Genomic DNA, 72,089 nt, shown 5'->3' on the forward strand with positions numbered 1-72,089 from the left:
TTCTTCACAAACGGCAGCTAAACCACCGTCTATGCGCCCTCTTCTCTTTTCTCTCTTTTCCTTTTCTTCCTTCTCTCTTCTCACAGATGGCAACAAGCCACTGTCTGTGTTCTTTCTCTCTCTCTCTTCTTTCTTCACAGACGGCAGCAAGCTACCGTCATTGTTATTTCTCCCTCTCTCTCTTCTTTCTTCACAGATGGTAGTAAGCCCCCATCTGTGTTCTTTCTTCCTCTCTCTGCTTTCTTCACAGACAGTAAGCAGCAGTCTGTGTTCTTTCTCTCTCTCATCTTTCTTCACAGACAGCAGCAAGCCATCGTCTGTGTTCTCTCTCTCTTCTTTCTTCACAGACGTCTGTGTTCTTTTTCTCTCTCTCTTCTTTCTTCACAGACAGCAAATTCCTGGTAAATAAAAAATGGTATTAGAGAATAAAAGACAGGAAAAAGATTGTAGAAAGAAGAGTTATGTGCAACTCATAAAATAAATCGATTCCCCACTAGATGGAAACTACAAAACCTATATCAATCTCGAAATTTTATTTTATTAATACTGAGCTCATAGTCTCTCCAACACCGAGCATTACGAGCAGTATACTTCTAACACTTGTATTACATTTCTTGCCCTATTGAAGCCAAGCGAATGTTAATATGTATATTAGTCTTGCACTTTGTGTAATTTGTTAATTGGTTTGAGAGTACTTTTGTCATAATATAGTAAGCAGGTGCTTCGTATACTCGATCAGACCCTGGCATTTGTGTACATGGGATTAATCCTAATTTGAATCAATGAGAGTTATGTCCAAGCTTCTTAAACCCTAATGAGGTATCAAAGCTAAGCCTGAATCAAATACCATACTTTTTTTGAATTTGTAGCAAAACTTACCTAGCATACAAAAAACAGTTAATCCTTTGTGAGATATCGATCTCCGAGTTTGGATGAAAAATCTTGATCTATATACAATTCAAACTTTCAAATTCCAAGATTTGTGATAAGCTGTATCTTAGCAGCATTCTAGCAAAACTGTAGTAGTACCACAGCAATCACCCCAGTAGTATCATAGATATCACTGAAACAGTATGATTATAAAATTGTCAGTACATTTGACATTTACATGAAACCCTAAATTTAGGGATTTTGTTCTCTAGTTCTCCCAATAGACATTTGCATAGTATTCCCTCCAGTGCCTTTTAAAGGAAATCAATTCATCTACACAACTAATGGTTTTAAACTTGATGTTGGCAGAATAGGTTCACTTAACACTCAGCTGTTTAAAATGTCCAATGTATTGTTTGTTTCTCACTTCTTTTTGAGGTGACCATGAATTTCCGATATGTTTGACAGTTAGCTAATCACAATGCTTGTGTTTGCATGATACAAGAAATCTCAAGAAGGAAGTTATTTGGAGAGGTCATAAAGTAGGTCAGCTCATTTACATAGATTAATTTTTGGAGCCTACTAGTTGCATTTCATCAGTTGCATTACTGCCACCTCAGTTGGCATCTCTGGCATAGGTGTGTACGTCATCTTAGTGCTAACAGAAACAAGAATTGTTTTAAGTTGGGATCTATTCCTTCTTCATGTAGTTTTCCTAAGAATTCCAATAATGAATTAGATTGTAGAAAAATGCTAGTTGACTGAACTGTTAGCATTGCATTCCCTGTTTCTCGAAAGTAAAAAGTAAGAATTATTTTGATCTTATTTATTCTGATATGTGAAGCGCTGCTTCTGTTTTATCCGATAGTGGTTCCCAAACGTTATTTTATACATTAACACTTGACTCAAGAAAAAAATATGATGATATTTTTATGGATGATTTCTCTTGTACTATTGGGTATTGAAAAAACAACTTGTTATGTCTGTGATGAGTTTGTTACCTTGAACAAAACAATTCAAACCTAGTTTGAAAGAGAAGATTAAGACTCTAACGATACCCTAGGAGTGAATCTTTATCTAAGAAGTTTCAAGATTTCTTTGCAGTAATACTTGTCTCATCCACCAGTGCACATGTCCACATGCCCCAAAATAAAATGGGATTCCTCGTGCATTACTTCTGCAATCCAATGTTCCTGGTGGTTTGTGAGTAGAAGTTGTTTTGACTGTTGTTTATCTTACCAATAGAATTCCTACAAAGTTCTCAGTAATGTCTCTCCTAGTGAGTGCAGAAATCAGACTATTCCAAGTTGCATGTTTTAGGATGTTTGCCTTGTCACATTGAACAATATTGAAAGGACAAAGCTCAGTGCTCAATCTCTTCAATGTGTTTTTGAGGATATGAAACCACTCAGAAAGGTTATCGTTGCTACGACCGATAAAATGATAATTTAGGTGTTTCCATGCATGTTTCTTTCTTTGAATAGTCTTTTACTCTTAACAATTTTAAGGGTTCCAAACCTCAGGCATTCACTTAATACCTCAATTTTCAGTCTTCCAGACCTTCTGCATCTGGTTCTTCCTCAAAATCCCGCACAATCTGTTCTAGACATAGTAAGTCTCTAATTGTCCATTAGAATATCACAAGTGATGCAGGTTCCAGTAACACTGTCCAACATTTGATTCTGTTGAGATTATTGGGTATTAACATCAGGTACCCATTTTTACTTTAACAATGTTATTCTCAAGTCTGTCAGAGTTTCTATTCCTCCTGTTCATTATGGTTTTAAGTCTACATCTCTGTCATAACATCCAGTTGCTACAAACCTATAAATTTACAAGGATGTAGTAAAACATGACTGTTGGATGCATACTATGGCTGAGGAACTTCCGGCTTCAAACAAAGTGATACTTGTGACATAATCCCTCTTCCACCTAGAAAGAATCTCATTGATACTAATGTGGATTTATAAGGTTAAGACCTTACCAGATGATAGCATCGGCAACTGGTATAAACCTCTTCTTGTGGCTAAAGGAGACACCTTAGAGTATGATTTGGACATCTGCTCCAGTCGCCAAACTTACAACAGTTCATGTTGTTTGATTAGTTGCAGCCAGTGTTTTAAAAAACGCCGAGTCGAACCGGACTCTCCCGGTTCGACTCGGAAATCGTGAAAAGGGGACCGGATCCCCTAAAAAATCGGAAATCGTCCGGTTCTAGAGAGAACCGGACGATTTTGTACAGTGAATCGCCGATTCACTGTACGGAATCGGCGAGTCCGAACAGTGAATCGGCGAGTCCGTACGGATTTTTTTTTTTTTTTGTTGTAATCCATGATCGAATTGTTTTTGTTTTTTTGTAATCCATGATCGAATTTTTTGGTTTTTGTAACCCATAATAGAATTTTTTGTAATCCATGATCGAAATGTTTGTTTTCTTTTCTTGTAATCCATGATCGATTTTTTTGTTTTTTTTTTTTTTTTTGTAACCCAGGATAGAATTTTTTGTAATCCATGATCGAATGCTTTGTAATACATGATCGAAATGTTTGTTTTTTTTTTGTAATCCATGATCGAAATGTTTGTTTTTTTTTTTTGTAATCCATGATTGAATTTTTTGTTTTTTGCTTTTTTTGTAACCCATGATAGAGTTTTTTGTAATCCATGATTGAATTTTTTGTAATCCATGATCGAACTGTTTTTTTCTTTTTTTGTAATCCACGATTGAATTTTTTGTTTTTTTTTGTTTGTTTTTTTTTGTAATCCATGATCGAATTTTATGTAATCCATGATCGAATTTTATGTAATCCATGATCGAATTTTATGTAATCCATGATTGAATTTTTTGAAAATTTGTGATTTTTTTTTTTTAATCCATGATCGAATTTTTTTTTGTAATCCATGATAGAATTTTTTGAAAATTTGTGATTTTTTTTTTAAGCCATGATCGATTTTTTTTGAAAATTTGTTTTTTTTTTTTTTTAATCCATATTATTCAAAGAGAAAATGAGAGAGATGATGATTCTGAGGCCACCCTATCCCAGCCATATTATTCACATATCGAGTCCCAACAGCAACAGTGTAGGGATGAGCACGAAATACTGTAAATTAAATGCTGAATGGCGGTTCATGCAGGGAAAGAACATATCAATATTCGCATATTCATTCAAAAACATGAAAATTCTTAATGGAGTACCCTCACTTTTTATTGAATTCCTAAAAAACAATATTTATAATGAATTTTAATAATTTTTTCGGATTTTTTTTAAGCTTTATTCTGACCGATTCACCTGATTCCCGACCCGGATCTCCGATTCGCCGATCCGGATCGGTTTTTTGGAAGCCCGATCCAGGTCACCGATCCGTTTTTTAAACCATTGGTTGCAGCTATGAGACATTGGAATTTGCATCAAATAGATGTGGGTAATGATTTAATGCCATTCTTCAAGAAGAAATTTATGTGCATCCTCTACCAGGAATCCAGGATACATGGCCCCCCTAATTTGGTTTGCTGGCTAAAAGGAGTCATTTGTGGCTTCAAACAAGCTCCTCAAGCTTGGTTCCATTATTTCATACTAGTTTCCAGTCAGGGGGATTCACACAATGTCTCACAAGTCCTAAATTATTAGTGTGTTAACATTGTTTCAAAAAGCAGACCGCCCAATGCCTGGGCGCCCGCCTAGGCGGATATCCCTGGGCGCCCGCCTGAACCTGCCTAGGCGGCTGCCAGGGCCTGCACCACATCCAAAGGTGGAAATGCAACTCCTTAAAGGTATTTTTGGATCATTTTTTTAATACTGAAGGGGTAAAATTGTGGGTTTTAGGTTCATTTGAAACCTAAAACCCATTAGAGGCTATTTTAGAGAGAAACAACCCAAAAATAAATATTTTTTTATTTGGCCGCCCAGGTTCTGGGCACCCGCCTAGGCGCTGGGCGGCCTGAACCCCCTGGACTGCCTAGGTGCCGCCTAGCGCTTTTTGAAACACTGTGTGTTACTCATGCTCGAAGGCAACATGTTGCTTGTCTATGTCGATTAAGTTGTTCTTACTGGTTATAGTATAGTTACAATTTTCTTATATAAAACATGCTTTATAGCAGCAGTTTCAAGTGAAAGACATTGGACTTTCATTATATTTTCTTGTTTTAAAAATTACTGGATCTGCTTGAGGATCATTCTTACTAGGCACAAGTAAGCAATATATCAGTTATGCATTTTATTTTGTTAGCCAGTTTGTTTAGGCTCCTCGCAATTCATATGGTGATTTATTACATCGTACGGAATTATCCAAACCACAGCTAACCGTGATCTCTTTTTTTCAGCATCATCTTATCTTCAGCTTGTTGCATTTTCTGACTCAGACTGGGCTGGCTGTCCAAACAATTGTGGATTTACAACAAGGAATTGTACTTACTCCCGATAATTCACTTGTTTCTCGACCGTTCCAGAAACAAGATGTGGTTTCAAAGCAATGGTTGAAGCTTAGTAATGTGATATGACTTTTGCCTCTGATGAAATTCTCTAGATCAATATACTTACTTTCTTGTTTGGGTGTCCCTCCTCCATAGCCTGCGCCATGGGAATATTTTGTCTGATTAGGATTTTCACTCATTCTATATTTCATGATCAGACCCAAGTATATTGGGTTCATTGTCATCCCATTAGAGAAAGATTTAATCATGACCTTCTCACTCACTCGATACTCCTTCTGAAGATCAACTTACTGACCTATTTACCAAAGCGCTTACTGAACAGTGACATGATTATCTTGCTAACAAACTGACATGTACTTTAGTCATTGTAGTTTGTTGATTAGTTTGCCGTTTATTTTGCCATATTATTGTACATGGGTACCTATGTTCTTTGCACAACGGGATTAATTCGTAATTCTAATAAAAGGAATTATGTCCAAGTGTCTCTAATTCTAACATTGATCACATTAATATGATCTAAGGATCATATTGAAAACTGATTGACTGCAATTTCTGTTTTTATACAAGTGTAATAGGCAAACATGATCAACAATTTGAGAGAAAAAGGAAGGATCATATTGGACAATGATTGACTTCAATTTCTGTTTTTATACAAGTGTAATAGGCAAACATGATCAACAATTTGAGAGAAAAAGGACTCCTAAAGTAAATCTAGGAAAAAATGAACACTAAGTAATACCTCAGTGCTGCCATACTCAAGGAACACTCCTTTTAATCTTCCTGTAGTACAACATAATTATAAACATATAAGCAGGCCTTCGATGCACGTAGATAAATTAACATCAAAATGTTTAGCACAAGCATTCACCAGAGTCAAGCCAGAATGTAGCAATCTTAGGATCAAAGCCTCCGACCTCTATTGTCTCTCCAACTGATTACATAAGAAAATGAAAAGGCAGCATCAGAACACTTGATCAAGCAGGATATGAGCTGTGGAGGGACAAATACGCTCAATAAAAAGAGAAAAAGGAAAAGGGAAAAGGAAAAATAAGCATGCTTAAGTTACTAGGAATCACCATTATCTCCAAAGAACTGCCACCAAACTTTTCTTGAGCTACCTTCATACTCAAATACCCTAGACTAGAAGTATGGTAGGTACTCATATATGGTTTTCACGAGAGGGCCAAAATTGTAAGAAGTTATCTTCTTGAAACAGGTATAAAGCACAGTTTGGATACAAATAAATAAGAGGGAAGTTACCATAACGGACAGTGCATTTGGTTTACAGCTGTGATATCTATGATCTGGTCTCAACAAAAGACGGTGGAGATTAAACGAAATTACTGGTTACAGATATTCACATCGGTACAGATAACCTCCACCATCTGTTGTTGAAAACGGATGATGGATGGTCGGGTTATTTACTATGTAACATGTATAGGTCGTGCATGGCATAATGTCCCGTGGATTCTAATCAGGGATAGAATGTTAGTCTTACGGCTGAGTGTGTATGCTCAATAGTGCTTTAACACAATGTTGAGCAGACTTCCGAGCATGATCTACATGCTCCACACGTACCATTTGGTCATATATCTGCAAAATGTCAAACTAGTGAATCTGCATATCCTTGGTTCTATGACAAAAAGATAAGGCAGTTTTGAAGTTGATAAGATATACCTTCAAAGGAAATCCTGCTACATCCCCAATAGAAAAAATACCAGGAATGCTAGTTCTGAATTGACTATCTACCTGAAAAACATTTCCTAAGTTGTTCAGCAGAAATGAGTGTTGAAAAGAAAGCAATCATGTACCTTTAAACGAGTTATGTAAAGAAAATAAAAATCTAAATGGGGGAGAAATAGATTATCATAGGGGAAAGATGTACTAGTTACTACAACCATATGTAGAGAAAACTTGCAGCACTATGAATCACAAAACCATCAATCACACCATTTAAAGTCAATGAAGGCATCAGCTTAATTCTTGATTAAGCCCAACAATAAAATAAAGAGAGCAATGGTAAATGTTAGCTTAATTACCCATTTTCCCCTACCTCTGACAAACAAGTAAAGGCATTTTGTTGTTTGTAAGAAATTTTACTAGCGATGGCAAAGGAGATAAATTAGTCAGTCTGACTTATGGCAGGTCAATTAGAGCAGCCTCAAAAATACATACTTGTCCAGCCCCTTTGATTACCGAATAAAATAGAGGCACATCTAGGCTGGATATAGATACATAAAAAAGAAACAAAACATGTAAATGAATATATGCTGTCAATTGAATTTATGAGAAAATGAAGTGCAAGTTTTATGGAAGATAAATAATAAATTAGTTACGTAGTTCAGTTATTTATTGGTGCTGAAAATCTAGGCGCACTTAAGAACTGAAATGAGAACTCTTCAAATAATAAGAAAATCGGGGCATACAACATAGGAAAAGATATTCTTTAATTATCAAGGAAATCATGAGAATTATTTTTCCATAGGTTTGAATCATGTGTCAATCACTACAAAAAAGTCACGCATACATCTATTCATATTCAATATAATTACATAAGGTTTGACCTATCTCTACAACATTAGAATGCAAATCATCTATGAACTAACCAAAGCAAATAAAAGTTTCAATCCACATGAAAATTGAGAAAGGTATAGTTACAGTTATTCTGGTAACTAACCTGAATACCACCAACGAAATTTTTCAATCCTAATATTTCAAAAGGACCAATAGCCGGCTTTGCTCCAATCCCTACAATAGCCTACATTTGAATTGAACAGAGTAGCTCATCTCATGTTCCACATTCTCAATGTTTTAAGAAATGGTTTTGAAATGGATAAGAAACAATATCAATAATTGGAAAATTACTTCCATATCTAATAAAGTAATCAACTCTCCAAAGATAATAATGCACTCTTCAAAGTTAGGGAAATAGAGTACAAACCTCAAAAACTTTCATTACTTATCAAAGTAAATCAATATGTTTAATAAATATGAACTAGCAATTAACATGGGTTCTTTTTGTTCTGCCAAAAGTTCAAAAGGAATAATTATCGAAAAGGAAAGTTTGAGGATAGCAAATGTTAAGGGCAATGCACTCATAGTTCATGGAACTCCAAAGGGGTTGGCACCAACTCTGACAGCAATGTGAAATGCACATCACATGGAGAATGCTATGGAATGTTGTCAGACCTTTTCGATGTTGCTATTTGGCCTACCCTCCCAAAATCAAGCATGTCTCAGAGTGGAACAGACTATTTTCAAGATGAGGCTATGACACCCTATTATTGAACGAGACGAACATTAATGTTATCACAAGGATTCAGAAGAGCTTCTTCCATATGGTTCTTCAGATGCAGGATTTCATGTCTCTTGTTTCCTCCTTGTTCACAAACCTTGTGTATAGCAAGATATTTCCTAGAACATCCAACTGGATAACATGCGTAGTATTAATACATGGGGTGAGCCCAATTAATAATATCGATTTGATAATGTTGCATTTTATTTCTTCAATGCAATTTTCTTTTTAACCAAACAATAGGATTGCCACAACAATGCAAATAAAAGTTTTTTTTTTTCAACAGAATGCATATTTAAGTTCGTCACTTCATCTATCCTTCAATAATTCCTATCCTATAGTGGTTTGAATGAATGGGGTAAATAATGCAATTACCGTGTCTGCTTCCACAAGAGATTCGTTCTTTAACCTCACAGCAGCAACTCGTCCATCACTACCAACTTCCAATTTGTCAACCATCATACCCTAATCAAGAAAATGAAGTATAAAAAAAGTGTTGTAAAATTCTCATTATCAAAAAGAGTATAAAGAATTGTTAAAGACATGGATATTGCATATTATTTTCAAGTAGATGGACAAGGGCCCATTAAAGATACGAATATTGCATATAGCATAACATGCAACATAAATTTTACTTTCAAAAATTTCACACATTCTCTTGATAGAGGTCTTCATATCTCCTATCTAGGGAAGCTGTAAACAATCTTGGCATCAAGTGATCCTCTGGAAATATGACCTATTCAGAACATAATAAGTTACAACAACAAATCATCGCGATTTAAAAGTCCCCATTTAACTACAGGTATGAATCAAGAAATCTCACAGGAATCACTAAGACATTTTCCAAAACAAGCCTCACCTAGAGCAACTAGAAATAATCATCTACAACTTAAGCCCTTCCAAGAGCCATCAGAATTGGAATTAACTAATGAAATAGATGATGCGGAAGACTGGATCATGTAACCACTAAATGAACTAGTAGACTTTCTTCCAAAAATATGAAAGAAATGGAAACAAGAGCAGATTTACTAACACGTAATCCTCCAAAATGGTAGACCGAGTGAACCCTTCACAGCAACTGACACCATGGGAGAATATCTATGAAGTGTCAAATTCAGGAATATATGATAACTCCATGAAGAATGACAAACTTCAAGAAGTAACTTGGAATTACTTGCTGACCAATGAGAGAAGCTCCCCAATTTAGAAGATCTAGCCACATGCTGAAAATTTATGAACAAACACAACTGAAATGGGCTCGATAGAAGACGCACGGGCTCGATAGAAGATGCACATTAAATTCAGATAAAACAGAGAAGAAAGGTGAAAAGAAAAAAAATATACTTTAGACGTACCTCTTTCTCAAGGATAAGTAATAAATGATTTGATATTACTGTTCTTTTGAGTAGGGTGGCAAATCTCAACACCGAAACCCAGAACACTAGGCATAGAGTTTTTACAGACAGTTAGTGCTCAATAACACAAAGAACCACATCGTGCCTTCAAACAGAAATATTTAGTGTTTTACATCTATCAAGATTAAATAGCAATGGAAAACTTGTGTTTCCCTCACCAAATGGCATTTAACCATTGCTTTTTGGATGGACGTTAGGGCTTCTAAAAGCCCTTAGATAACAACTCGCCATCTGTTCATAACTGAGACAACACTTTAGAATAAATTTCCGAGGAGGTTCTATTGGGATAGAGAGGGATACGATGGTTGTTTCATCCACAGTAGACAATGACTTGATTTAGTCTTCCATACAGCTATAGCTTATAACCCTGAGATAGATCATTAAAAAGTTCATATTCCTATGCAGCAACTATTTCCGAGGAAGACATGAAAGCATTAACGTGACAATAATTTTTTCACCAATGCTTTTAAATTATCAGTCTTGGCAATGGGATGGCTTCTTTGTAATTGCAGATCTGGAAAGTTTGCGCCCCCCCCCCGGGCCTGGTCCAAAATTCCTGCTTTCTGCCACTTAAACCAGAGAAAATCATCCCTATACGTGATAACTAGGAAACAAAATTCATCATGCCTAACAGTCGCTCGTTCATAAGGATACAATCAGATATAGAGACTTGGACAACTACTTCAGTGGCACTTGGATTATAAACATTTACCACTTAGTGCAATAATTTTCCTCCACGGGGGATTAAAAACAGTAATTTAGGAAGGGAATGTAAACGGGAAGACTGCAAGGATTAAACAAAAATCCTATGCACGATGGGACTCAATGGACAAGTTCCCAACTGCTGCAGGTGCTGTAGTTGAGACTTGAGGTTATGGAAAGTGAAAAGGGAAAGAATCTGAGAAAGGCTGAAGCCCCATGGCTAGGTAGGCATCATGATCAGGTGCATCAAATTTTGATATTGTGGCAATTGGAGATAGCAAAATGAGAGTTTGGAATCCATTGAAAAAAAATAACATGTCCAATCTAAGAAGGATATTGCCCCTTTCTTTTGGAAATCTCAAGTTCTAGTGAAGCGGATTTGGGATTAAAAGAAAGTTCAGGATGGCAAAGTTGGTATTGAGATCCTTCGTCGCATCCTACAAAAAGAAAGCAATAGAGACAAATGACATATTGATAATGTGACACCAGATATAGTCAGTACAATACTGCTTTTCTTGGTAGGTTAGCGGAGAGATTCAAACTCAAGATGTAGTGCTGCAATTGTTAGCATCCTAACCATTCAAGTCCCTGGCCCAATCCCAGCTCTAATGATATTGTTAAAAGTTATAATTGACAAGTTCCTGGGTGCAATGGTCAAGCAAGAACAAGCCTGAAAATCTTTACCAGATCAATCCAATTTGAAAAACCAAGTTCCATTGGAAGGATTCATCACAATGAAGAAGCACCAATAGCAACCAAGAAAGAATTGGTGAATTGGTGACAACAAACATTTCTCTTATGGTCTAGTCTAGCAAGCTTTTGAGGTGAATCCTTACAGACTAGTATTGCAACAATTACTTTCAAGGAGGAACAGCCAAACCCTTTAAAAGGTCAATATGTTTAATGGAGGAAATTGTGTCCATCACTCTGAATTACATAACCCACCCCTAAACTTCGTAACAAACACACAATTGCTCCAGCTGAAGCCAAGTAGACAGATTTAACAGTTAAATATATAAATGTACTATGTTTCTAAGAAATCATCATCTACTATGTTTCTAAGGAATCATTATCTACAAAACCACTTGTAATTATTGAAAGAAATTGTAGAATAATAATTGCCAAATCATCACTGCCAGAGAATTACAGTATGTTAAATAAATATAACTTTAAACATACCGTTGTATCCAGATTCCAACCAACAGTTGCTGCAGCAACTTCCATACCAATATATCCACCACCAATAACAATTACCTTTTTAGCTTTCTTCTACAATAGACATCAATCACATGTAACAATGAAGAATAACATATTGCATGGAAATTAACTGAGAAAACCACCCTTTTCAATAAAAAAATTACTAAGATTCTATATCAAGATTTCACGGATGACATATAGAAATTCCAGTATAACCGTAACTTAAAAAAATTAACTAGATGAAAATACAACTTACACATGCCAGAATAAAATAAATGACATATCAGAAACTGTAGCACCGAGCCAGAGCAGGATTTAGCTACAAGCCGAAACACATATTGACATGTGTGTATACCACCATTGAGGCCATCATTGAGGTATATCCTTGTACACCAGTAGCTTAGCCCATTTTTTTCTTAATTTTCTTCTACTATTTTTGTGCATTACATTGCAGCTTAGTGAATGTGAAGGCTTCCAGCTCAAGAACAGTGTTTATAGTGATGGTTATACCAAGCTATATTTTCAAACAAAGCCGCCACTAAAAAAAGTTCTAAATTTTCATCAAAGCTCTCAATACCTCAATTTTGCACTTTGAAAGTGAGTTTTTGTTCAATCTGCCCTGATTTTTTTTGTAATAAAGACCAGTCGAGAATTTATGGAAAATTGATCTTAGAACATATGATCCTCCTCAACTAACAACATTATCAAGTTAAATCTGGACCTTTAAAACAAAAAAAACGTTATTGAAAAAGATTAAGGAGACCATGTTAATGGTCAAGATTTGACCTATCAAACAAGGAACTCCAACCCATATGAAAAAAAGAAATACAAAACAGAAACCCTACACCCAGATCACAAAAAAAAAAAAAAAAAGGACAAAAAAAAAGAAAAAGGTATGGTCATTATTAAGAACAACTATAGGTCATATTGTTGGACTAGTGAACGTGCTACATCGTGACTCTGCATAAGTTGCTTAACAAATGGACCAATCTCCTTAATGTAGAGAAGATTTGGATTTGGACTTGATTGATTAAGGATTTGACATTGCAATACTACTTCAAGTTCAATTCTTTTGGTGGGCTTCCCCCCAAAAGATGGATCTTCAACGTGGAACTCTTGATGCCAGACTCCAATACTTTGCAAAACTGATACGGGTTATATTAATTGAACATTCCCGTCTCTGCTCTCTTCCACATTGAGAGTAGAAAAGCATGAGGAGGGATGATGTTGAGTTTCTCCTAAAAAACAAGCATTATTAAGACAAAAAAGTTCAGGCTGAAGAAAGAAATGGCATTGAGTAGTGCATCTCACTCTCAGAAAATAAAAATGAATTTTCTTTAATAAGTAGAACTTACCAAAGAGTAAAAGAATACAAGCAACTACTATGAGTACAAGAGGAACAAAGCCATAGAATTTAGTATTTATTCCATTTGGTAAGTTCTCTTCTTCTTCTTCTTTTTCTGAAGAATTATACCATTTGGTAAGTTTATCATTCAGTGTCCTAACTTCTGTAACATCCAGCTGACCAAAGAGCAGTTCATAACTTCATATCAATAAAGTCCATCTGCCTTGAAATGCTAGTGAGTTGTCAATAGATGCTCAATAACTGAAACATAAAGGAACATTCTTTGTATCAGGATTAGCAACACATACTAATGAAGAAATCAGCATATCAACATCAGCAACATCGCGGATGTAGTGGATGCCAGGCAAGTTTCCTCGAATGACCTCAGGTAATCTGGACCAAGGCATGACAAAAGTAATACCATAAATAGCGTATTTCCAATTTCATAGTTTCTAATATAAACAACATTCTAGAGTGGCACAATTCAGCAAGCCAAAAAGCTATTTCAAAGAGATTATCGAGAGGTCTATTTACTTTTTCTACGTATGTGACAGTCGGGTAAGGTACATTTCAGTGCATATACTTGTTATCAAGGGTAGTTTGGTACAATGACTCTGACATCCACAGAAAAAAGGCATCAAACAAGGCCAGCAATCAGTGTCAGGATATTTTGAACCTGGCATACAAGTATGAGAAGAGGTAGAGAGACATGAATCCATAGTAAACAAATTACAAATTCCCTGATGCAAATAAACCAGTACAAGAACACAATGACTATTCCAATACGATCAGACTTAAAATTGAAAGCCTGCCTCCTAGATTACATGGACAGTTAATTGAGTTGTATATTACAGGTCTTTAATAATGAATTAATGATCTAGAAAACGCTAAAGAATACAAAATGTATTGAAAAGAAAAACAGCAACCAAGGAAAGTAGAAATAAGTTGTTATCAAGAAAATGAACAGAGTACCTTGCAGCAGTACATCGTATGGCAATTATAAGTGACCCATACTTAAGAAGTTTCCTAGATGCAGTTGTTAAAGTTTATGCTTCAGTATCCAATGTTGTCACCGGATCTTCATACAAAACCTTCAGAAGAAAAAGAAAACAGCAGTCAATGCCACCATTGGCCTGGGTGAACAACAGTAACACAATTTCTAAAATGGAATGTGCCACAATAGGCATTTCATAGCACATATACATATAAAGACAAACAAAATACTGATCCTTTTCACCTAACAATAATATCCCAGAAAATATTAGGGAACCATGACCAGGGTTGCATCTCCAAAACAGCCCCACTCCCCTACCTCAAAAAAATCAAATGACACCAAAGTTAGCTTGACTACCGGCCAGCTCATTAGACATAAAGAGGTGAAACTGCAGTAGACATGCGCGTCAAATAACACATGTACGAAGTCAAGTAACTCTAATTTATACACTTCTCAACTAACTGTTAAATCTATAAATTTGCTATGATCGCCATAAAGCCACCACGTCCACCCACACTCTTCCCCCAACCCCAAGGCATAAAAGGAATATCATTCACTTCCACCATCCCAAATATCTTTTACTAAGAAATGAATCCATCTCCAATGACATTTCTGAGGTCCTTAAAGTCAACACCCAACATAGACGGACAATTCCTCTTTAGGTTTCAGGCCTCATAAAATCCCCAGTACAACCCAATATTTCTAAGGATCCATTCAAAGTTAAATTGGCAAGACCACGAGGTGTCCCTAATAGCAATTACCAGCATCCCTCCATTGTTGAGGAATGCTCTTTCAAACCCATTGAGCCCCATAATCATTTTGCGCTCCAATCAAACCTAGCTTCGACTTTCCCTCAAGTGGATATATACTTTCCACCACATTAGGAGTAATCCTCACATCCATTACCAAACCCACAAATCCAATCTCTTGCTACTGTCCCTCTCTCTCAGCCCTTGAAGATACCCAATAAATAAGCACTCTCCCTTTGTGCTCTATATATATGCACAATGAAGCACTGAAGCATAATCTCATTTCTTTCCCAAAAGAGCACGCATATTTAAGACAAAGCAATCCATAATGTTTCTAGATATTAATTAGGATAGTGACTTTAAATGGCAATCAATGTCTACAAAAATGAGCAAAAGACTGGAGGGTCACCGAGTACAACACAAGTCTCTTAACCAAAAACAAGGAGAACGGTTGATCCCCCACAATCGCACCTCCACGAGGCATATCAAAAGCTTTTAAAAAGCCAATTTTGGCAAAAAAAGAGTTCCTTCAACTAAAATTTCTAATGAAGCATATCATCAATCGAAGGCAAACCTGGGCCATAAATAACAAAAGTATACAAGTGTTGCAGTCAATGGTTTAAAAAACAGATCGGTGACCCGGATCAGGCACTCCAAAAGCCGATTCGGATCGGTGAATCGGCGATCTAGAACGAAAATCGGTCGAGTTGGTCAGATTAAACTTTAAAAAAATCTAAAAAAATTATTAAAATTCATTATAAATGTGTTTTTAACAATCCAATAAGAAATCAAAGTACTATATTATTAATTATCATTTTTCATCAATATGTGAATATTGAGTCTTTTTTCTCTGTATGAATTTATTTTAACAAAAATACTTCTTGTATTTTTGAAAAAAATAATAAATGAGTTTTTTTAACAAAAATATGAACTTATTTTAACAAAAATAAGAAATGAGTTTTTTTTACAAAAGTACTTGTTGTATTTTTTTTTATAAGAACTTTTTAATTTTTTGACAATAACTTTTGATTTTATTTTTTTGTTGACAAAAATCTTTTATTTTTTTTGACAAGAAAAATAATTGATAAGAACCTTTCATTTTTTTTATACGAAACTTTTTATTTTGTAGATAAGAAAAAAAAAATTGGCAAAAAGCGAAATTGATAAAAACCTTTTATTTTTATTTGTTAGAAAAAGCCTTTAATTTTTTTTATAAGAAAAAAAATTTGACAAAAAATTTTATTTTTTTTATACGAAACTTTTTATTTTATTGATAAGAAAAAAATTTGACAAAAAGCGAAATTGATAAAAACCTTTTATTTTTATTTTTTACAAAAAAGCTTTAATTTTTTGGATAAGAAAATAATTTGACAAATTGTAAAACCTTTAATTTTTTGGATAAGAAATAATTTGACAAAAAAAAAAACAGCTCCTCAACGAGAGGAATCAAACCCACGTCCATCTCACAATGCGGACACACAACAATCGATATATCACTTGTACCTTAATGTTTATAAAACCGTTAACAAAATATATAATATATGAACATTTTAACGTATTACCTATTTACATAGTCCCACATCGAAGAGAGAGAAGCAAATCTATATGAATAAATAGTTCTTTGTACTCACCGTTCGTAGCATGTGTGAAGCAATGAGATTATGTGAAGCGCGTGGATTGTGAGCACACGTGCGTGAAAGAACTTAGGGCTGCGCAAAGCGTGCGGGGACCCGTGGGCTTCCTTGTCTCTGATGATTTTTTCCTCAAAATTCCCCAAATTTTACAAAAATTCCCTTTGACTGCGGGTCCTGACGTCATGACGCGAAGAACCGACGTCATGATGCGAAGAAAATTCCCGAATTTTACAAAAGTTCCCTTTGACTGCAGGTCTTGACGTCACGATGCGAAGAACCGGGCGATTTACTGTGCAGAATCATTGGCTCCTCTCTAGAACCAGGCGATTCTTGGCTTTACAAAAGGACCGACACGAGATGACCGATTCCCGATTCGAATCGGCCGATTCCCTGCGGACTCGACGATTTTTAAAACACTGGTTGCAGTAATGGATGAAGAAAGGAAACACTGTAGCAGAGAGTTCCAGCTATGAGATGCCATAAACACATTAGCTCCTTCCTTTAGATAGGCAGCATCAATCAAAACCAATTCACTAAAATCAAGTGAAAATTTAAGAGAACTATCTTGTTTTTGAATTGCCATCAGATATCCTTGAATATGATAGAGTGAGTCGATTAAATAAAATCTCCATATGAATTCGATTTATTGACAAGATGATTACTGCTTTCAAATATTGTGACAATATCACAATGTCCACATTACTAATAACCCTGCATGTTTTGAGATGATTAATACATTTCTCGTTATATACATAACACCTGCTCCCTTGGAAGAAAATAGTTTTTTGGAGATGCCAATAACAATTATATCCATCAAGAAGGGTAAATTTAGGGGATGGAAACATTGATTAACAGCCCCATTAATAGAATAAGAACTTGAACTCAAAAAATCATAAATATGATGTTCACTGTGAACTATTTAAAATCAAAGACAACACAAACATGACAAGACAGGGATTTCAATAATATTCGTCTCAACATCTGCAAGAATCAGCATTCAAATTTATAATCATACATGAATAAAAACTATAATCCAGTATCAAAGGGCATCATGAGTTCAATCTCTTGATGTTATCAAGCAAGTCAGTAACAATCTTGAAACTTGGAAAGAAATCACTACTATAGTCCTAGGTCACGAACAACTCTGAAATTCAAAAACCCAAGTCTTGACTCATCTAGATGTGGAACTTGCAAAATTTTTGGAAATCAAAGGAACAATTCTTTTCTGGTATATTTTCTCTCAAGTAACACACCAAAGCTACACAAGCAAAGATAATATTCCTCACAAAGAAGTTTGATAAACCCAAGGTTAATGAATGAATCACAAATCAAATCTACACTTGAACAACTTTGCTTGATAAAACCATAGACGAGAAAAATCTAGACCTAAGAGTATTAAGGAAAACCTAAGTGTCACATTGCCACAACATCAGTTAGTACAAGAGGACTAAAACTTTCCATGAAATGATATACAACACATAAGGTACAACTATCAAGCACAACTGATGGTTGAAGAACTACATTTAAACCTCTTCCATGATATTTGTAACAAAATAATAAATAAAAGATCTGGTCAAGAAATACCTCAATTCCTTGCTTCTCAGACCACTCTGGTGTTTGCCTTTCACCACCAGATCCAACACACGTGTGGAAACCCTAAAAGATTATCCATAATGCTCAGAAAGGGAGACAAATAATCACATAAAGAGCACGTGGATGTATAATGTTCTATCAAATATTGTGCAAGTTTGAAAATAAATATGCAAACAAAAAAATACAATGTTCGCTACCTGCCTGGATGTATGCAACTTCATCAAGCACATAAGAAACCATCACTAAATGGTAACATTGAAGAATTTAGGTAGTGGAACCATGGCAAAATTAAGAGTCAAAAAGGTTTTCTAACAAATATACATGCAACACAAACCCGGTTCGATTTAATAAATAGGAAAAAAAAAAAGGAACTTTTCTATTTTGTGTGTCCACCCATTTTTATATATAAAAAGTCACAAAACAACAATGTGAATGCCAATAAGTATATGCCATGCACCCAAAATTGGCTTGGGATTTTCTTATTTGTTGAAACAGCTTGGGATTCTAATTGGAAGTCGCGCAGGTTTCTTATCTAGAGGAAACAAATAAGCTTTGGTCAAAGCCGAGCGCTCATAGGGTACAACGGCCTGTACAGCAGCAACAAGGAACATTATATCAGACATCAGCTTCCTAGTTCCTCCAAAATATTACAACTCCTAAAACAAGAAAATAAAGTAGTCAAAGCATTTGCATGAATAAGGATGCAACTATTTGAGCAAATGTGTCATGGTATGGCATGGTATGTAAAGGCCATACATGTAATAATAACTGCATAACCTGGACTTGATTTATTCAGAACTCTTTTTGTTTGCCAAGAAACAAAAGGAATATCTATATTATTTTTCTTGGCAGTTCGTATTTGCATCAATGTTTTCAAGGTAATGCAGCTCTCAACTTGAGTTGAATCTAACTATGATTAATTTGATATGAGAAAGTTACAATCTATATTATATCATTTCGGCCATAACTGATCTAGTCTATGTATCCCAACAAAATTCGAAGTACATTGAGCAATTTAAAAGACATATTTGAAGATAATTCAATATCAAACACATCTACACACACTTCCTTTGATATGCTACAAAACCTCCCATCTGCAAGTCCATACTCTACAAAGGCTCGTGCAGCGTAACCAGCCACCCCCAACAAACCTATGCATCAAATCAAAAGCAACATTATGAAAGCATAATCAACAATAAGTGTGTTATAAACCTAGTTTAATCAATCTTTAGAGAATAAAACTGTCAATAAAGTAATAGAAGCAAAATCAACCATCCTAATATCTAGTTTAATCAAATCTTCAGAGCATAAATTTACCATCACAAATACGAACAAAAGACGAAAAGCAAAATTAGTCATTCAGGACGCAATTTAATCAAACTTATAAACATAAACTAGTATAACAAACATGAGCGAATAAAGAAAGCAAGATTAACTATGCTAGATAATTAAATATTCTAGTCTTTCTACACCTACTTTAATCAGTGTTTTGAGCACAGTGTTTTAAGTCTCAACTAAGTCCACTCAGACTCAGTCAAGTACCTTGGCCTCCACCGATGGCCAAGGCGAGTTCCAAAAGCCAACCTGTAACTGTTTAAAACTATTAGAAAGTCCCAATGTTTGTTAAGCAATCATAAATGTATGATTTAAAAATGCTTTTTTACATGATTTACATGGTTTTTAAGATGATTTGGGAGCTTTTCTTGTTACATGCTCCAATTTTTTATTTTTCAATTTTTTTTATTTTCTGAATACTTCAAGTTTTAAATCAAATTTCTCAAGAATCCATCTTTTATATAATTTTTTGGACTTTTATGGACTTCTAATGATTTTTTTAGTTATTTTACTCTTTCTTATTTTTTAATAGCATTCTACTTATTCTTTTGTATTTTAACTCCACCGTTGCCAGTCCCAAGCCCGGATTAGAAATGACGGTTATGTATTTGTATTAGGTTGGCAGTTAGTGGAAAACTTTTACCAGTACATCCCTATCTACATGAACATTAATAAATTTTTACTTTTTTTATTTTTTAGGCTGTTTTTATTTTGTACAAGACACTGCTGCATTTGAAAACATTCTTTGAGCATGAATATTATCACTACAAACAGGAACAAAGTATTAAAAAACATGATTAGCTATCCTAAACCTATTTTAAGCAATCCTCTAAGCATAAAATTATTGTCACAAGAAGGAACAAAATAAAAAATATCCTATACTTAGCTTGATCGATCTTCTAAGTCTACAATCACAAAATGGACCAAAACAATAAGTTCATCGAAAACTGAAACTGTTCAAACTCCTTTAATCAGTCTTTCATAAGTAAATCCCTGAGGAAAACGTGATATAAACTATAAAACTAATTTGAAAACTGAATACCATCTCGAACAGAGATCCAGATCATTCGAAGCAATGAGAAACAATAATCAACTATCAATCAATATGAAGCCAATTAGAACAAATAAGAAATCAATCCTTCAGTAGAGATAAGCAGGTGCCTAAATAAACAAAATACTCTCTATTCTTGTTGGCAAATGCAACAGAACAAGTAGTGACTATGGTTCTCCTCCTAAAGCTTGAGAAGCTCATTCCAGAGCGAGAGGAAGATTGTTTAAGAAATGGAGATTGAGGACAAAAGAGAGAAATCCCTTGCTTAATGGCAGAAGAATTCGAGCTAACCATAGAAGCAGCCATTTTATTAAGAGTTGTTAATGTACGTTCACTAGTGTTTGGATGCAAAAACCAATTAGAGAGAGATGGAGAGCAAGGTAAATTAGATGAAGATAGAGAGAGAAATAAAAGAAAAATTAGTTTACAGAGAGAGAGGTTGGTTATATATGGACTTGAACCTGATGATGCTATCATTTTGGTTGCAGGATTGGGAGATATGCTTATTTGATTTGGTAGTGAACTCTTCACAGTTTTTTAAATTATTTCCGTTTTTTTTAATTCAAATGACGCGCTCTATGAGAAGCCCAAAGGACAAGCTTCCATGATCTTATGCACAGAGCACGGTGCAAGTTGGATAAAAAGGGTTCCGCTTGGATTTCCCGTTTCTTTCTCTCTCCTCTCACTCTATTTCATCCTCTCTTCTTTTGCTTTTTTTTCTTATTTTCTCTCCTCTTGCTTCCACTCTTTCCTGGACACGACGTCAAACCGTCTTTCCACGGCCCGTTTGCTATGTCATGGAGGGTAAATTTATGGAAAAATTATAAAACCCCTTTCTCCCTATTTTTCCACACCACGTTTGACCTAAGACGTCAGAATGCCCTAGAGTTATCGAACAGCTCCAAAAAAAAGCTGAACTACTTCTTTTAAATGCCGGACTGGCTCCTCTTGACCGCCAGGCCGCGCCTTTTAAATGCCGGACTGGCTCCTCATGACCGTCGGGCCGTGCCTTTTAAATGACAGAGTGCCCCTCAGACTGCAGGGATTCTTATGCATTGTATGTCATTTATACATTGTAGAGATTTTAATGTGTCCATAACTAATAGCCACACTTAATCCTGTCCTCAGATGCACATACTATAATATCAATTAAATTAAAAAAGACAATGAAAATAAAATACTATGAATAAGACATGCCACTTAAGAAGAAGACAAGCCACTTCAAAATACAAAAATCTATTAGAATGGAACATTTCAAGCAGCCTATATATATATATATATATATATATATATATATATATATATATATATATATATATATATATATATATATATATATATATATATATATATATATATCCCTATGATTTCAATGTTTGTCTTCAGATGCCCATAACTTAACATACAATATTCACACTTAATCATGCCCTCAGATGCACATACTGTGATACAAATTAAATTCAAAAAGACAATGAAAATAAATTTCCAAGAAGAAGAAGGCCACTTAAGAGAAATACAAGCCACTTCAAAAAATGGTCATTTTACTCTTAGAAACTCAGTATTAAAGGAATGTTTCAAACATACATATCATACTCAAAAATGCATATCAATTGAAAAATACAATTGAATCACTTTCTTCGCCTCAACCATTTTTTTAGCCAGCTTGTAATACCATTTCCCTTTCCAACGGGTTCCTCTCTAGTCCTTTCCTCCTGGACATCTCCCTCTCTTCGTGATCGCAAATGCTGTCTTGATTACTCCCGTAAGGCTGGCATAACTTGAATTTGTAGGTTTCTGCTATTGTCATTTCTGCTCTTTGTTCTCCTCTCATATCCCTCCTCGGTCTCGCTTTCATCATCTCCCTCCTCACTCTCACTTTCCTCATCTCCCTCCTCAGTCTCCTCAGTCTCGCTTTCATCATCTCCACATATGCCTCCTCGCTCTTGCTTTTCTCATCTTCATCATTCTCTCCCCGCTCTCACTTTCATCATCTCCACCATCTCTTTCTTCACGCTCGTTTCCACCATCTCCCTCCACCGTCTCCTCGGCATGTCTCCATAGGAGTATTCTGCAATAGAAAATCATGTGCCGCTTATACATAATGTCTTGATTCACCTGCTAATACTTCACCCCTAAGTACAGCTTGTAGCATCCTTATACAGGTTAATCGTTGCAAGTAGACAACGAAAAACAAATCAAAATTTATTTTGAAGGCATATTAAGTCAATAAAAAATGTAATACATAAATTAGATAATATACCAATGTCCTCTCGTCATGATGGACTGCAATGGGGTGTACATGGGAGTGTGACTGCGAGGGGGGGCACATGGGAGTATTTATATAATTTGATTGCGACTGCGATGAGGGGCACATAGGAGTATTTCTATATCTATGGGTGAACATGTTGTACCAGCTCATATGTTCATTTGTAGGCATTCTACCATATTTATTCATGTCTACCTCGACAATGTTGCATTTTCGTTGCCGCCAGTCGCTTATCTCGGTACTCAACTCGTCAATCCAACTTATGGGATGTAAACCGACTTTTTTCATCCTATCGCACTTGGGTGGCCCAACAGGAATGGCTTGCATCATCGCAAATTGCTGCAATACAAGATCAGGCATATAGTACTCTGCAACATTAAAACATATCAGATATGACCGACACAACACGTTTTCTTTACTTAGTGTATCTCATGGACTGTACTCCTCATATGGTTGCCAAGTCACCTACAACAAAAACATAACACAATAATAATTTATTTGTATTTGTATTTACCGACAATTATATAAACACACAAGCAAATAACAAACCATGTCAATTGAGATGTCGTCAAATGTTGTTAATGGGTCTTTCCTACGTTGTTGTTTCTTCTATTTGTAAGCTCTAGGCACTTCTATAGTGATAGTTGTAGGCTTGCTGCCTAGAGTTGAAAAATGCTCATAGATCCAACACTGCAAAAAAAAATAGCTATAATGTAAAAATATAGCAAGAAGCAATTACTTTGAAGCCAAAGGAATTGTAAATATTACAATATTGACTATAAAAATTAATGAACGATAGAAGTTACCTGTAGTAGTGTTGCTGACCCACTAAAATGTGTATCTATGACCTTAGATAAAGAACGATACAAGAATGCAAGCGCTGCTGCACCTCATGCATACTTCCCTGTTTCATCAAGTTCTCGGAACAGTTGCAGGTAACTTTTCAGCGTCGATCCTTGAGATGTATCAGCAAATATAGTTGTGCAAACTAAATATAGAAGATAAGCTCTAGTGTGTTGAAGCAATTTTAATTTGGTAGGTTTTTTTGGTAGTTGCTCAAATTTTGTCATCAACTAAGTACGTTTAAGTCGGCTCAACTTATCACCATTAAGGCAATCTCCCAAATACTCCATGATGAATGCCCTATAGTCTTTAAGCCTGATGCCTGTTACAGGCTCCTGACACAGGTATCCTTAATATGTGCCACACATCGTATAGGGTTGGAGTCATCTCACCAACAGTTAAACATGTGGTCTTGTCACCTTGCACCACTTTCCTATAAAGGTCCTCAGTAGATTGCAATCGATATGATAGATCCCTACGTCTATCAAGGAGCTCAAATTGGTTTTTTCAACCAAAGCTACCTGTCGTGGATCCAGCGCCCATTTTCCCAGGGCCTTTGTTGATTCATTAATACGAAAATTGTTTTTCTCCTGAAATGGATTCAATAAAATATGTCAATAATTATTAACAATATAATAATTACCTAATTAATATAAATCATGAACTAAAGTAAATAGAGTATCATACCTTTTCACTTTGATCGGAGGAAGTGGATGGGCCCCTTGTTCCACTTGGCGGTTCTGGGTCTTGCATCGCTATATCTATTTATATTATCAAAGTTTACATGTGCACAACATATGAATTGGCAAAAATAACTACAATTGCAAAATTTAGACATGTACAAGTACAAAACAACAATCAAATTAAAAAGAGAAGTCAAAATGAAAGGGCTGCAAAATTTACATTTGTACGAGTACAGTACACTTATACTAGTACACAACTGCAAAATTGGGCCCCTTGTTCCACTTGACTGTTCTGGGTCTTGCATCGCTAAATCTATTTATATTATCAGAGTTTACATGTGCACAACATATGATTTGGCAAAAATAACTACAACTGCAAAATTTAGACTTGTACAAGTACAATAACAGCAATCAAATTAAAAAGAGAAGTCAAAATGAAAGGGCTGCAAAATGTGTACATTACACTTATACTAGTACACAATCACAAAATTGGGCCCCTTGTTCCACTTGACTGTTTTGGGTCTTGCATTGCTAAATATATTTATATATTATCAGAGTTTATATGTGTGCAACATATGATTTGGCAAAAATAACAACTGCAAAATTTAGACTTGTACAAGTACAATAATAGCAATCAAATTAAAAAGAGAAGAAAATGTAAATACAATATGCTTTTGTGAAGAAAATGTAAATAAAGTATGGTTCTTTAACCAAAATACATAAAAAATGGGTGCTTTAACCAAAATAATTAAGCTGAGTACAAGTTTATGCCTTCAAGTGGGTGCTTTACAAGTTGCCTTGTTATGACCAGTTCCTTTGCACCGACTACAGTGAATAGGTCACACTGATTCATCTTGTCACTTGATGCGCTTCTTTTTAGGTCGGCTAGGGGGCGCCTTGAGTAAGGTGGAAGTATTCTTACTCCTTCCAGATGAAGTTGTTCATGTAAACTATGCCCAGACAAGTCGATCAAGGTAAAAAGGCATGATAGCTACAGAATATGTTTCACAAAATTTCACGAATGTGAAATATTCTTGACAATAGACAACGGGTTACCTATTCATTACTTGAAGGGATTTACAAGCGTGCTTGCAAGGCAAACCCGTTATTTGCCAACCCGGCATTCACATTCTCGTACAATAATATGTACCTTGTAATTCATGCGATCACCCCTAGCTTCATAAACTACTTCATTTGATGCCACAGTGACCCTCACGGAAAGGGATTGTTTTATGATTTTTTTTAGTTCATTTTATACTTGTGGGGTAAGTGGTGTGGTCCAGGTTTTAGCTTTCAAACTGCGAATGACCATTAGTTCCATGATTTGTCTCCTAATCAAATCAATGCACTGGAGAATTGACATATCTCGTGCTTCTAGAATCCACTTGTTATATGACTCAGCTATATTAATTGTTACTTGGTCATATCGATTACCCTTGAACTATGATGTGACCCAACGATTTGGCGAGGCTTCCATGAACCACTGGAATGCGTCCTCAAAAAGTGATCTAATTTTCATCATCTTATCAAAATACTATTGCTGCTTATATGCTCTACATGCACTGATAAAGGCACATATAATTGTTTTCTTAACATCTTTAGGTATCTGTTTTGTTTCTTTTTTGAAATTCTCCGCTAAATGACGCTCACAAAAGGCATGATGCGTATTCTCAAAGACTTGACAAACAGTATCAACTAGACCAGGGTGTTTATCTGATAAAAAAATAATTTCACGATCCGTCCTAATAGCAACCTTTAACGATTCTATAAACTATAACCAGTTTATCGGTATTTTCGGCATCCACAATTGCAAATGCAACAGGAAACATTTGTCCTTCCCCATCGAGTGAGTTAGCAGCAAGTAGAGTCCCAAGGTACCGTGCCTTCAATAGTATCCCATCGAGAAATATAAGTGGACAATATCTATTTTTGAAGTCATGTATTGACCCGTAAAAACTTAAGAACAATCGACGAAATCTATCGCCTGGTCATACTTGTTCTGTCGTATAACTACTAGGATTGTCTCCATCACACGGTTCACATATGCTAGTAACTGGTTGTATGCATCCTCTTGTGAACCATGTAGGTCTTTGATGGCCGTTTCTTTTCCTTGCCAAGCCTTCCAATAGGGTAATTCTAATCCATAATCTCAAGACAAATCACTCATGATTTCTCTAGCCTTGTAATGTGCAGTGTCACTTAATTTATTATTGATTAATGATGCAACAAATTTCTCTAAAGCTCTTCTCTGTACATCATTGCTTGTCCCAATATTGCATGAGTGATATCTTATCCATGTTTTTTATTATGAAAACATTCGTCTTACCAAGCTTCCCAGCATATATCTCTCATTTGCATCATTCACCCTTGCATTTTGCCCTTACGCGATACCCCTCATTTTTAGTAAAACGATATGTGAAATGGTTTGCTATAGCAAACTTACCAATGGCTTCTCGAAAATTTTCTAAAGATTCAAACTGTTGCCCTATCCCAAAAAATGCATTCTCCCATGTGCTTAGCAACCTTGGTGCAATGCTTTGTTCGAAAACAGAGACTAAAACATTAAAGGATTATGGGGGTCTGACCTCTTTGACTGTCATAGGATTATATGAAGTACTTCCATCCCTATGTTTACTTCCATCAAATACATAGACAAGCACTTTATTCTCACCTTCATGGACGTTCAACATCCTAATAATATCGTCATCATTGTATATGTTCACAATAAATCTTTTATTTTTTGGGACAAAGTATCTCACAGATATTAAGTGGATGTCAAGTGAGAACCGCTTTGTTACGTAGTTTCGCATGTCGTCTAACCTAGTACTCTTATCAATCATAAATGTACATGCATTACCACCAATATAATCCAAGGTTCCATCGACACTTGTTCGCAGTTCTCCACCAAAAATACAATAACCCAATCTGTTATAACCCATTTTCTTTTGTCCTGCACAAGATTTGTAAAAATTTACACTCCATACATTACATTACAACATCTTAATACTAGCCTTAAACTTGCGGAAGTTTAGCAAGCTATTAGATTTTTTTTCAAAAAGCTACAACAAAACAAACTCAATTCTAGCCAGTAGATAATAAATTTACAATAAGGACTGAAAATTTACAACTACCAAAAGGGGACAATTTATTCTCTCTGATTTGTAGCGGACCATAGGGAACACATGTTTTGATCTTTTCTTTTTTTCTATCCTTTTTGTAAAAGTGGAAACTCTATAATCCCGACCTTCTCTCTGTAACAAGCTCTCTCCTCTAGTCAATTTTTTGTACAGCTAATTTCACAGTGAGTCTCATCTTTGCTAAGATGCCACATTCAAGCCCTAAAGATACCACATTCAATTTTTTATACAAAAGTAAACAGTTTCAAACAAAAAGTTACAACTACCAATAACATTCAAGCCTTAAATATACCACATTCAAACCAATCTCTATTCTTTTAGATAATCTCAACAAAGTGGATAATCAAGATTGACAAACAAATACACATGGATTTAATTTATTCTCTTTGATCAATTTAATTTCTCATATTTAAATCTTCACTACATGCACAAAGAATCTATCTAGCCAGGAAAAGATTGTCACAAAATATATATCATCAACAATGTACCTAAATAAAATCCACAAAAGTTAAATTACATGAAGGATTAGAGTAAACCATCTAGAAACCACTAGCCCTATTTATATTTTATTTTTATAGAGAGGGCAATATATATATTTTTTTTTTTACAATAGTAAACTCTCTTTCCTACCTGTGGCCTGATTTAGGGCTAAAATCGAGCTCGGTTGCTTCTGCCTAGTTTGAGGGAGCTTGGTTTGAAGGGTAAATCGTGAATAGAGATAGAGCACTACAATGAAGAGAGAAAGCACCACAGTGAAGAGAGAGAGCCGGTGGAAGAAGACAATGAAGAGAGAGAGCCAGTGAAGACAAGGTGCCTGTTTGTCCAGCGAAGAGAGAGAACGAGAGTAAAGAAGAATACAATGAAGAGAGATAATGAGAGTGAGAAGTAAAAAAAAGGGAAAAGATAGGTTTTATAAAAGGGAAGAGAGAACGAGGGGTAGTATCGTCTTTAGTTTAGTATTTTTGTTCGTTGGGGGGTTATTTGTTAGAAAAGATAGGTTTTATAAAAAGATAGTAATGAAAGTTTTGATGGGGGGTAAGTTGATAAAAAAGCTGTTTCTGGGGGGTTTTTTATAATTTTCACTAAAATTATTTCCCAGAAAATTGATTTACATGTGAATGGGAAATGATTTCTTGTACTTTTTTTTTTTTGACAAATATTACTACTTTTATTAAAACTACGAAAAGTCAATTACATCATCAGAAATAACAAGAGAAGATAAAATAGCGCCCCCCTTAGACAACTCATCAGCAATCGAGTTAGCTTCGCGGTAAACATGATTAAAAGAAGTTGTGCGCCCCCCTTAGACAACTCATCAGCAATCGAGTTAGCTTCGCGGTAAACATGATTAAAAGAAGGTGTGCGCCCCCCTTAGACAACTCATCAGCAATCAAGTTAGCTTCACGGTAAACATGATTAAAGGAAACCGTGATAAGTGCGGCCAGATCCATAATGCGTAACCACAGAGGACGAAGGTCCCAAGGGATCCGTTGCTCCTTATTGCACCACTTAACAATATTTAGAGAGTCCCCTTCAATCCAACAAGGATCCCCACAATTTCTTTCCCTAAAGATCTTCAGACCATATAGAGCGCACATATCTCAGCGTAGTTTGCAATAGCACAACCAATTGGTCATGCATAAGAAAAATGGTGTTGCCATAGCAATCCCTTACCACTCTGCCAATATCAGTCCTTCCCGGATTACCAAGCGAACTGCCATCAAAATTGAGTTTTAAAGTACCAAACGAGGGGGCCACCCAACTAATTTTAGGTCGACCACTACTGGTACCAAGGAGAAAGAGATTGCCCAAGTTGGCCATCACATCAATTTTGGAAATTCCCCAACCAACTTTAGAGACAGATAGCCAGGACCAGATAGACAGTTTGATTGAATGAATCAAACAATCTAATGAAAGTGACTTACCTTCAAAAGTTTATCTGTTTCTTTCTTTCCAAACCTCCCAAAGGATCACACCTTTCGCAATACACCACAAAGCTTTGCCTACCTTTGGTCAAGGTGGTAAAGACAATTGGGTAACAACCCCATCAACTCCCAAGGGTAGAGCCAAACTAGTATTGACCAAACCCAAACAACCAATACCAAATTTGGCTCGTAAAATGATTTCTCATACTATTGCTTAGATTTGACAGTCTTGATGAGATTTTCTTAGGAGTGTGTTTCTTTTGATTGATAAAGACATCGATAATTGCTTTCTTCTGGAATATGGTTGAAAGTGATCAATCAAATAAGTTTTCCATAGGACTAATAAATCATCCACAATAGGGGTGCAGTCGGCATACGGATGCATCCATAGCTGTGGAGGTAAGGTGCGCCTTCAAATTTTATCATGGTATATAATTTTTATGTAAAATGTCCTTAAGATTATCTCAAAATCTATTTTTATATCTAATTATAGAATTTTAAATTTCAAAAATGGTTAAAAACAAGTAGATCTATAAACATCTAAAAATCTTGAAAATGGATGGTGTAGATAATATGTTGTAAAATGCACTATTTCTAAGACTTAAAATCTTTTTATTTTTCATGGTCATACATCTCGATGTCGAGATGATCAATCAAAGGGTTTTTCAACATTAAAACTACCTTTTCTGATGGATTTTGAGATGCATCCATAGCTTTACATTATAAGGTGGCAACCTTATATAAACTTTTTCCATAAAATAAACCAAGGATTGGGCTCATGGTTTGGAGGTCATGGTAGCAAAGCGTCACAATATGACATCTTATTCCCAGGCATGAACCTCTTCCCTACTAAATTATCTAAAAAACAAAAACAAAAAAACATAGACTATTCAAATCCTAAGGTCCTGATTTGTTACGTTCACCCAAAAAAGGTCCTGATTTATCATTAATATCGCTATTTTTTATTTTATTTTTTTAACATTAATTGTTAATAGTGAGTTTAACTATTTTTGAAACGGTTGGCAGTTTTCAAAAGGGGTTGGCATCAGTATGAATAGAAACTGAGACCAAAAGCCAAGTCAATGTGCTACCACCTTGACGACGACCCATTCCCACACTATTTGTTATTATGACATAAAAGGTGTGGTTTCGATAAGGTTGCAATCTTAAACAATCCAATTAAGACGTACTTTCAAAATTTATCATAATATGTAATTTTGGTGTAAAACTTTTTTAACATTATCTCAAAATCTATTTTAATATCTAATTATAAAATTTTAAACTCCAAAAGTAGTTAAAACCAAGTAAATTTATAAATATATGAAAATCTTGAAAATTGACGGTCTAGATAATATGTTGCATGATGCACTATTTGTAGGACTCAAATCTTTTTCTTTTTTTGTCATATTCATACATCTCGATGTCGAAATGATCAATTAGAGGGTTTTTCAATATTGAAACAATCTTTCCAGATGGATTTTTTAGATGCATTTTTAATTCTACATTTTAAGGTAACCTTACATACCTATCGAGGCACTTATTAGAACTCTTCGTGCCTCCCTCTTCCCCTCGCTTCCCCTTTGTCTCTATTAGTGAGCATTTACCTAAACGACAACTTGATCTAAATCTCTCTCTCTCTCTCTCCTCATGAGCATTTGCATTGGATTGAACCCTCTCTCTCTCATCATCATCGAAGCGTCTCTAACAAAGTGAGCAGTTCTTCACAGTGTGTTTCTAGCAAAGTGCATAGTGATTAGGCATCCTGAAATTTTCCCTCTTTCAAAGCACAATTTCAACATCTATGTGTCACTTCAAATTAATGAATCATATATAAGGTAATCAACAGATGGATGGTCATATCTCCTAGAAAAGATTCATCTTGTAACACATTATCTAGACTCTCTTTTCAAAAAATTTTAAGTGTTTGCAGATCTCCTTGATCCACACTAATTTTTTAGTTTTAAAATCATAATTAGATGCGATATAGAATTTCAAGTCATAATTGAAATTTTCAACAGCAAAACTACATCTTTCGATAAAATTTAGAGGTAGACGTTGATGAAATTATTTGAGCTTGACACCTTAGCAAACCGTAGCCATTTGTGTAATATATAAAAATATATACATTGGATAATCTAAACTTCACAACCTTTCAAATTACAAAGGTTAAAAATAGATAGAGTTGTGAATGGTGGATTTATTAATTTTATAGTTTATTTTTTAAAAAAAAGTTACTCTTTGTGATATCTTCGTTATTAAGTAAAAGAAATTTTATAAATATTACTATAAGACAAGAGGTACTTTTGTCATCTCCACAAAAGATAAAGTTAAAATTTTTACTAAAAGACAACGGCACTCTACAAACAAAATTTCAAAACAATAATCTCCAAAATGCCATTGTATATTTGTAAAACTTTCAAATTTACTATTGCTTAAAGATTAAAGTACATATTAAAATAGTTTTTTAAACAAAAAGTAACAATCTTTTTTGATAAATACACTCATCACAACCCCTTATAACTTTAACCTTTGCATTTTGAAGGGTAATTAACTCTAGATAAACCCTCTATATATATATATATATATATATATATGCGTATGACAGTGGGCGAGGATCTTTGACCATTTATTAGTGCAGATTGTCTCCCTTTATTTCACTGTACTTCTCCCTCACACAAGGCATGCTTCGAATGCTTTTGAAGTATTTAACTGTATATAACCAGGGCCATGCCCCCGTGGAGCCATTATACACTTACTCTTACTCCTATGTGTAAATGATCTACTTAGGAGGCCGGTTTTTATATGGAATTTTGGGATCCACTAAGAAATAATTTTGAGTGCTTAAACGCTTAAATCTAACTAACCATAATTTGTATAGTCTATCTTCAATTGTGAGACATTATCTTTTTCAATTCAATGTTGAGACATTATCCTTCTCAGGTACATAAAATCTGTTCAAATTTCCTTTTTTTGTTTTTTTTAAATAATAATAATTTGATATTGTCTCGAAGTCAAGAAGGTTACATCATAAAAATTTCATGTCTAAGCGTACTCCTACATAAAGTTGTACCGAAGTGAGTGAATATACAATAGAAATGCTTTGGCACAGTATCAACCTAATCCAGTCTCCAAATCCTTTCTTTACAGGAAACAAACAATAGCACTTTATCTTATCGGCTCCTAAGCTTGTTCAAAAGTAACACAAAATAGTAACCTCTAAGAAAAATTCCATGAATAAGAAGATAAATAAATCAATTAGACAACCCGCTATGCAGATAAATCACTGCCAGAACAGGCAACAATCTCCAACTAGTAAGAGAAACAAAAAGATGGCACCGGTGACACATAAGGCCACACAAGGCTCGCACTCTCAATTGTAGGCCTATAAAGTTCAGGCTGAATTTTTTTTCAAAACAAAAGGTATGTGATAAAGTTGTTTACTTTGGTACAAAAAGGTTGCAGTTATCTAAACATCATACATGAAATCACGCAGCTTGAGGTGTGCCATTGATTTGAAGCCCCCAGAAAATCATCTCATCTCAATTTTTATGCTAACAATAACACACCCAGCCATCCAATTTTACATCTCACCACTTGTAGTGTTTGTGTATAATTATATCATGTGAAAGTGATTCCCCCCAAGTAAAAGCTTTTTAGATAAATTCTCACTTGATACAATCCTAGGAATTGATCAAACTTCTCTTTCTAAAGAAGCCCTCCAGCCTGGCGGAAATGCTATAGGCATGAGGCATCCATTGGTATAGCACACACCTACAAATACTAATAACTTATAGTCACAATAATTGAAAAATCATTGGGTCAACTCGGGGAACTTGACTCCAAATCACCCACGTCAACCCAGATTGAGGAGTCCTGATTTCCATATGACTCTTGTACGAGGAATCACCCTCAGATGAACTGAACCAGCCAGCATCAGGAAATTCCCGAGTCTCAAATTAGTTTGGGGAATCACCTGAGTCAGGAGCAAGAGAGAACATGGAAATGCATGGGTTTAAATCCTCTCTCTCTCTCTCTCTCTCTCTCTCTCTCTCTCTCTCTCTCTCTCTCTCTTCCTTCTAGTGGAGAAAGGGGCAGGCAATCCCTCCACATATCCTTCATGGATTTCTTCTTGTTTCATGAGATTGGAGAGGGGAGGACATCAGGCCAATGAAAACGGGGAGGGAATGAGACACCCTCTATAACACTGCACAGCAGACTTTCTTCCCCTCATGAAGCTGCTTAACTTTCCCTCCACTCCAAAATTTGGCAGTTTGTGCCTCCCTTCTCTCTATCTCTCATCCAATGCTTCACGACACGACAAAACTTGCCCTAAAGTTGCTGATTTTTGTGAAGAAAATAGGACCTTCTGCATGTTGGTTTTCTGAGACAGAGAGAGAGAGCCAAAAACTCAAACTTTCCTAGAGAGATGAACCCCCCAAATCTATGGTCTTAAATCTCTGATTTTACTCTGATCAGCGAAGCATTGGAAGGAGGAAAAACTGCTGGAGGCTTGGGTTTCTGTAAATAAAGACGAGGATAATCCATGAAAAGGATAACAATATTGATGTCTTGGTGCATACCTAGCTCCCTTTAGAACATAAGAACCAAGAGGAGACATCTATCATTGGAAAGGTTGATCCATGTAGTAAAGAAAGATGCATCTTACTTATTGTTACTAAATAGAATATCATTGTCACATCATCATCTGAGCCTTATCCCAACTATTTGAGATTGGCTACATGAATCTTTTTCCACCATTCCGCTCTTTCATAGGCCATAACCTCCGTCAGACCACTGTTCACCATATCTCGTTGCACTACTTCCATCCATGTTATTTTGGGCCTTCTACTTACCCTTTTAGTGCCTTCCACTTGAACCGAATTGCCCCTCTTAACTGGTGTTGCTCTAGGTCAATGTTGTTTATGACCAGACCCCCTAAGTCTACTTTCCCTCATTTTATCGCCAAATGGAACCATCCCTAAGTTCCCTCGGATATATTCATTTTGAAATATATTCTTTCTTGTCTTACAACTCATCCATCTCAACATCATTATTTTAGCTACACTCATTTTATGAATATGATTTTCTTGACCGCCCAATATTCCGTCCCGTAAAGCATGGCCAGTCCTACAGTTGTCCTATACAATTTTCATTTCAGTTTCATTGGTATGCAACGATCACATAAGACTCCAGAAGCGCATCTCCACTTCGTCCACCCAGCTCTAATTCTATGCACGATAACTTCCTCAATTTCACCATTCTCATGGATTATTAACCCCAGATATTGAAAATAATCTCTTCTGTAAGGTACTTCTTGGCCATCAATCTTAACTAATTCCTCGTTTCGACTTCTATTATAACTAAACTTGCATTCCATATATTGTATCTTAGTCTAGTTAATCTAAAACCTATAGGTTTTAAAGCATCCCTCCAAAGTTCTAACTTTGCGTTGAAATTGTCTCTAATCTCATTAATCAAAACTGTCATCCGCAAATTAAATGCACCATGGTACCTCATCCTATAGATGCCTAGTTAGCTCGTCCATAACCAAAACAAGAGACATGGGCTCAACATCGACCCTGATGCAAGCATATTGCCAATAAAACTCACTTGTCTCTCCACTAGTTGTTCTCGCACTAGTTAGCACTCCCTCATACAAATCTCTCACCATGTTAATACATCCTTTAGATACTACTTTCTTTTCCAAGACCCACCAAATTAACTCTTTAGGTATCCTATCGTATGTTTTCCCTAAGAAGAAAGTAGAAGCAAAGTTTACTCAGAAATGCAATACACCAATAAGCTGTCAACATGTGCGGATGCAAAGATAGGGTATGCAATGCTGGCATTTGAGTTTTAACTAGTATGGCTAGCAACACAGCTGAAGTTTATGCCAGTGCCATTTCTGTGTCAAAGGGGTTTAAAAGGTCAACTTTTTATAAAAGTCAAGGTGTATTAAGATTCCTTATTTTCTATTTAACACAACAAAATTTCTGAATATAGAACACTAGACGTGTCAAATGATAAAAGGAAAGGAAGGACCTGTTATTGTACTAGTAATACATAACAGATTTTTGGTCTACCTTCATGATTTATACAAGTGTTTCAATCACTGTTTGAACATCTGGAGCATAAATAATTAGTGTATGTTCTGGGTGGGGGAGAGAGAGAGAGAGAGAGTTTCGCATGGCCATTATTATTCCCAAATTCTGATAAATTATAAATAACAATTCAGGATGCTACATATCAGAATATATAATTCATGAACCATGAGAACTTGAACAAAAAAAAAAAAAAGAATTGCTTCTTTTAGCTCTCAAGTACATACCAATACAGATGAATGCACACACGCATGTGCAAGTGTGAGCTAGCAATTTATGGGTGGGGGATCCTCACCAAGAAATTCAGATCGTATCTGCATCAGCAAGCAGCCAAGATAATTCAACCCTTCTCCTTCTCGACCCCCACCCCAGAAAAGATCATGTGGTGAAGCTTCGACCAGAACAGATCCAACAGTAGAAAGCAAGAGAGACTTAAGATGAGGGTAGGTGGAGAACTTGCACTTTAGAGCCCTGTACATGACATTGATCTTCAAAGTATCCCAGTCAGCTCTCATCTGGCGGAGAAAGGATAAGGATATAAGATTGTTAACCTATCCAGCAACAACGGGAAAAGGACAAATATAAGATGCTGGAAGTAAATTTGGTCGCTTAATTTCTTAAGTAAACAACATAATGAATGTTAATATGAGAGTAGGGAGATGAATAATCTTTACATGAACATCACTTTGATGTATGGCGACAAGATGAGTGATATTAAGCTTGCTTCTATTCATGTATTTCATCAATGAAAGAATGAAGTAGAATTAAATTGATAGCCAGTTCATCCTGGAGAATTTCATTACAAGATTTGCTCCTCTAGGCCATGTAATCATGCAACACCTTACCTAGTTGACAATCTAACAAAGGGGAAAGCAACGAATAACTCCCATTCTTGGTAAGGAAAAGTATTTGAAGTATAGCAGAATGGGTCATATACAATGCATGAATTAAAATATCCTACAGCTGTTTGACATAACCCCCAGCCATCTCCTGTTGCCATCTGGTGGCTGAGGTGACGTCAAGTAACTGTAGGAAACTTAAGAACTCATGAATTACTTTCCCTAGTGGAAATACTATAGGCTTTTCCATTTGCATGAGTCAATAAGATTTTCTTTTTTTTGGGAGAAAAGAGTCAATAAGAATTTGTCGCTATGTTCCCTGTCTTTAAGTCATTCTCACTCCGCCATGTACAACATTGAGCTTGAAATTTTCAACAAAATTTCAAATATTGGACTAAATCTTGTCGCATTAATACCATCTAACTTGATTAATAAGAGTTTGCTTGACTGCAAATGTCACGCACCACGGATGTGAAGACAAGCATAAAGAGATCAAATGCTCAAAAAAGGGAATACCAAATGAGGGTGTGTCTCTCTGATATCCTTCCAATGCGCGCCGCTTCCTCTGGGCTTCCTGTGGATTTTATTTCTCCCACACAAGCTCTTGCTATTGGATAATCAACGCCCACAAACTTGTTCGCCTGCCAATGAGGAGTGGGCAAACACACATGAAGGGAATTTGCTAACTCACAAAAGAGTTATGTCATTATTTTTTTGAAACTATTCACAATATATTACTGGTATATACAATATACAAAAGTTCTCACAAGAAGTGAGTCTCAGGCATTCCACACACTGGGTGCTCTGTACAAAAAAGATGAGTAATGCCATAATTGTCAAAACAATATATTTTATTTATAGTTCCTTTTTTTTTTTAATGGCTAGATCAGCCCAGGTTTTAGAGCATCCGACCACTTAACTATGTTAACTCAATCATAAATGCCCAAAACCTAACAAAAAACAACAGCTGAATAAGAAATGAGATAAGCAGATACTTTAGGTGGCTTCTAGAAGGGTAATGAATTAGCCATGAGTCTGTGACAAAATAGTTAAAAGTACATAGTCCAAAAACAATTGGCTGTTTATCAGTAACCAAGAAATTATATGGTACAAATTATAACTTTATAATTTACCAAAACAAGATATAACTTTATCACTAAGTTTAGACACATCCATGCATCACAAAGGGTAAAAAATATATATATTAATATACTAAATAAAATTTTAATCAATCAAGCTTTCTATTTCTAACCTGATAATAATGCTCCACACTCTGCCAAGTGATATAGACTCCATTCTCATCAGGCATGTGCAAAGGATGTGAAGAGAAGTTTGAAAAAGCTCCATATGGATCCCATGTCTTGTAAAAGAAAATTATGTTAGAATCATAGGGATTTAATGTAGGATCTATGGAAGATGTATCATCTAGAGATGGAATCACAGGTGTCAAATCAGGAATGGGCTGCAGGAATCCACTTATGAGCATGTCTGGACCAATCTGTAAGTCACAAGAAAGAAGTTGGCATCAGTTGTTGCTCAAATAGTTCAATGGCAGATAGATGAACAAGTACCAAAAAACCAATAATGAACACGTTCATTGTTGATACTACTTGATCCTTTTTTTTTTTTTGAAGCAATTAATATATTGAGTGAAAGAAATATATGAAAGATTTAGAGAGAAGCAGCCCACAGGTTGGGTGCTCCATACAAAACTGAGATACAACCAAAAAAGAAGAGAGCTATAGAACCAAAAAAATGCAGCTGAGGTGTAGATATACAAAAATTGCAGACATCAAGAGCTCAAAAAGGTACCAAAAGAATCCTGTCGAACTGATGACCTCAATTCTTTATAATTTCAAGAAAATTTAGAAAGAAAATATAACAAAGCATTCTAGTGTACTAACAGCAAGCGTCCTCTATACTTTTCAAGTACAAACACTGCCTTTGTTGTATTTAACATAGTAGTGACATTGACATATTCTGTTCTTTTGTGGATGCATTATTTGCCCCCGGTCAATGTGTGTTTTGATTTCTAGGAAAATGCCATGTTTTGCAAGTGGGTTGAAAACTGGTATGTTCTGTTTTCATCTCTCAAAACACTGCAGCATTTTCTGTGTGCACCCACATCCCAAAAGGGGTAAAGTGGCATCAAAAGGAGTCACTTAACCGCAAACTTGGTGTCAGCTAAAATGCCACCCCAATAGTGCTGAAATATGTTCTGGATTGGCATCAGACTAGCCCTTAATATTGACTTCGAAAAGGAGTCAGAAAATCCCATATACCGATATAATTAATGGACATCTATGCCATGCATAAGGAAAAATTAGAGTATTTAGGACTGACCTATTTATGAAAGTATGGCACCTAGGATGTCCAGGCAAATGCATCAAAAGACATAATAAAATAAACAAGGGAGATAAACAACTCAGGGCTGCCAGAATGTGCCCAGTGCTACATGAGGGTAGAATACAGGAATCTTGGTAATGTCCCAATGAAACCAAGCTTATGTAGCAGAAAGGATTTGGGTAAGAAAGTAATAAAACACATAAACATTTATGTCAGTGAGCAATTTAAAATATCTAATCTTTACAGAGACTCATGGGACAAAATACATTTATCTCAGTGAGCAATTTAAAATATCTAATCTTTATAGAGACTCGTGGGATAAAATTTTATCAAACTATATTCAATGAAAACATTGAATGAATGGAACCTATAACAATGAGAACTTCATTTTTATTTCTTGTTTCTTTTTTGTCTTTTTTTTTGGGGGGGGGGAGGGAGAGAACTGGGAATGGGTCTTCTATGGGCAGAATAGTGTTGACACAGAAAAGAGGCAAGGGGAAATAATATTTTGAAGGGAGCAGTGGAGGAATATCGAAAGGGGTTTTCATGTGGGTAGAAATAATATTGCCTTAGTCCAACTTCAGAGTTTCAACAGCAATCAGATCTTTGAATTTGCAGTTCAAGGCACTTTCTAAAAGGTCCCCTACCATGTATTTCTCTTGTTTGTGGTTGCAAGTGTGACTTGTTACTATGTAACAGAGGAAGGCTAGCCAAGAATTACTCCTAGCCATAAAGATTACAATGAACATTCAACAACAATAACTTTTTACACAAACAGCAAAACTTACAAGACCCTTGCATTGACATTCTCAGATGCATCAAATATGCAAAAAAAAAGAATGATATATTCCAGGAAAATCCATTAAATCCACAGAATACAAGAAAAGAAATAAACTCTAGCTCCCATTGATGTAAAAGCCAAAGGACAGCTTTCATGTGAAAATATAAAATTGCAACAATTAAAGAGAAGGCCATGAAGTCAAATGTATTTGGTTTCAGTACCACCAGAATGACCTGCTCAAAAGAAACATCAGTCAAATTGAGTGCTTGAGACATCTTGACCATTCCAAGTTCACCAACAGGAGTAGGTGCCTTCAGTCCACCAATTATCTTTGGGCAAACAAATGCACACACCTGCAAAGGTATGCCACTTCTCATAATCTGCATGCAGCACCATCTGTTTAAGCAAGCAAATATGGACAATTCGCACATATATACGAACATAAATATACATGGGGATTTCTCTGAGGAGGGCCCCAAGATGCATAAGTACATAACTAGATGCATACCTACCTACCGATCTACCATGAGGAATCTACTCTTACTATTTTATGGTCCAATTCAACTATCGACGCTTTTCCAAAAGTTAACTTTCACATCTGTTGGGTGTCATTTACCTGCTCAGCATCAAGTAGCAAAAAGGCTAAAATATATGCACTGCTCGTATGAAGCAAAATAGCTAGTGAGATACAGACTACACAAGTATGCACATGGCAGGTATTATCTAATCCTGTGTTCCATTTGATGCCCTACACTGTGATACTATATAGATCTACTACTACCACTTTTTAAGGTCTCATGTTGAACTTATCAAAGCACTTGAGTGAAATAAGAACTGGACTGCACAATAGACCGATTCAAATTTGCCTCACTGATACGTATTAAAGGTTTGACATGAATTTTGGCATTCCTTAACGATATTTCTAAACATCTAAGGTCTCTAGGGAATAGTCACTTTACATTTCCAGCTTATGTTAGAAAATGCATGGCATAAATGCTGCTCCCACCTCACAGAAAACAGCCACCCTATATTTTGAGCTAGACAGGTAATTTAGTTTGCAAACAGAACTCGGTACATTTGATAAAATGCACGTGAAGAAGAGAAACCATTGGGATAAATAATGACTAAAATAGCTGTTTTATACCCGAGACAAAAGAAACAAACAAAAAAACCCTGAGGAATCTCCCCATTTTTGGTTCACAACATCGATCATGCGTCCTTTGGAAGAAAGGATTTCAGGCACAAGGTCAATCACAAATTTTTGAAGAGGCATGCAGCTTGAAATATTTTTATTTATACAGCAATTTCAAATTTAATCCACTTTCTTCTTTTAGTGTTTCATTGGGGTACTAGTCTACAAGGTTAGGACTCTGATTGCTGGACATGGAACTAGAGGATGCTACATATGAAGCTGCAGGTGCAACAGGTCAAGAAGAGTACACCACAACCCATGAAGAAAACAATGAAAATCTAGAGGAAGTATATGACGGACAGATATCCTGGCATAAAAAGAAGAGGAAAAAGCATGAGCCATGAAGAACAAACATAAAAAAAAAGACCCTGTATATAACAAAGAAGAATATATATGCATAAAATGAACAAGGAGGTCTAACTCAGAAGGATATCTAGGCATTTTTGAAAATATGAGGTCTCCCCCTCCTTCACTTCCAACCAACAGCTTATAAATAAACCATAACCCTTAAAACCTAGGTCTTAAGCAGTTCTTGCCCTTGATCTTCATATAAACTATCATTCTTTTTGTAGGTCAATGAGAAAAGGGTAGGTTGGCTTGGTTTGGTTTTTGGGACAAACTTCAAGGATCAGCCCTTGACGTCCCTCACACAAGCTTGTTACCTTACCAGGCTTGAGACAAATCCCCTTCAACCCAAATGAATGCATTGAATCCCTAAATTACTCCTAAGCATTAATGATAAATGAAAAATAAAAAGAAGTGCCTGTGAGCATTAAGTAATGCTCAAAGTACGCTAGAAAAGAAGAAAAGTAGATATTCACAATGAATTTTGGGTTGCAATTAGGACAGAAAATTAGGGCATCAAGTTTTTTATCACTCAAAGAAAATATCAAGGATATGCCTCTAGGGCCAATTAAGTTGTGGCATCAATCACCAAAATGAAGCAAGTATCCATTCACTTTTCTATGTAGGATTGCCACACTTTCTGAACAAAGCACACCCAGCAGTCTCACTGAACATTTCACACGATGAAGATTAGGTACCTTCAGAAGCAAACCATAAACAAACAAACAAAACCGAGTTCATGGAGCACTGAAATATGGTTGTAAGATCAGTTTATACATTCCTCAGTTGTGAAAATTAATGAATTAACTCCATGCATGAATAGTAAGAGGCTAAAATGAACCTTGTGAATAACACCAGATGCAATAGTAGGAGCAGCTAAACCACCTCCACATTCCCACAAAATAGAAAGATAACCACGATCATAGCAATACTCCATAACATCCCTAGGGTTTAAGATGTCAAACTCTACTACTTCAACACCGATGCGAGTAATTTCTGGAAACTCTTGCGAGCCCCTCTTTGCGTCGCAACTATTGTACATGCAACAGAGACATCCCAGAGGTTTGCAACTTCAGGAAGATTCAAAGATTGTGACATGACAATTCTTATAGGCAAATGGCCACCCCCATGCCTAGCCGTTAATCTTGGATCTGAAATATAAAACAAGGATCAACATAAATGCCTACCCACTTCAAAGGAAATGCAACCAAATAACAATGTGTATAACATGTATACCATCACGGCGCACTGTATTGCCACCGACAATGACAGCATCACTTCTGCTTCGTAATTCAAATACTCGTTACCTGGAGAACTTACTGCTAATCCATGATGCATGGCCACTGCTTGATGCAATCTTTCCTGTGATAAACCAAGAAAACATATTATGTTATGACAGTAATATCATATTTGTACTTTTGAGACTTTCCACCTAAAGCTAGTTGTAAGACAAAAAAATTGTGAAATGGTAAAACAATAACAAAAATTGATGTTAGAAATAGAGGACAAAGAAATTCAAGAGACAAACAGTCCATAAAACCATGGTATCACTCACCATCTAGGGTCATTGCGTATTTGAGGACAGAATATGGAATTCCATAAGCAGCTCTATAGAGTAAAGGAGCATTTACTACAAGGCAGGATTTCAGAGCATCCTGCTATATTTATTGGAAACATTAAGTGAATCAGAATGACGCACATTTATGAGTTATTTTTATGTCCCAAGATTGGAGATTATCATAAAGAAAGGAAATCCAAAGAGAAAGTCATGCAACAAATTCTTCTAATTCGTTGGACTTAGTACAACACTAAATAGTATGGGTATGACATTCTTATAAGAAGATAGACCTTGATTTTGTAAAGAAAAGAACCAAAATCAAACACAACTTAATAGACTTCCAAATAAGGTGAACTGTACATAGTTTTGAAATAATTACTATCGACTGAAAGCTTTCTAGAGACAATCATGTTGCCAAAACTTTTAATTTCTTATTAATCCCTGCAGAATAATTTCCTCAATACTGGACTGAAATATTAATTAGAGAAATAGTGGAACCTAGAACATATCACAAAGTATTATGCCCTCTTTTGCCTTCTAAACATATGCTGGATCTTATTTGCAAATTGAAACCCCATCTTTGTCAGTTACTTCCTAACCCTCTCAGGATTCAAAGGTCAGTACAACAGCAGAAATATTATAATCATGCATGTTTATATAGATTTGGAGATATGCATATTCATCGAGGGTGATATATCACCAGGTATAATATGCATGTTTATAGAGAATGCTTCATCGCCAGGTATAACATGCACGTTCATAGAGAGTGGCACATTGATCACTGGGTATATGAAGCACACGTATGTAGAAGCAACAATGAAGGTGATTAAATATGATGCACCACTTATTCAGCATCACATTGTTTGCACACGACCACGTGATGGTTGTCAATATTAGAAAAGCATAAGTAGGCTTGCGAAATCATCCATAACTACTTCATTGTCCAAACTTTTTGCAAAGACCACTGCAAATGCAGAACCCTTAGTTTTAATAGTAGTAGTAGTAGTAGCAGTAGTACGTTTAGTAATAATAACAATAAAAAAGCTCAATGTGCACCTCTACTATTCAAGCAAAATCATCAAAACTGAGAAGATGTGACATTTTTCTAGGATAGTCAATAATATTTAGGGAGCAAAGAATTGAGGCTCAAAACTATCTTCAACACACATTTATTTGCTAACCTGTCTCTAAATTCAAATTCATGTTTACACTAAAAGAAGGGCTTAAACAATTGACTCTCCAAGACTATTCCATCTTGCTAGCAATCCCATAACGTTCAAAGAGTGTCATCCAATACATAAAGGACAAATATGAACCTGGAAGGTGCTTAAGACCTCTTGGAAGAGAGCACATTCTATTTATGTCCTCCATATTGCACTTTACATGCAACAAAGCTATATTAGGCATTACACCATACCCGTTAGAAGAAAATAAGACACCTTCACCATCTGTGAAATGACCCCCACCCTTAGTTTACAGAATGCCTTAACAGAAAGGCTCCTACAACAAACTCTATTCAAACTAATTAGCCAAGAGAGGCCCAAACCCAGTTTACATACATATCTATGCATCTATGTCAATCCCCCAGACATCACTCCCTCTAGTGGACACAAGTACATTTAGAAAGCATGTTTACACATAGATAACTGTTGAATGTGGTGCTCCATAGCCACATGTACAGTTTCTCCAATAAAACCATCCATGGCTCCAATTCGAAGTCTAAATATGTGTTCCTCCACTTTTGCAGACTCAAAGCATCATAATGAGCACCAAAAGAATATTTTACGTGCTCCTGATCATAGCTGTAGTCAGTGATTAAACATTTTTACATTTAAGATGGACACATAACATAGATATGAAATTTAAACAGTTGGTTAAGCCACACCAAAGTTTTCAAGCGTACGTATCATAGAGAATAAACATACAAATTTAAGTTATTCAAGCTACCATAGAGAATAAATCTACAAGCCAGTGTTGCATGTACCTTATTTTGTCTGGTCAAGTCTTTCATTTCCATAAGCACATAAGAAACCCAAGCAACAATTACACATGCTCACGAGTTCCCTTCTAGAGAAACTACATTAAGATGTAGTTATTGAATATATTTCTTGTCTCAGCTTTCAGGGAAATGTTAACCACTTTGTGGGATGATCTGCCCCTCATCAAGGTGCAATTCTCACCACAGATTTGGAAGATTAGTGAGTCAATAACCTCCTTGGAACACATGAAAATAAAGAAACCTATTAATGAGATAAGATTTGTCATCAAAATGTGGAGTAGCTTAGACCCCTATAAGACACCCCAAGACAAAGAGATACCTTGATGACTAAAATGCATGAGGGAACTAAACTTTTTTAAAGCATACACATGTATCAATATTCTTCCACTCAGGAATAGCAGAAGTTACAAACAGTTATATGTAATATCTAGCGGATTTAAAATTATCAAAGAATATAATACTTAATGAGTCGACCACCTCAATAATTTTACTTCGCATGTCTTCCCCCAGCACGTCAACCAGCAGACCTTCACTTCTTAATGAATGGATTGCCTTCCCTCGAAAATGTCTCAAAGGATGCCTGAGACCCACAACAACTCTCGAAACTCTTGCCTAACAAGCAAACATTAGCAACCACACTAGCCCTCAGAAATGAAGCATAATCCATTCATTAAATTTGCAACTCTTTTAAACTATTTAAAGATACCTAACTGCAAAAAAAAAGCTCAGTACTCCCTCCACAAACTTGAAGTTCAACTGGACGATCTCATTATTACGCTCAGGTAGGTCTAATAAGAGTGAGGACTTTAAACTTTCTCTTAACCCACCCCAAGCCCGGTTAAAGGATGTGGGTTGCGTCAGGTAGGCAGCCAGCATAAAACTTTGCCACATCTCAACATGAATCCTGAACCTATAATAGAAGAACATGATTCATGTAGCCGACCCCAAATAATTGGGATATGACTTGGATGATGATGATGATGATCTATTATGCTCAGGAATAGTATATAATGCCGAAATATATTAAATGTTAAAGTTGTTACCACATGTATGCAAACCATAATCAACAGAAATTTATATTACTAACCGTAATTTTAATATAAATGCAGATGATTTCAAAATAAATTATGGGAGATTGAAGACTGCATTTATATCACAATGGTCATTAAAAAGACTGCTGGCTTAAAATAACGAGTCAATTTCAACAGCACAAATGAGGAGCATTTCAAGCAGAAAGAACATGCAGAAAATTACTGCAGAGTATTCTTTATACAATGTTGGAAAAGTCCAACTGTGCAATAGTTATTACTTGGGTTGTTGTGACTTCAAAATGTTCTGAATATGTCATCTTAATACATGAGAGATCTCTCTGTTAATGATTTAGCGGAGGCATGTAGGAAATACTTTAATTGTTCAAATGCAACACCACTGCATTAAGATCATATAAACTCTCTTAAACACCAATAAGCTAAACCACCATTTCAATTGCATAGAATCATTACAGACAAATATTTTTAACGACCATGACAAGCTTATCCTAAGATTGCATCAGTCCCCATTCCCCAAGCTACCTGATGTTCAAAAGATGCCAAGCTTTTGAAGAAAATAATAAGTTCTGAGGTCCCAAATTGTTACTAAAACTCTAAATATACTGAATGAACCTCAGACAGCAGGATGTCATCCACTCTAGTGAAAATTAAAATGTCTCAGAGACAGCAGTATGATAAATATCCGAAAAAATTGCAAGGTATTTTAGTAAAATCCATGGAAGTACAAAGGATTGTAGCAAACACAGCAAAAGGACAGACAAGTAGATGAAAGTGTGAACGATTTGTGCAATTGTGACAAACAAAATTTGAATTGGGAACTGTCACAAGATTGCAATACATGAATCATTGAGCAGAATGTTCCTCATAACTGCCTCATAATGTGTTATCAGCCCATCCTTGGACAAGAGTGTTATCTTTGTTTTTTATTCCGATGTACAGGGTCTCCCAACCATTTAGTATAGCATCAGCTAGAAAGCATTTTTTGAGCTGTAAAGACCACCTATCCTGTGGGCTGCCTGATTCTTTTTGTAACTCATACACACAATACAACAGGTAACTGTTTCCAGGAAAAAAAACTGGCTGATAATGTGAATAAATGCTACAAGGATCACAACAGACCAGCCAGTTCAATTCTGCAAGGAACTTTGTGAACGATAAGTTACATATCCCTATTCCATCCCTATTCCATTCCATCACAGATGCAATTGCTTATGACTATAATCTTTATAAATGCTTAAATTCTTGTTTCTCTTAACTCTAAATTATAAACACTATTTTTTGTCTTTGAAAGAGAATCGCCAATTTGCGACTTAGCAAGTTGACTCAGTACAAGCCAATATTGTTTCTTTAAACATGCTTGAAGGAAAAGAATTTGCACTTGAACAACTCAATTTCATAGAACTCGTAATATAATAGTAGAAGGTAGAGGATGAATAGATTGACGCTTGCAAATGAGGTGATCGAGAAGAACTAGAGAGTCTAACTCTGCTGGGTGTAGCATCACATTGGGGATAGGAACAATAGTCAATCATATTATTCATTAGTGGCGCTGCAAGTATGCACAGATAACCAAGTGTATCAAGAAGCCAAATGCAATAGGAAGTAAGAGGAATCTGGGAAGCAACCATGGCACTGATATGTACGTCTCATTTCTACAAACAGTAAAAACTAAATTCTAAACTTTTTATATGACAGTGAAGGATCGAAAATCAAACATTATGTATGTCTCATTTCTACAAACAGTAAAAAATAAATTCTAAACTTTTTAAATGACAGTGAAGGATTGAAAATCAAACATCCTCACAATGTTAACGAAGTGCCGGAAAAAAATAGGAAAGCTGTGTTATGTTAATTTACTTCTCAATCATCATCATCATCAGCATCGTCATCATCGTCAAAGCCTTTTCCCAACTAATCAGATTCGGCTAATTTACTTCTCAATCATATGGGATCCATATTCCATCATGTTATATAGATTGCTAAATAATTCAATCACAGAAAAGAAGAAGAAAGGAACTCAGAGCATATACGTAGTTCGCCTATATACAGCCTACATCCACGAAGAAGGAAAAAATACGGTTTTTTCTTTTCTTTTTTATGATAGCCTTCTTACAATTTATAAGTTGATGAGAAGATCCCAAAAATAAAGGAAATGCCCAAGCACACGGCTTTCACATGGTATGCTAGCTCTACACGGTATGCCAACTATATACCGTGTTAACACTTCCCCTCAAGTTGGTGCAAATAGATTTAAAGCACCCAACTTGGTAAGAATCTGTTTAAGCCTCCCTTTTTCAACAGCTTTGGCAAAGATATTCGCAAGTTGATTTCACTGCTGATATATGGAGTTTGAATTACTTTAGCTTGAACTTTTTCCCTGACGAAATGACAGTCAACTTCGATGTGTTTGGTTCTTTCGTGAAAAACTGGATTGGAAGCGGTGTGGATTGCAGCTTGATTGTCACAATACATTTTGATTGGAGAACCATGTATAAAACCAAGTTCTTGGAGGAGAGCTTTAAGCCATATAACTTCACATGCAATGGATGTCATAGCTCGATATTTTGCTTCAGCACTAGAACGAGCCACAACATTTTGTTTCTTGCTTTTCCAAGTAACAAGATTTCCACCAACAAATGTGCAGAAACCAGTAGTCGATTTCTATCTGGGATTCTCAGACCAATCAGCATCACAATACCCAAGAATATCAACTTGACGATTTTTATGCATCCAAGTTCCATTACCAGGAGAACCCTTGAGGTATCTTATGATCTTCTCGACAGCTTCCATATGAGAAGCACAAGGAGCATGCATGAATTGGCTCACCATACTTACAGTATAAGTTATATCCGGTCTTGTGATGGTAAAATATATTAATTTTCCTACCAACCGTTGATACCTTCCAATATCTTTAAGAGGTTAACCGTCTTCAATAGTTAACTTAGAATTCATTTCAATAGGAGTCTCACTAGGTTTAACTCCTAATTTGTCAGTTTCTTTCAAAAGATCAAGAGTATATTTCTTTTGGGAGAGAAAAATAACCTTTCTTGAATAAGCCACTTCAACTCCCAAAAAATACCTTAATTTGCCCAAATCCTTTAGGTCGAAAACATGGTCAAGGAAATTCTTAAGATGAGTAATACCTTGGGCATCATCCCCAGTGACAATGATATCATCGACATAAACAAGAACCACAACACTTCCATTTTCCCCTTTTTTTACAAACATAGATGAATCTGCATTATATCTTTTAAAATTATATTTTTCTAAGGAAGAGCTTAACTTTGCATACTAGGCCGTTAACACGGTATACAGTTGGCATACCGTGTAGAGCTGGCATACCGTGTGAAAATCGTATGCCTGGGTGTTTCTTTTATTTTTGAGATCTTCTCATCAACTTATAAATTGTAAGGAAGCTATCAAAAAAAAGAAAAAAAAACCATAGTTTTCCTTCCTCGTGGAAGTAGGCTGTGTATAGCCGAACGACGTATATTCTCTAAGTTCTTTTCTTCTTCTTTTCTGTAAATGAATTATTTAACTTGGTATCAGAGCAAGATTTTTGGGAACTTATTTGGTAGAGCAGCTGGTCTCATTCTTCTCAGATTTTGGTAGAGCAGTTTGGTCTCATTCTTCTGAGGCATTTGCGGTTTTATGCTCTCTCTGATTTGTGATTTGGCCTCCAAAATTTTTCTGGTCTCCCTTTCTCTCTCTTTCATTTCTCTTCCCAGGTAAAGTTGCTATGCACAGGAAAGGCAAAGTTTCCTGTATACATCAAAAGGAGAAAGAGGTATACTTTTTTGAAAAGGGAAAGAGGTGGTCCATAGGGACCATATTATATCAAAAGTATGTTGGAGCAAACTTTTCATATTTGAATGGTGTTTTGGTATTTTAAAGAGATCAGCAATAGGTATTCCTTTAACCTTATTTTTTGTGTGCCTCTCCTAAGGTCAGTGATTTTATTTTGACTACATTCATTTTTTTCATCATGGCTGAAAATTCAAACCCAAATGACTCAAATCCAAACCTCGAAATTACTACTGAGGTCTTGAAAGGAGGAATAAATTATCATTTTTGGTCAAACTCAGCCCAATTATTTATAAGTGGAAAAAACAAGTTGGGGTATTTGACCAGCTCTAAGAAACCTCTTGAAAGAGATGAACCATCCTATGAAGACTGGCAAACCAATAATGACTTAGTCAAATCTTGGTTTCTTCCTACTACTGCTGCAGTTTGGAATAAAACCAAGGATGTTTATGGTAGAATAAATAATGCCTCCAAAATATATCAAATTAGGCAAGAAATAATGAATTTAAAAAAGGGTGAGCAAACATTTGGAGAGTTAATTGGTCCTGTGCATGGTTTATTTGATCAACTTAAATACTATTTGCCTACTACTTACTATAAGAAAAGATCAAGAGATGACATTTGCTTTTCTGTCTGTTCTTGGTTCTGAATATGAAAGTCTTAAGAGTCAAATTCTCCTCACATCCACCATGCCTAATTTCAACACTGTTTTCAAAATTGTGTCAAGAGAAGAAACTGTAAAGAAGTTATGACTGAAACTCCAAAAGATAATCTTGACAGATCAGCCTTGAAATCTGAAGCTAATGAAGACACTGAAAAAGTTTCTAGTTCTAAGGTTTTTATTACGCATGGTAAAGGATGTAATTCAAATTGTCCCTACTGTCATGAATGCAAAAAAAAAGACACTCTAAAGATAATTGTTGGAAACTCCACCCAGAGAAGAAAAAACAATTTCTTCAAAAAAAGAACGCTTCCAACATTGCTGAAAATAATGCCCAACAAACCCTTGAGAAGCTGGCACAACTTGTTCAAAATTTTGGTAAGGCTTTTGTTGCTTCAAATTCACAAGATTCCATCAATGTTCTAGATAATACAGCATTGCTCTCTCAGTCTTTTGATTCTTGGATTATTGACTCAGGTGCCACCGACCACATGGCTGGCACTGATACAATTTTATCCAATTTTGATAATCTCCTAAAAATGGTCCTGTCACCATTGCCAATGGCTCTATTATAGCTATGGAAGGAAATGGAAAAATACAACTTTTCACTAATTCTTCCAACTCAAATGTTCTGTTTTTACCGAAATTTTCATCAAATCTTCTTTCAGTCAGTAAAATTACTCATACTCACAATTGTGATGTCATCTTTACACGACCAATGTTACTTTTTAGGACCGAGCCACAGCGAGGAATATTGGTGAGGGACAGTTGGAACGAGGTCTATACATTTTGGATACAAATTGCAAGGCTTTGGTGACTTCAAAGGAGTAGGTAACTGATTGTCATATGTGGCATCGGCGTTATGGCCACCCATCAGACAAAGTTCTTGGTTCATTATTTCCTAGTTTACACTTGGATTCTAAAGACTGCGATATTTGCGTTATGCTAAGCAAATCAGATTTCCTTTTAAAACTTCAGACTGAAAATCATTATCTATTTTTAGTTTGATTCATTCCGATGTTTAGGGTCCCGCTCCTGTTACCTCATATTTAGATCCTAGAAAGTGCAAATGTGTAATTGATGTCATGATATTTTGTAATGGTAGTATCTTGCCAAACAAAGTTGTGTGTGTGAATATATTATTGAGAACAGAGTATAACAAGTGAGAGAGATAAACAATAGAACAGAGACGATAGCAGACAGAGAAAAATGGAGGTTCAGATCAGGTTAGGGAGAAAGAAGTAATAGAAGAAACCTGGATGAGAGCAGATAAGGCACTGTCATCGCCATGGCAATCACCATGCTCCAAGTTAAGGTATGCAGTGGCACCCTTGCACAGCTCCCCTCCTGACATCTCCACCGCCTGCAGCTCCGCACATTTGGTGCCCTGTGCATAAAGGAACCCCTCCCCCACTACACGCTCTCCCCTCGCAATCACGCAACCAAAATTCGGATGCGGGGATGTGCACCCTGCCGACTTATCTGCGATGCCCGCAGCCCTCTGCATGTGAGTGGCGTCTAACGCATGGCCACTGAACGGTGTACCCCCCAAAGCAAGTGCCAGAGCACCACAGGATAAGGCCATGGGTGGTGATGGGGTGGGTTCTAGTTTGTAAAACAGTCCGCTACTCAATCGCTGCTACAAGCCTGCAATTTATCAGAGAGCTTGGCTTCTATATTCTCTGTGTAGAGAAGACGACTGTAACAACAGATAACCAAAATGAGAATTTCTTCAAATATTTGTTTTGTAGCTTTCTGGTGTGGGGGCGGCGGAGAGAGAAATAATTCAAATCTGAACCGTGAATTTAGAGGGAGACTTCAAAGCTGAACTGTAAATTTAGAGAGTTCAAGGCTGAATGGTGAATTTAGAGAGAGTGTGTTCAAGCTGAGTCATGGATAGAGAGAGAGAGAGAGAGAGAGAGGTGAGAGGGAAACAGGGGAAGTGAAGCGAGAGGCATGAGAGAGTGAATCGAAGCTCAAGCGAAAAGCAAGAGCGATTGGGAATGCTGAAATGTTTCTGCGTAGCGGGACGTACCTGGCAAAATCAATGGTGTGAAATTTTTATTCAAAAAAAATAAAATAGTTAGCCTTTAAATTTGGAAAAGTTCTTGCAATCTTTTTCCTTTTTTTTATAGAAATAAAGTTACATTTATCCTCATTGTCCATTTTATTTTGGTTTATATAAGTGTGAGGCTCTAAACAATCAAGTTAGGGCTAAAAGATGTTGTTTAGATGCCCAACTATTCTCAAATTGATCATCTTGACCCCAAGATGCATAGACATGAAAAAAAATGGATTTCAAGTTTCGAAAATAATACATTATATTTTTTTTATCATTAATTTTCAAGATTTTCAAGTTTTCATAGATTTGCTCGATCTATACTATTTTTGAAGCTTTAAATTTTATAATTAGAGATGAAAACATATTTTAAGGCTATCACAAATATTTTCAATACTGAAACCACATTTCTCGATTGTATTTGAAAGTGTGCTTTACTTTAATTGTTTAGAGCTTCAGCTTTATACAAACCGCTCCCTATCTTTAAAATACGGTCCATATAAAAATGTGTTAAATCTACATCATCCAAATAAAATAAACATTGTAGAGTATGGCAACCATATTTTTACAAATAATATTGCAATCTTATACAGCTTGCATCTTTTAATATTCATATTCTCCATGTTAGAGAATTTTTTATACCTAAAACTTTTCGTCCAAAATCTATCTCAAAAATGGAAAAAAGATATGATAGGCAAAGGCAGCCAATGGTTTGGACCTAGGGGTACCTGGGCAGCCTTAAGGGGGTTGGGGTGGGGGTCATATGTTATTTTGTGTATGTGTGTGTGTTTGGAGGCCGCCCTGGACAGCCCAAAGGGAAGGGGGATTGGGGTGTGGGCATATGTTGTTTTGTGTACGTGGGTTTTGTGAATGTATGTGTATGTATGTGCACGTATGTGTATATGTGAAGTTTCACATTAAATTATTAAAGATTATCCTTTTTTTTCCTTTTGAATCTATATTTGTGAAAGAGAGGTCTCAAAGAACACTTAGAGTATATGGAGAGATAGACCTCACATCAAACACTTGGAGGTCATCTTCTTCCTTTTCTACTTCTTATGTATAAAAAATGAGCATATGGGTGCATGTGTATCTTTGTGTGTGCATGTGTGTGAGAAAGTGAGGTCGTACATTGAACACTTCGAGTCCTTCTTCTTGTCATAAATAAAGAGAGCACATGGATCTCGAGAGAGAGAAGTGCAATATCATAACTTATTTGTTTGGGTGGATTTATAATTTTTTTTAAGAGATGGCACTAGGTGGACACCCACACCGCCTAGGCGCTTGCCTTAGGCATGCCTGCTCATACCCCACCTTGTATGTCAGCCAAGCCGGCAGCCGGTGGCCTGACTTTTTTCCAATGATATTTACATATGAATCATAGAACTCATAAAAACTTTAATCTTTAATAGCTCCTTATTGCGTCCGTATGCCATGACGCTTAGGATTTTGATCGTTGAATTAATAGTGAAATATATTATACTCCCATTGGAGTGTAGTATCCATATACTCTCTCGAGTAAGCGGTCACTAGGACCCATAAATTTTGGGGATATAACCTCTTCAGCTCATAGATTAACCTCCATAACAAAAACTACCTAATTGTACCCTCTATACACTTTAAAAATAATAATTTATCAAGATTGAACCATCCAATTTTTAGATGGTGAGATCTAAGTATAAGAAAACACAAATTTCAAATTGTTTTTTAAAAAATAATCATCTAGTAATTATTTAAATGGTTGCTAAAATTTTAGATTGAAAAAAATCATCCGAAGTAAGTATTCCAATTAAGGTAATAGCATGTGTGCTCTTAGATTAATTAAATGGGAAGATGGGCCCACCTACCATGTGTGAGGTCCATGTAAGATGCCCACCTAATACTTGGAAATAAGCTGCACCTCTATTGTTTTGTGGTGACAAAAACCTTATGATAGCTTGAAAATCTCTTTTTATCCAAATTGATGAATTTGAAATTTTTTAAAATAGTACAAGTCAAGTAGATGTACAAACATTTGAAAATATTGATAATAGATTATCCATATGATTTATTATAAGATGTATTCTTTTTAAGAAAAGTCGACATCGTATACAATCTTTTTCCTTTATTGGACAATGAATTGTAAGATCCGTCTCGACTCTCAGCCTTGCTTCAATAGGTATGGCTGCAGCCCCATTGTCTGATAGATAGTTTCCATTTTGGTGTGGTTAGGGAAGGGGCACTGTCAGACCTTGTTGGAAGATGTCCAAAACTCATATGGTAGTTTGAAAATTTAATTCGACATCCAATTGTAAATTTTATGACTTTAAATTTTTTTGCACATCAAGCATATCTATAAGCGTCATGAAAACTTGAAAATTGATTGTCTAAATAATGTATTATAATACATATTACTTTTGAAAAAGTATACAAAACATACTATTTACTTTTGATGCTAGAAGTTCACAATCATACTTATCCATCAAATTTCAAATCAGGTGATTGTAAGAATGTCATTATCTAGACTTGAATCAAAACGCAATTCTCATACTTCATGATAAATCCAAGCTGTCAAAATTGATATCTAATGACTATCAATAATTGTGACGTCCTTGTAACAAAGATAAAATGGTGTCATAGTGCACAATCCAATCGATTCTATATCATGAAACCTCTTTCTCGATCTCATCAACTGATTAGAGGGTTTTCCATAGAATAACATTTTTCCACTAGATTTATTAGGTACGTTTTGCTTTATAGTAGAATGTTGACACCGACTTTAATTTTTTCCTCTCTTAAGTGGTCAACAATAAAAGAAATTAGGGAAATTATCATAAATATTTTTTAGTTTTTTAGGTATTTAAAAACTGGATTACACTTTCCATATTTTCCACTTATTTTTTGATTGTTGTGTGTGTTTTTTTGTTTTTTCCTCTCTCTCAAAATACAACAAGTTCGAAACTCTAAGTTCCTAATCGGTCTTTTTTTTTTTTTTTCCTAAATGATATGTCAATTCAAAACTTGAAGTTTCAAATATACGTTTTTGAAAATTAAGGTAGATCATAGGCAGAGTTTCATTTGTTCAAAGCTTGAAGTTTTGAACCTAGGACACATGTATTTAAGGGGTGCGGTTTGTATAGAGCCTAGGCTCTAAATAATCAAATTAGAGCCTACCTTCAAACAGTGTCGAGAAATGTAGTTTCAATATTGAAAATATTTATGATAGCCGTAAAATATAGTGTAGATCGATAGATCTATAAAAACTTGAAAATCTTAAAAATTGATGGTCCAAAAATGCGTTACAAAGTACACTATTTCCAAAACTTGAAATCCATTTTTTTCTCATGTCCATGCATCTTGATGTTGAGATGATGAGGAAATTTAGGCATCAAAACAACCTCTTCTAGTGCAATTTTTGAGGTAGGCTCAAATTTGATTGTTTAGAGCCTCGGCTCTATATAAAACTTTTCCTTTTTTTAAGTGACATATTGTAAACTTGAAGTTCCAAACCACTCAAAAATTATTATTTTTTAAAAATCGATTTGGAACCTTAAGTTTCAAACTCATTTATCAATCGTAAATAAAAAAATAAAAAAATAAAAAAATAAAAAATAAAAAATAAAAAATAAAAAATAAAAAATAAAAAATAAAAAATAAAAAATAAAAAATAAAAAATAAAAAATAAAAAATAAAAAATAAAAAATAAAAAATAAAAAATAAAATAAAATAAAAGAAAAAGCGGTAGATCATAAATTTGAGTTCCAAACTTACAATATTTGAAGGAGAACATAAAATACAAAAAAATGAGACATGGATGAAAAATATGAAACTGAGAAATGTTTTTTAAGAATATTTACTAATTCCCAAAAAACTTGCATTTGCATCACTAAGTAGAATATAAGAATATAGGTAACTTTTAAACATGAGAGTCATTGATGATTTCCCTTTGTTATTTAGAACACAAGTACTTTTAAACAAGGACTTCACCATCTCTAGGGACTTTTAAGTTGAATTTTGATGGAAGTTCACAAGGGAAACTACGTTTGTCAGGTATTGGGTGATGTTCGTGATTGGAATGGGGACATTATCTTTACCTATGCAGGACCAATTGGGGAAGCTACTACAAATAAAGATGAATTGCTTGCTCTTCTCTAGGGTCTAAAAATTATTCAAAGCGGAAATGTTGGTAGTTTTTCTATTATTTAGGGTGATTTGTTGAATGACATCTAATGGTGTAAGAGAGAGTTATGGGTTCCATGGAAGCTAGTTTCTATTTGGTCGCAAATTATTGATCTTGCTGAAGTTTTGACGGTCTCTTTCATCCATGTTTTTAGGAGGCCAATTTTTTAGCAGATTCTTTGGCTAAGTTTGACTCCTCTTTGCCTTCCCTTGTTGTTTCTAACGATGTAATCCCTTTTGGGTAATTTCCATTTAGCAATTAAAAGGTTCATAATATTGGTAAAAAAAAAAAAAGTACGTTTAAACAAGGAAGTTCCAAATAGAAGGAAATTTTTTGGTGCAACCACGCCTACATCTGTTACTATGCAGGCCAGAGATCTACACCATCCACCAAAACAAAGTCTCTTTAGTAATACTCCTCCAAAGTAAAAGTAAAAATCAACAATTCATTTTTTAAAAAATCATTTTTAGTTTTTAAAATTTATTTATTTTTACAGATTAATAATCTCCATATTAAATATTATATATTCCCTAAAAAATATGATCAAATTTTATTCTAAAATAAATTATTAAGGGGCCCTCATGTTAACCGCATCCCAAAGAGAATACGCTCTTCATGAGCCCAAATTCCTCCCTCGCTTTATATGAACCCAAGAGAGTCTCTTTGTGGGCCCAAAAGCCCCCTCTCACACCGCACGATCCAAAAATAAGAGGAAAAATATTTCATGCGGTGGGGATCACATTTCTACATTTGTGGTCCCTAAGGTATAAAGCATCCATTTAAGAAATGGATGTAACTAGGTGATCTATCTAAAACAATGGAAACTAACAGTCCAAATGTTTTTTTAGTAGAATTATTTTTAAATTTTTTAAAATTATTTGTTTATTTATTGATATTCATGATCTCCATGTTAGAGATTACATGTCCTTTAAAATTTTATTTTACACTTTATTTTTCCACTTTTGTGTTGTTTTTTTTTTCCTCTCTCTCAAAATACAATCGGTTCCAAACTCCAAGTTCCCAATCGGTTTTTTTTTTTTTTTTTTCTTGAATGACATGTCAGTTCAAAACTTGATGTTCCAAATACACATTTTTGAAAATTAAGGTAGATCATAGGTGGAGTTTCATTTGTTCAAAGCTTGAAGTTTTGAACCTAGAACACGTGTATTTTTTGAGTGATATATTTTGAACTTCAAGTTCCAAACCGCTCAAATATTTTTTTTTTTAAATTCGATTTGTAACCTTAACTTTCAACCTCATTTATCAATCGTACAAAAAAAAAAAGAAAAAGAAAAAAAAAACAGCGCTAGATCATAAATTTGAGTTCCTAACTTACAGTATTTGAGGGAGAACATATACTACAAAAAATGAGACAAATATAAAATATGAAAATAATAAATGCTTTTTAAGAATATTTACTATTCGCTAGAAAACTTATTAAGTACCAGAAAGCTTACATTTGCATCACTAAGTTGAATATAAGAATATAGGTACCTTTTAAACAGGGAAGTCATCGATGATTTCCCTTTGTTATTTAGAACATAAGTACTTTTCAAAAGGACTCCACCATCTCTAGGGACTTTTAAGTTGAATTTTGATGGAAGTTCACAAGGAAACACAGATTTGTCAAGTATTGGGTGATGTCCATGATTGGAATGGGGACATTATCTTTACCTATCCAGGACTAATTGGAGAAGCTAATGCAAATCAAGCTAGATTGCTTGCTCTTCTCCAAGGTCTAAAAATTATTCAAAGCAGAAATCTTGCCAGTTTTTGTATGATTGAGGGTGATTTGTTGAATATCATCCAATAGTGTAAGAAAGAGTTACGAGTTCCGTGGAAGTTAGTTTCTATTTGGTCAGAAATTATTGATCTTGCTGACGTTTTGACGGTCTCTTTCATCCATGTTTTTAGGGAGGGCAATTCTTTAGTAGATTCTTTGGCTAAGTTTGACGCCTCTTTGTCTTCTCTTGTTATTTCTAACGATGTAATCCCTTTTGGGTAATTTTCATTTAACAATAAAAGGTTCATAATATTCGTAAAAAACAAAGTATACTTTTAAACAAGGAAATCCCAAATAGAAGGAAATTGTTTGGTGTGGCCAAGCCCACATCTATTGCTATGCAGGCCGAAGATCTACACCGTCCACCAAAATAAAGTCTCTTTAGTAATACTCCTGCAAAGAAATAGTGAAAATCAACTGTTCAATTTTTTTCTTAAAAAAAAGTCAATTTTAGTTTTAAAAATTTATTTATTTTTACAAAGTAATAATCTCCATATTAAATATTATATATTTCCTAAAAAGTAAGATCAAATTTTATTTCTAATATAAATTATTAAGGGGGCCCTCATGCTATCCGCATCCCAAAGAGAATGCACTCTTCATAGCCCAAATTCCTCCCTCGCTTTATATAAACCTAAGAGAGTCTCTTCGTGAGCCCAAAAAACCCCCTTCTCACACCGCATGACCCATAAACAAGAGGAAAAATGTTTCATGCAGCGGTGACCATATTTCTACATTTGCGGTCCCCAAGGTATAAAGCATCCATTTAAAAAATGGATGAAAATAGGTGATATGTCTAAAAACAATTGAAGCTAACAATCCAAATGTTCTTTTTATATAATCATTTTTTTAATTTTTAAAATTTATTTATTTATTGATATTCATCATCTCCATGTTAGAGATTACATATCCTTAAAAATTAGGTGTTAATAAAATTAGTATTTGAATTTTTAAAATTTAATTTTTTATTTATATTCATGATCTCCATGTTAGAGATTAAATGTCCTTAAAAAATATATTTTATACTTATTTTTCTGCTTTTGTGTTTTTTCTTTTTTGCCCTTTCTCCCAAAAATACAACTGGTTTGAAACTCCAAGTTCCCAATCATTCTTTGTTTTCTATTTCTCTTTTATCCCGAATGACATGTCAATTCAATACTTGATGTTCCAAATATACTTTTTTAAATTTAAGGTAGATCAGAGGCAGAGTTTCATTTGTTCAAGGCTTGAAGTTTTAAACCTAGGACACATTTATTTTTTGAGTTACATATTGTCGACTTGAAGTTCGAAACCACTCAAGATTAATTTTTTTGTAAGGAAAATGACCTCTAACCCCCTCTTTGAAATTTACGTCCCTATTCCCTTGGGTTCACCAAAATCACTTGTACCCCGTCAAGTTTAAAATTTTGGAACTGTTAGCCCCCTAATTATGTTTTTTTTTGTTCTTTTTACAAATTTGATATTTTTATTTTATAAAATGCCAAACCCTTCCATTAGTCAACTTCCTTTCTTTTTTCACCTGTTGCGTAAAACCAATCTTACCTCCGTAGACCCCACTATATAAATTTAGAAATGAAAAGAAAATGAATTATTAATTTTTAATATTATGACCTATTTTACAATTGCATCAATATCTTTTGAACTTGGAAAATGATTAATCAAGATCTTTATTAGTATTGTTAATGGACTATTATTATTTATTTATTCATTTAATAAAATAAAATATTCAAAATACGTATAAGAGATGAATTATTTAACAATTAATATATTGTTGTTGTTATTATTGTTATCATTTTAATTATTATTAAATATAATTGTTATTATTATTTTCATCATCATCATGATCAATAAAATTTGTGTATCAAGTCACAAAAAAAAAGAAAAAAAGAATGACTAATATATGAGTTTGGCATTTGTGATTAAATTTGTAAAAGAGCAAAGAAAAACATAATTAGAGGGCTAATAGTCCGAAAGTTTTAAACTTGAGGGGTACAAGGGATTTTGGTCATCCCAAGGGGTTGATAGGGATGGAAATTTCGGGGAGGGGGAGAAAAGTTCATTTTCCTTTTTTTTTGAAAGTCCATTTGTAACATTAAGAAGTTTTAAACTCATTTATCAATCATTAAAAAAAAAAAAAAAAGAAGAAGAAGAAGAAAGAAGAAGAGCGCTAGATCATAAATTTGAGTTCCAAACTTACAGTATTTAAGGGAGAACATAAAATACATAAAATGAGACATGGATGTAAAATATGAAAATGAGGAATGCATTTTAAGAATACTTACATTTGCATCACTAAGTAGAATAGAAGGATATAGGTAACTTTTAAACAAGGAAGTCATCGATGATTTCTTTTTGTTATTCAGAACACAGTTACTTTTAAACAAGGACTTCTCTAGGGACTTTTACGTTGAATTTTGATGGAAGTTCATAAGGGAAACTAGGTTTGTCAGCTATTGGGTGATGTCCGTGATTGGAATGGGGACATTATCTTCACCTATGCATGACCAATTGGAGAAGCTACTGCAAATAAAGCGGGATTGCGTGCTCTTCTCCAGGGTCTAAAAATTATTCAAAGCATAAATCTGGGCAGTTTTTGTATGACTGAGAGTGATTTGTTGAATATCAACCAATGGTGTAAGAGACAGTTACGGGTTCCGTAGAAGTTAGTTTCTATTCGGTCCCAAATTATTGATCTTGCAAAAGTTTTGACGGTCTCTTTCATCCATGTTTTTAAGGAAGCCAATTCTTTAGTAGATTTTTTGGCAAAGTTTGACTCCTCTTTGTCTTCTCTTGTTATTTCTAACGATATAATCGCTTTTGTGAAATCTTCATTGAGCAATAAAAGGTTCATAATATTAGTAAAAAAAAAAGAAGGTACTTTTAAACAAGGAAGTTCCAAATAGAAACAAAGTTTTTGGTGCGGCCAAGCCCACATCTGTTACTATGCAGGCCAGAGATCTACACCATCCACCAAAACAAAGTCTCTTTCGTAATACTTCTCCAAAGAAAGAGTAAAAATTAACAGTTCAAAATTTTTCTTTAAAAAAAATCATTTTTAGTTTTAAAAATTTATTTATTTATACAAATTTATAATCTTCATATTTAATATTATATTCCCTAAAAAGTAGGACCAAATTTTATTTCTAAAATAAACCCTCATGCTAACCGCATCCTAAAGAGAATGCGCTCTTTATGAGCCCAAATTCCTCCATCGCTTTATGTGAGCCCAAGAGAGTCTTGTCGTGGGCTTAAAAACCCCTCTCACACCGCACGACCCAAAAACAAGAGGAAAAATATTTTCATGCGACAGGGACCGCATTTCTACGTTTATGGTCCCCGAGGTATAAAGCATCCATTTTAAAAATGGATGTAAATAGGTGATCTATCTAAAAACAAATTATTGATATTCATGATCTCCATGTTAGAGATTACGTGTCTTTAAAAATTAGGTCTTAATAGAATTATTATTTAAATTTTTTAAATTTATTTATTTATTCATATTCATGATCTCTATGTTAGAGATTACATGTCTTTAAAAATTATATTTTACACTTATTTTTCCGCTTTTGTGGTTTTTTTTGGTTCTTCTCTCTCAAAATACAACCGATTCGAAACTCCAAGTTCCCAATCGGTTTTTTTTTTTCTGAATGACATGTAAGTTCAATACTTGATGTTCCAAATATACCTTTTTGAAAATTAAGGTAGATCATAGGCAGAGTTTCACTTGTTCAAAGCTTGAAGTTTTGAACCTAGGACACATGTATTTTTTGAGGGGAAAAGTTTATATAGAGTGGAGGCTCTAAACAATCAAATTTGAGCCTACCTCAAAAATTTCACTAGAAGAGGTTCTTTTGACACTCAAATATCTTCAAATTGATTATCTCAACATCAACAAGCATGGACATGAGAAAAAAATGAATTTAAAGTTTTGGAAATAATGTATTTTGCAATGCATATTTGGACCGTCAATTTTCAAGATTTTCAAGTTTTCATATCTATCAATCTATACTATTGTTTAAGCTTTAAACTTTATAAATAAATATGAAAATATATTTTAAGGCTATCACAAAGATTTCCAATATGAAAACCACATTTCTCAACACTATTTGAAGATAGGCTCTAATTTGATTGTTTAGAGCCTAGGCTCTATACAAACCGCACCCTTTTTTGAGTGACATGTTGTGAACTTGAAATTCCAAACCACTCAGGCCTTTTTTTTTTTTTTAAAAAAAAAAATTGATTTGTAACCTTAAGAAGTTTCAAACTCATTTATCAATAGTAAAAAAAAAAAAGCGCTAGATCATATATTTTAGTTCCAAACTTATAGTATTAGAGGGAGAATATAAAATACAAAAAATGAGACATGGATGTAAACTATGAAAATGAGAAATGCCTTTTAAAAATATTTACTAATTGGCAAAAAAAAAACTTACATTTGCATCACTAAGTAGAATATAAGAATATAGACAACTTTTAAACAAGGAAGTCATCGATGATTTCCCTTTGTTATTGAGAACAAAAGTACTTTTATACAATGACTCCACCATCTCTAAGGACTTTTAAGTTGCCTTTCAATGAAAGTTCACAAGGGAACTCAGGTCTGTCAAGTATTGGGAGATGTCTGTGATTGGAATGGGGACAATATCTTTACTTATGTAGGACCAATTGGAGAAGCTACTGCAAATGAAACTAGATTGCTTGCTCTTCTCCAGGGTCAAAATTATTGAAAGCAAAAATCAGGGCAGTTTTTGCATGATTGAGGGTGATCTGTATGATTGAGGGTGATCTGTTGAATGTCATCTAATGGTGTAAGAGAGAGTTATGAGTTTTATGGAAGCTAGTTTCTTTTTGGTTGTAAATTATTGATTTTATTAAAGTTTTGACGATATCTTTCATCCATGTTTTTAGGGTTCATAATATTCATAATAAAGAGGTACTTTTAAACAAAGAACTCGCAAATAGAAAGAAATTTTTTGGTGCAACCAAGCCCACTTCTGTTGCTATGCAGGCGGGAGATCTACACCGTCCACCAAAACAAAAGTCTCTATAGTAATAGTCCTCCAAAGAAAAAGTAAAAATCAACACTTCAAATTTTTTTTTTTTAAAAAAGAGAAAAATAACTCTTTATCCCTTATTTTTAACTTCGATATCTCATGAGACCTAAATATTGAAAATATTATTTGTAAGCAAAATATCTTAATCTTTTCTATCTTATAACCCTCTGGATCCTTTTGACCAAAATTTTTGACTCAAATAAATACTAAAATGATACCCAATTCAAACTCCATCACTCTCTCTCTCCACTTCTCAGTGAGTTTACCTGTCAAGGGGTTTAGCTTGTGTTCGAACAAGAGCATACCTTCTTACGTGTGTGACAGAGATAAAGTTTTAGAGAGAGAGATGAAGTTTGGGTTTTAGAGAGAGATAGAGTTTGAGTTTGAATTTTAAGATAAGAAGGAGAGAGATGGAATTTTGAGAGAGAGATGGAGTAATAGAGAGAGAAATAAAGTCATTTCATAAGTTGTTGAGATCAATAATATATGGTCGAGAGGGTTTAGGGGTTTGAAGATAGAAAAGATAAAGTCATATTTTTTATTTTTGATTTGATGGTTTAGGGGTCGGAAGATAGAAAAGATAAAGACATATTTTTTATTTTTGATTTGCCGAGATTAAAAAAAAAAAAAAAAAAAAAAAAGTGGATATTTTCCCTTAAAAAAATAACTTCTAGTTTTCAAACAAAATGGATTTCAAAATTTTCTGCCTCCAAGCAGGACCGAACTACAGACCAGATCTTCAGTTTACAACAATGGTTTAAAAACCGGATCAGTGACCCGGATCGAGCTTTTCAAAAACCGATCCGGATCGGCGAATCGGCGATCCCGATCGGTGAATCGGCGGTCCGGATCGGAATCGGGTGAATCGGTCAGAATAAAGCTTCAAAAAAATCCGAAAAAATTATTAAAATTCATTATAAATATTGTTTTTTAGGAATTCAATAAAAAATGAGGGTACTCCATTAAGAATTTTCATGTTTTTTGATGAATATGCGAATATTGATATGTTCTTTCCCTGCATGAACCGCCATTCAGCATTTAATTTACATCACACAAAAAGATAAACATATAATTATCATGGAATAAGTATATCAACATACATGGACTACAATAAAGCATAAAATTAATAACATACGATCTAAAAATAAAATGATAGCCGACGTTGTTGTTCTTCTTGGTCACGCTGGTGCCATTGATTGAATTCGTTTGACAATTCATTGATTCGATCTAAAAACGAATCATCGATATTAGCGGGCGTCTGACTATTCCCAAATCCCTGAGTGTTAGTGTTTTGTTGTGTTCCCAGTCCAAAATCCCCGAAGCTTGTCCATCCTTCTTGCTCACCTGCACTGTCGTGCTCATCCCTACACTGTTGCTGTTGAGACTCGATATGTGAATAATATGGCTGGGATAGGGTGGCCTCAGAATCATCATCTCTCTCATTTTCTCTTAGACCCCCTTCCCACTCTCCCTCATTAGGTGCAATAACATCGACATATTGTGGATACATTGGCTGGCTGCTTCCTCTTTCATGCCGCTCATCAGTTTCTTCAATATCTTCATCACCGATAGCCTCAAGGAACGCTCTCTTGTGCAACACTGGCTCCTCCTCTTCGACTACCCATCGGTCTGCTGTGTCTGTGACAAATATTGTGTCTAAGTCTATCGGCCCATAGTCTTCAAGCTTCCTTCTTATTTGTCGCTCTCTGAGGTTTAAATTATAATGAACGTAGACTAGTTTATGAAGCTTCTCAGAAGCGAGTCGATTCCTTCTAGTAGTGTGCAACCATTGGAACGTACTCCAGTTGCGCTCACAGCCAGTAGCAGAACATGTCTGGGAGAGCACCTTGATTGCTATCCTCTTTAGGTGAGGTGCATCAGTACCATATATCTCCCACCATTCAGCTGGATTAAAATGTAAAAAATATTGTAAGGGCAAGAACAATTCATAAGATTAAATATATGAATAAACAAAATATTAGCGAGGGGATAACCTGGATCCATCATAGTTCGAGAATTTCTGGCAAGTCTAGTTCCGAAGGATCCTATAGCATCCCTATACATAGCAAGCTAAAACAAATATATTACGTTTTAGTACATTATTCCTCACAAATATAACAACTCAATGAAGTTCTTACCCAAACATTAAATAATACCTCTTGTATTGCTGCTACTTGGTTTCGATGGCTTCTCTCCAACCTTGCAATAATGTATCTGACCCCTTCCATAATCTTGTGGGGTTGTTCAGGTGTCAAATAGAAAAATTTTGGGTTGAAGTAGTAACCTAAAAAATATATAGGTAGAAAAATGTCATTTACAATTTCATAAAAAAATGATTTAAACTGAAACATTGTAATGATATAAATATATATTTACCAGCATAATGAATTGGACGTCCGAATTTGGTGTTCCACCTCTTTTCTATAATCTCGATCACTTTGCTAGCAAAATAACACTTCTCCCCAATAGCTGATTTCGCCCTCTCAATACCTTCATAAAGGATACCCATGGTAGCTTTCTTATCAGCATCCACCATTCTTAACACCGTGACCAAAGGGGCAGTGGCCTCTACAACACTGGAACATCGAGACCAGAAGAGCCTATTTGAGATTATGTTATCCACTTTTACACCGGTACTGGACTTCGAGAGGCGGTCATTTAACCACTCTTCACAAGTAAACAATCTCTTTAATGCACCTTCAGATTGTCGAATGGAGTCCACAGCTAAATAATCGGTCGCAAAGCGGGTTATGGCAGGCCTGATTATCTCTTTTTTCTTAGAGTGTTCTCTAAACAGAAATAATATTTTCGAGTGGTTGTATATAAATCTCGACACCAACCTTGCTTCATCTAGAGTCTCCTTCACAATTTTGATCTCACCGATTTCCTCTAACATAAGATCGATGCTGTGTGCAGCACACGGGGTCCATACTAGATGCTTCCTCTTATCCATCAACTTGCTGCCCGCAGAAACACATGCACGCGCATTGTCCGTAATAAACTGGACTAAATGCTTATCCCCCACCTCCTCCACTATCTGATCATATAGTCGTACGTAGAAGTTTGCATCCTTCTTCGTCCCTGATACGTCTTTGCTAGACAAAAAAGCTGTACCTTTTGGGGAATAGGCCAAGAAGTTTAAAAACTCCTTTTTGCTAACTTTATTCAACCAACCATCACTCATGAGAGTAATTCCTGTCCTTGGCCAACTCTGTTTATATTCTTCAATCCACTTTTTAACTTCCTCTACCTCTTCGTCTAATATTGGCCCACTGAGCTCATATGCCGTCGGGGGTTTTACCCCGGGCCCGGCTCTCTGGATTGCACTAACCATAGGTGGAAAATATGGGCTATTGGCTGCATCAAAGGGAATCCCTTTATCGTAGAACCATTTACCAACATATCTCCCTAACATGTTTCTTGTACCTTTAACCATGCCTTTTAAGGTCATCTGTTGTGACTTAGGCTTTGAGAGAAATGGGTCTTTACGACCATGACTTGCAATACTAGCACTCCTAGGTAACTTAGAAACAATTTCTTCAACAACTGATTCTTCTTGACACATATTGCCACCAACCTCTCCATACATATTTGAGCTGGGCCCGCCATACATGCTCGAGCTGGACCCGCCATGCATATCTGAACTAGGCCCACCATGCATATCGGAGCTAGGCCCACCATGCATGTCTGAGCTAGACCCACCAGGCATTCTAAACCCACATTCCCTCTGATATTGTTCATATAAACTCAATCTTGTGGCCATGTCCAGCTCATTATTATATTGCTCTTTTAGGTCATAATTATATTGCTCTTCTGTATCATTCCTGCTTGATGGTGTATATAAACTAGCTATCTCCTCATTCATCCTATGTTTGGCAATTTTTTTACCTTTGCTAGCATTAAGAATTGCCACCATCTGTTTTTTTACATTACTAGGGACACTAGTGCATGCAGAAACTTCTCCCTTAACCCCTGCCAAGTGTTGCTTGAACCTATGTACCCCACTACTTATCACTCTTTGACAGTAATTACAAATAATTTTGTCTTTCTTGTTGGGATCAAGTCTGACCCCATGTTGCCATGCAGGGTCTTCTGTAGATCTTGACATGATTCAACTGTTTTAAGATGTAAAAAGTTTAAATTAACCTGACAGTTCAAAAAGAAAAATAATCACCATATGTAGTGATAATATGTTGCGGTAGTTCATGTAGTCATATTCGTTGTTATTTGTTATTGCAAAATACCTTTTTTGACAATAATATTTCGTACATGTCAATTACAAACATTTAGAATAATACAAAATGCAAGCTCCAAACATGGCTACAACTCAATTATCAAGAACATACATTTTTTGCATTAAAAAATTAATAATAAAAACAATTCTTCAAAGAGCCGGCTAACATCAGTTATTCCAACTTAAAAATCCATGAACAACAGATAAAAAAAATACAGTTTTGTATTGAAAATATAATAACATGCATTTTTTTGCATAAATAATCCATCAACATACAATTTTTTCAACAAAAACTTTAACAATAAAAATTTAAAATATGGTTTAATACCTCATGATAATTAAAACCTTGTCACGATTTTCACATCTTTTCGGAAAATCATCAATTTTCAAAAAATTCGATCATGAAAAAAAAAAAAAAAAAATTACAGCAAACTCAAACAATAAAAATTAAAAATTAGGTTTAAATGTTTAATACATCATGATAATCAAAACTTTATCACGATTTTCACATCTTTTCGAAAAATCATCATTTTTCAAAAAATTCGATCATGGATAAAAAGAAATAATAAAAAAAAAGTACAGCAAATTTTCAAAAAATTCGATCATGGATTAAAAAAAAAAATTAACAAATTTTCAAAAAGTTCGATCATGGATTAAAAAAAAAAATTCATAAATTTTCTAAAAATTCGATCATGGATTACAAAAAATTCGATCATGGATTACATAAAATTCGATCATGGATTACATAAAATTCAATCATGGATTACATAAAATTCGATCATGGATTACAAAAAAAAAAAAAAACATAAAAAAACAAAAAATTCGATCGTGGATTACAAGAACAAAAAAAAACAATTCCATCATGGATTACAAAAAATTCAATCATGGGTTACAAAAAAAAAAAAAACACAAAAAATTCGATCATGGATTACAAGTAAAAAAAACAAACATTTTGATCATGGATTACAAAAAAGTTGATCATGGATTACCGAAAATTCTATCATGGATTACAAAAAATTCGATCATGGATTACATAAAATTCGATCATGGATTACAAAAAAGTCGATCATGGATTACAGAAAATTCTATCATGGATTACAAAAAATTTGTTCATGGATTACATAAAATTCGATTATGCATTACAAAAAAAAAAAACAAAAAAAAACAAAAAATTCGATCGTGGATTACTAAAAAAGAAAAAAACAATTACATCATGGATAACAAAAAATTCAATCATAGATTACAAAAAACTCTATCATGGGTTACATAAAAAACAAAAAACAAAAAATTCGATCATGGATTACAAAAAAAAACAAACATTTCGATCATGGATTACAAAACATTCGATCATGGATTACAAAAAATTCTATCATGGGTTACAAAAATAAAAAATAAAAAATAAAATTCGATCATGGATTACAAGAAAAAAAAACAAACATTTTGATCATGGATTACAAAAAATTCGATCATAGATTACAAAAAATTCTATCATGGGCTACAAAAAAAAAAAAAAAAAAAAAAAAAAAAAAAAAAATTGTTCTTCACAGAGTCGTTTTACATAAGCGATTTTAACTCAAAAATTCACCTCCAAGTGAATAAATTACATCCAATTGACTATATTTTCTGATAAACAACAATATAAGGAATCAAAAACCTAAATTTTTAACACATTATTTCTAATATATCATGAAAACAAAATCAAAAGGCGGAAAAAAAAAAAAAAAAAAGCGGAATTTGGTTCCGCAGACATCTCACTGTTCATATCAAATTTCTTGCTGTAATTGACCAGATTACGTAAAATTGAAAATTTTAAATCATACTAGACACAATAAAGATTAAAAACCCTAATTATTGAACTCATTTTGTTCAAAATATGCCATGAAATAAATCAAATGGCGGAAAAACAAAAAAACCCAAAGTTCTTACCTGTTTTTGTGAACCGAAGCCTTCAATCTCCAAAAAAGTCTGTTTTTCTCAACGATTATCACAAATTAGTAACACAATCTTTTGATTCACAGCTTTAAGATCAATATGCCTACAAATTTTGAAAGATTCATGCCCTATTTGGCATGAAATTTCAGAAATGGCAGAAACCCTAAACCCCGAATTTTTCTTGATCCAAAAAACAACCAATTTTTCCACCATTAAATCGTTAAAAAAGCTGATTAAAGCTGTTTACAGCCTGAAAAACAGATCACGTGCCGAAAAAAACAAAAAAAATGATCAAAAAATGACAAATTTGAAAAAAATCCGTGAAGAACACTGTGCAACCCGTGTTCTTCACGGACTCGCCGATTCCGCACAGTGAATCGGCGAGTCACTGTGCGGAATCGTTCGGTTCTCTCTAGAACCGGACGATTCCCGATTTTTGAACCGATCCGGTCCCTTTTTCGTGAATTTCGAGTCGAACCGGGCGAGTCCGGTTCGACTCGGCGATTTTTAAAACGCTGGTTTACGAGAGTGACGCTCAACCACTGAGCTAGGGAGGCTATTGTTATGATTTCATTTCAAATTAAAATATTGTTATCCATTATTTCTTTGTGCCTTTCATATCTCTCCTCTCCCGCCGTTGAAGCCCTCAAATTTGTTGGAATCCCCGCGTTTCATAATCACATTCAGGTGCAGAAAAATCCACAACAAAATTTTCTCCATGAAAACTAAACCTCCCATCAAATGAAGCTAAAAAATGCAGTCATCACAAGACTGCGATAAAAACAGTTTTGCGAAGACCACTTGTAGCATGTGCTTCGAAGATTCAAGCCCATCACAGAGGATCTCCTATGCATCTCAACATGCGGCTATGTCTTTCACGACCTCTGGTACTCCTTTCCCTCTCTGTTTCCTTTTAATCGTTTGTTTGGTTTTTGATGGATTGAGCTACTGAGTGAAAATGGCTACTACTGTATTGGGTGTTATTTAACGAATTTTGTGCTTTTGGTTATTGGGTTTCTTCATGGATTGATTTTTCATGGCAATGGTTGTTCCTTTAATCTCAGAATCAAAAGATTCTGCAACGTTGGGGTTTTTAAGAATGGAGTTGTTGGGGGTAGAAGCTCGAAACAAATGTTCACTATTATCTCAGGAGGTTTTTTTTTTCTAGTTGGCCTTTCACTGGTCTGAATTAACAGGTGGAGAAGTGTGAAACAATGTTTTTTTATGTTTTGGGTGTCAGAAATTTAACTGAATTTCGTTCTTTTTGGGTTTCTACTGAATTTAGTTTGGGTAGAAAAGCCTGCAAAAGTGATTACTCTGGTCTCAGAAATTTCAGGGTTTTTTACGGATCAATTCACTGGGTGGAAAAGCCCTTAATTCATTACTTCATTTTGTTTGAGATTTTTGCTTTCATTTCTTATTGGGGTTTTAATAGCTTTAGGAAATGCATTGTCTCCGGAGTTTATTTTCGTTAATTTTTCCTTATTGGGTTTCACTGGCCTGAATTTCTTGGTGAAGTGTGCAGCAATGTTTTTCTTCTTTCACGAAATTTCTTTCTTGTTGGGTTTCTAATGAATTGAGTTTGGGTAGAAAAGCCTGCAAAAGTGATTTCTTTGGTCTCAGAAATTTCAAGGTTCGTTTAGTTCTTATTGGGTTTTTAATAGTTTAGCAGATGATGTGAAGAAGGGTAGAAATGGTTCATTTTGTCTCAGAAATTTCTGAGTCTCATTCCTTGCTGGGATTCCAACAATTTTCAGCTAGAAAAAACATGCACAGGTGCTTCCTTTTGTCTAAGAAATTTCTTCACTTTCTATATTCTTAGGAATTTTGATGACGTGAGTTTTTACCCAGAGAGCACGTAAAAATTGTTCCTTTTTTCTCAGAAATTTATTTATTTATTTGTTGGGATTTTAGTGACTTGAGTATTTTGTTGGACATAGCCTACACCAATGGTTTGAGTATTGCCCTATTGGGAAGAAGAACAGTTGCCCTATATGCAAGCAACACTGTAGCCAGTAGAATGTTACCAGGCTTTTCTTTCAGTCAATATCTGAATGCACGCATCCTGATGCTTCAAAAAAATCATTGCTTTCAGGTTCTGGTGAGCTCGATCATGTGAAGGCTGAGGTGAGCTCTGTGTTTTCAGTTGTCTTTCATTAAAAAGGCTCTATCATTTTTGTTGGGATTTTCCCTGCTGTGTGTGTCTGAGAGAGAGAGAGAGAGAGAGAGAGAGAGAGAGTTTTGTAGTTTTAAGACTACTAATGAGGCTTGGTATAGGGTAATTTATTGTGTGATAGTGAAATACTCTGGGTTTGTGCTCTGTGTCACAAAACAGGCATGCGTTTTAACTTCCTCATGCTTTCTCCCGTCATCATTCATGCATCTATTTGGCTTTCCCCCATCCCTTTTATTATGAATTTATTATAGTATTAGTGGTATGGGTTTCTTTAAGTCCAATTTCCATGATCAAACTAAGCACAACTTTTAATTGCTGGTTTGCCTGGGAGAAGATTACCTGTTGACTTATCTACTTCATGCAACTCAAACCACCATAGAAATCAATTCATTTATTAATGATGTATGATATCAATCTCTTGAAGTCTTGTCCCTCATTGACATAGTACAGTTTGAGTGAGATGTGTCAAAATTTTGTTACTGATTATTCTACTCCCAAGGGAAAAATTGTGTTGCTATTTGTAAAACTTCGAGGCGTTTTGGCTGTGTCACTAG

General features: G+C 35.0%; 1 protein-coding gene and 2 pseudogenes across 3 annotated transcripts in view; 1 reads left to right on the forward strand and 2 right to left on the reverse strand.

Annotated features, from left to right (window-relative positions):
* Positions 1-5,891: 5,891 nt before the first annotated feature.
* LOC105421181 (monodehydroascorbate reductase 5, chlorplastic-like) lies at positions 5,892-23,235 on the reverse strand (annotated as a pseudogene). The gene is made up of 14 exons (XR_016050420.1): positions 23,174-23,235; positions 22,543-22,677; positions 22,282-22,305; positions 19,311-19,374; positions 18,215-18,286; positions 14,226-14,344; positions 13,562-13,646; positions 11,891-11,980; positions 8,970-9,059; positions 7,977-8,057; positions 6,977-7,048; positions 6,798-6,892; positions 6,168-6,230; positions 5,892-6,079 (listed from the first exon to the last, which is right to left on the reverse strand). The product of XR_016050420.1 is annotated as a monodehydroascorbate reductase 5, chlorplastic-like (transcript).
* Positions 22,134-52,185, reverse strand: LOC18441030 (riboflavin biosynthesis protein PYRR, chloroplastic-like; annotated as a pseudogene). The gene is made up of 14 exons (XR_016050632.1): positions 51,394-52,185; positions 45,102-45,236; positions 42,623-42,722; positions 42,304-42,429; positions 41,909-42,218; positions 39,764-39,883; positions 37,656-37,901; positions 36,920-37,044; positions 35,860-36,079; positions 24,406-24,479; positions 23,682-24,308; positions 23,425-23,565; positions 22,870-23,340; positions 22,134-22,677 (listed from the first exon to the last, which is right to left on the reverse strand). The product of XR_016050632.1 is annotated as a riboflavin biosynthesis protein PYRR, chloroplastic-like (transcript).
* A 19,435-nt stretch (positions 52,186-71,620) lies between these two features.
* Positions 71,621-72,089, forward strand: part of LOC18441033 (uncharacterized) — a 5,970-nt gene continuing 5,501 nt past the window's right edge. Inside the window, exon 1 of the mRNA XM_088859846.1 lies at positions 71,621-71,637. Coding sequence (XP_088715972.1) covers positions 71,621-71,637 — 17 coding nt within the window. The remainder of the gene's footprint in view (positions 71,638-72,089) is intronic.

The sequence above is a fragment of the Amborella trichopoda genome, chromosome 2, assembly GCF_054954075.1.
Source record: "Amborella trichopoda isolate Santa Cruz 75 chromosome 2, AtrichopodaSantaCruz75HAP2 v2.0, whole genome shotgun sequence".
Classification (NCBI taxonomy): domain Eukaryota; kingdom Viridiplantae; phylum Streptophyta; class Magnoliopsida; order Amborellales; family Amborellaceae; genus Amborella; species Amborella trichopoda.